General features: G+C 43.3%; 5 protein-coding genes across 5 annotated transcripts; 1 reads left to right on the top strand and 4 right to left on the bottom strand.

The window, feature by feature from the left end:
* Nucleotides 1-1,539: 1,539 nt before the first annotated feature.
* capns1a (calpain, small subunit 1 a) lies at nt 1,540-8,186 on the bottom strand. The gene is made up of 11 exons (XM_079237628.1): nt 8,107-8,186; nt 6,856-6,912; nt 6,730-6,766; nt 6,544-6,636; nt 6,251-6,308; nt 6,097-6,161; nt 5,571-5,639; nt 5,042-5,120; nt 3,908-4,024; nt 3,441-3,499; nt 1,540-3,351 (listed from the first exon to the last, which is right to left on the bottom strand). The coding sequence occupies exons 2-11, from the start codon at nt 6,900-6,902 to the stop codon at nt 3,325-3,327; spliced, it is 651 nt and encodes a 216-aa protein (XP_079093754.1). The 5' UTR covers nt 6,903-6,912; nt 8,107-8,186; the 3' UTR covers nt 1,540-3,324.
* A 13,428-nt stretch (nt 8,187-21,614) lies between these two features.
* LOC306752435 (RNA-binding protein Nova-1-like) lies at nt 21,615-40,457 on the bottom strand (the record flags this gene model as incomplete). Its single annotated transcript, XM_079236191.1, has 4 exons — nt 21,615-22,741; nt 23,119-23,285; nt 31,629-31,772; nt 40,280-40,457. 4 exons carry the CDS (start codon nt 40,455-40,457, stop codon nt 21,722-21,724), a joined length of 1,509 nt encoding a protein of 502 aa, XP_079092317.1. The 3' UTR covers nt 21,615-21,721.
* Nucleotides 40,458-42,019: 1,562 nt separating this feature from the next.
* Nucleotides 42,020-51,970, bottom strand: kptn (kaptin (actin binding protein)). Its single transcript, XM_079235219.1, has 12 exons — nt 51,675-51,970; nt 49,017-49,099; nt 48,825-48,909; nt 48,234-48,288; nt 47,417-47,495; nt 46,480-46,553; nt 45,106-45,212; nt 44,048-44,152; nt 43,875-43,938; nt 43,642-43,777; nt 42,932-43,105; nt 42,020-42,379 (listed from the first exon to the last, which is right to left on the bottom strand). Exons 1-12 carry the CDS (start codon nt 51,874-51,876, stop codon nt 42,215-42,217), a joined length of 1,329 nt encoding a protein of 442 aa, XP_079091345.1. The 5' UTR covers nt 51,877-51,970; the 3' UTR covers nt 42,020-42,214.
* Nucleotides 51,971-59,514: 7,544 nt separating this feature from the next.
* Nucleotides 59,515-61,621, top strand: crx (cone-rod homeobox; the record flags this gene model as incomplete). The annotated part of the gene is made up of 3 exons (XM_079214546.1): nt 59,515-59,611; nt 60,602-60,753; nt 60,983-61,621. The coding sequence occupies 3 exons, from the start codon at nt 59,515-59,517 to the stop codon at nt 61,619-61,621; spliced, it is 888 nt and encodes a 295-aa protein (XP_079070672.1).
* Nucleotides 61,622-64,539: 2,918 nt separating this feature from the next.
* h3f3c (H3 histone, family 3C) lies at nt 64,540-67,735 on the bottom strand. The gene is made up of 4 exons (XM_079236201.1): nt 67,656-67,735; nt 66,235-66,378; nt 65,897-66,050; nt 64,540-65,819 (listed from the first exon to the last, which is right to left on the bottom strand). Exons 2-4 carry the CDS (start codon nt 66,360-66,362, stop codon nt 65,691-65,693), a joined length of 411 nt encoding a protein of 136 aa, XP_079092327.1. The 5' UTR covers nt 66,363-66,378; nt 67,656-67,735; the 3' UTR covers nt 64,540-65,690.
* Between the last annotated feature and the right edge of the window lie 4,354 nt (nt 67,736-72,089).

Genomic DNA, 72,089 nt, shown 5'->3' with positions numbered 1-72,089 from the left:
GTCACTCCTGCATCAATCACGAACTCGATCTCGCAAATCACATTTGAGACCGAGATTAAAGTCTCCGCACAAAAGGGTTGACTTGAAGGATGAGGGAAGTAACGTGAGTATCACCGCTCGTTCAGGCTCAACAGCTGGGCAATGGCCGTGCGGTGCGGGAATAACGAGCCCGGCTGGTTGAATATGACAGCTGAATAAATAATGAATTAATATGGACAACATTTTAACTGTAACGTAGTTACACGCACAGGTTTAGCGGTTTTCATACCGTGAATCGGGGGAATGGAGCAGGTTGAGCGTGATGATAACAGTGTCAGTCCTAGCCGTGAGAGTCTATGGACAATGGACGATGCTACAGTCGCTGTACGCACGCGACAGACTGGTTAACTAGCTAGCTAAAGCTATATGTAGCGTCCACTCGTAGTTACTCATTTAGACACCTCGATACCCACACTGCCCCGATATGTTTACGAGTAAAACGCTCTGTAATTTCCCTCATATGGTGAAACATGCATTTAGTCCACTAGCCTTGGTATAATGCTACACAACGGCACACACTAGGTTAGCTCTCTTTGCAGCAAGACAACGTCAGCTAACGCTTCGTTAGTCAGAAACGGCTAATGAAGCCCTTGGTTCGCGTAACCTCACCTCACGAGGGATACCATAACGACAAAAAAAATGTTAACGAGATGGTGAACATACCCCCAAGTCTAAGAAGTTGGGATTTGATCCAGAAACGTAATGATAAACTTCCTTATGGACAATATAGCTACTGTCAAGCTAGCCAGTGCGAAGCTAACGCTACACAAAAGATGTCCGGTAACGTTCGTAAACGAGTTGGCTGAGTTAGCGCTGCCGGTTGAATGATTATTGACGGACATAGCGGTATTAGTATAGCTATAGTACAGGGCCTTTACGTATTGCTTTCGCGTTAAACCATAACGACGATTCATCTTGTGATTTCGCTAATTACATTACTTTGTTTTATTTCTTATACTTTCCCTGTTGTAACAAGGTGCTTTTATTTTGAAGGAGCATGCGTATTCCCTGGTATCGTTGACTAACTTGACTTGATTCAACAACCAGCGCGCGCGCGCACAGACATATTCACACACACACACACACACACACACACACACACACACACGCACATGCACACGCACACGCACACACATTTACACAGCAACTGTGTAGCTCAGTAACAGCAACAGTGTAGCTCAGTAACAGCAACATACGCAATAGGAACAATACATATAATGAAGTGTCTTTGCATTAAAGCCTATTAGGATTCGGTTACATACATAAGCTTTTAAACAGCACACTGATCTGTATTCATTTGCTAAATATTGGCTACAACTCCCTATTTGAGCAAAGATATATTGGACTGGGATCTATTTACAATTGAATAGCCAATGCCAATCTGAATGGTGCAGAAGCAGATCCCAGTTCAGCCTAAAGGAGCCTCCATTAGTCATTGGCCAATGACTCAAAGTAGCCTGCGACAACTGTTCGTAGTGCATCAAGAATAAGTTAGACACATATAATATACCCTTTTTATTCCAAATATGGCACAGGTATTTATTTCACCCAGCATTCAGTAACAGTTTAATGGTTGTGGCTATAACTACATGGTTAAGAACACTTGATTATGCCATCACTACTATTGGCTGCATGCATTAGTGGCATACACACGTTATATATTATCAATTTACACATTGTGCTGGCGTTATCCGGTGCAGGCATTTTGAACAAGTACACAGCGATACGTAGTGGTTGGTGAGCTGAAACATAGATGGTGCTATGGCCAAATGGCATTGCCAGCATTTAAACTGCAACATATTAGCATGCCAAAACAAAGCAATGCCTCATCGGATGTTAATGTGCATCAGTATAAGGAGAAAGCACTGATGTTCCTTACTGCAATGCATATACAGTGCAACTCTGATGCAAATCATTAAATTATGATCTGCTTGCAATAGGCTGTGGTGTGAGTGTACAGTAATTTACACATCTAACTTAATATTCTTTAAGTAATATAAAAAAAAAAAGGCAAGCTGTCCCACATTGTTGTTTGAGTGAACAAGAATCTCCAGTCAGTGAGGCTTGGGGCTGGTTTCACAAAGATAATGAATAGGACTGTGGTGTAACAAATAGAACATCAATGCCCTCGCAAGACAGATGGTATAGACAGCGGAAGAGGTGGAGAATGTCGAGTCAGACTAATCAAAATAGGGAAACTTTAGCTACAAGTGTAACTTTATGAAGCTGAAAGTCTCTGCAAAAGACATGGTCCACCCAAACCCGTTTCCCTAAACCACATGTAGGCCTCTTCTCTGGGCCACACAGGTGTGTACACACAAACTTACACCTTTGTGATTCTTATGAGTGAATTAATTTTCGATGAGCTGGAGTAATTCTCTGAATTGAAAAACATGCAGCATGCTGAGCCTTTAAACTGCAAGGACTGATTTGCTTTTTGGGTACATTAACGCCCTCTTTAAGGCCGCTGCACAACCTCACAGGTTTTTCCAGTTACTCACTCTGCTCAGATTGAAATTGGGTGGCGCTTTTCTGAGACTTCACACTGTGTGTGCTAATGCGAACGCTAAAGGTGTAATGGAAAAAGATAACAGCAGACACGAAGATGTCAATCAATCATCTGTACACGCCCACATAGTTGTGAGAAGGCTATAATTAGGCAAAAGCATCGGCAGCAACTGTGCGCGTGTCCAAATGACAAACAGAAACACGGTTAACCAAGCCACAGCTTTGCATTGTTTACTTCTGTTCACTCCAGCAGAAAAATTCAAATTTTTGTCCAACGTCCACATTTTAGCGGTAAAACAGTCTCGGAGCAAACTCTATGATTGGCCGACCTCCACAGATCCCTCTCGACATACAATCTTTTGTGAGACCAGCCACATACGAAAATGGAGCTTCCAGCTTTTTCACATTACATTTGTACAAATTTCCCTGCGTATAAAACATCTCGATATTGGCCTGCCTCCTCTCGTTGCACGAGGAAGGTCAAAAGCAAATACCAAACAAGCGGACCAAAATCCTGTCGTCTTTATGCACCTGATGGGGACCTTTGTGAATGCAGGTTTATACTTTTCTGGGTTGCCAATACAGTAATTTCTGTCTCACAAGTATAATGGAACGACAAACAATCCCACTACGCCTGCATTGCATTAAATTGGAAAAAAAAGAAACCTGCACACACAAGGGATTTGCTGAATAATGGGGAGTGTGTAGGGATGGTTGAGAAAATGTTGTGCTAACAAACAAAGTGGTTCCAAGCAGGAGGGACAGCGTCGTCTGGACTCAAGAGTACATGGTCAGCTGAAGCCACTGAAAAGACACAAGCAGAGAGGATGACTATAGAACTCTGAATTCCAGTCAAACCCCACTGAGATTTCAAAGAGCTGAGATCTGCTTACCTCCTGAACGTTGACTTTGATAGTCCCGTTGTTATCCTTATCCAGGGTTTTGAAGGCACCTGAATCAGAACAGATTTTATCATCAAACAACCCATTCTGCAGAAAGGACAGCTGACAAATCGGACACTACAATATAACTTGTATAACTATTATTTTTCTATTTTAGTTTCCATTAGGCACTAGTGTAGCATCACTTCTTATACGCTTTGTAGTTTTAGAATTGTTTTACTTTATTTACCTTACTCTTATTGCTACTGTATTATATTTTGCAATGCTGTCAGTATTATTTATTTTACACTTCATAATTGTTATTATATATTTTTTGCTATTCTGTTGTAATCTTTAATAAAACTTCCTCTGGGATTAATAGAGTTCCATCTTATCTTCAGCCTCAATCATTCGTATCACACAGCTGCTACACCAACACATTGAACCCATTTATTTCAGCTCTGGTCTTTCAGACTCACGGCACATGGCATCCAGCCTCACAAGGCAGCCAATGTAGTTGTCAAAGTCCATGTTGCCGCTTTCGTCGCTGTATCTGCGGATGATCATGTCGAACAGCTGGTCATTGAGGGGGAAGCCTGGGGAAGAGAGAAGCAGATGATGAGAACACAAATATATACAAAATGCTGGTGTGATATTCAAATCATTAACTGCAGCTCAAAGATGTGAGGCGTTCAACAGAGTTCAGAAAAAGTTGGCTAAGGGTCTATAGCTCGTGTCCACTTATATATTTATAACCTTTTTTTAAATTATTAATAATGGCTAATTGATCTTGTTTCTGTTTTATGAAACCATTTTACAAAAAGTGCATTCTTTTCTGTTTAAACATGCACAGCCACATGACGGTCGACGGTTAATCAAAAGCACCGTTGTAAGTCCCGCTGCACTCATTGCTTTACCTGTGTCTCTTACAGGTTTTTGCATAAACTAAAATACACTTTCTGAAATTAGGGCCCTCTTTCAAAGCTCTGCACACAAAAACAAAAATCCTACATATCTTGGTTCAAAACTGTATCAACTCTTATAAAAATAATATTTTTGCATGTGCCGAGGATAAAACCCTCATTTGTAGCGTTCTGTAAATATAGACTATGAACATAAATGCAATGTTTCAATAATCAGAATAGTCTCAGACAATGACTAACTGACGATGACATGAACATATTAGAGTGTTGTACTGTAAACTGAATACAGTATATTGTAATCACAGTCCTAACTCTCTCGACATTGTGGTTTCAAAGAACAAACCTGAATTTCTGATTTCTAAGTGATCTAATTGGTTACAGGTGTTTTCACAGGTGTATTCTGGGTAAAGGTGAGTTAATATTGAGTGTGGTATTTCAATGGCAGTGTTTAGCAAACAACACATAGGCTTTTAGTTGTGAATGATGAGTCTAACGTAGATAACTGTGTGAAGATATTTGCAAAAAGTGTATTTTAGAATTTTAAAAAAATTGTAAAGCAGACAATGTGCTTATGTTTTTTTGTGTCTTGGCAATTGTTCATAACTATACTTTCATTTTGACTGCATCATTTCAGCAGCGGTGCCAACATTTAAACAATAGGTGAAATTTAAAAACAAATTAAGAACTCACCAGCGGCTCTGAATGAGTTGGGCAACTCATCTGCACCGATAACACCGGAGCCATCTGCATCATAGGTTTTGTACACTCCCTAAACAATAACCATAGAAAGTATTTAACGCATTAAGACAATTCCCCGGTAAGCTGATTCACAACCTAGAAAGAAGGACAGAAAGAATACACACTATTCTTTCTAACAAGCTGTCAGTATGGGTGTAACAACCATATAATAAATGCGTTTAAAGAATTCCTTTAAAAATGAATACAATTGCATTCTTTTATTTATTTTAGAATGAAAAAATAATGGAGGGAATGTGTGGTAGGCTTAATTGAACAAGCACCAACACCGTGTGTCACATCACTGATAAACAGGTTATTACTTTGATTAATTTGACAGGAAATTAAATAATTTATTCCACATTAATAATGTGCCCTTCATAAACACAGCATACAGATGTATGTGCATGTAAACCATGGAAGTTAATCAAACAACAAGTGTGGCACACTGTACATTCAGATGAAAAGTGCCCGCTGTACTCACCTGCCATTTCTTTATATTGTTCCAGAGCTGTTTGAATTCATGAAAGCCGAGTCTTCCAGTGCTGTCACTCTGTAACAGCGTTCAGGAGGACAGACAACAACGTTGTTTTCTTCTTTGGCTCCATCTTAAACATACAGTTGCATTACCTGTGGACACGCTGTATTTGCCCAAGGCGTGATTTTACGAGACTTCCTCATTCGTGTGGTAAAGAATTCACATTAGTGAATGAGTGTCAACTGTTGTTTTACCCCCCCCGGATAACCCACACCGTCCAATACAGCGGGACAAAAAGGGGAGCAGGCTCGACCCGATTGTGGAAATCTGTTTGAAATGTCCAATTGTGGCAGTAATAGCCCATTGTGTTTCAACAAGCTGTGGGTGTGACGGAGTCCGGTGGGCAAACACATCCCTTTTTATAGTCAGTTGAGTGTGTGTGTTTTTCTTACTGCGCCGACACAGTTGGCTTCATATCCGCCGCCGCCTAGATCACACGACACATAACGCCCACGAATGATAGAAAGGATACATCCATGACTGCCACCATGCTCCTACAAGACTCAATGCTGAAACCATCCGTCTTCAGGTCTCCATCTGAAATGCAAGAAACCATGTTACCATGTTTTCCACCTCTTTTCAAAATTCATTTTCGTTGTCATATATTCATCTGGCACACATCTTACGCTTTGTAATGATTCTGTTGAGGATGTCCATCAGCTCTGTCGGGCTCACTTCCATGTCCTATAAGACAAATATTTTACAGTGTGAACATCACAAAGTTAGCAGAAACCAGTACAGATTCTCAACTGTACGGTGGAACAAAATGAATGCTGTAGAAATGCTTTTTGAACAGTTAAAACACCCTTTACACTTTTATTTTCTAGTATTAATAAAATCGAATGTATGTACACATTGTGCCATTACTGCAGAAACAAACAGAGCTTCAAAGAGAGGTACAGGTAGATATAGCACTCACCTCTCCGGCGAGCTGCTGGAAGACCCTGCGGAACTGTTTCTCCTCGTCACTCTCATGCTGCTCGGCATATACAACTGGCCTGCGTGGTGGAGGCTGCGGGAGAGAGTCACAGCAAACATTACAATCCAGAGTTAGCAGGACGCCGATGTTCAAACGGACCAGGTCATGTCACGTAAAGTCACTCACAGGGTCAGAAGGCAAAAATTGGTTTGGGTCGATGTTGCTGCAAAGAGAGGATTAAAAATGACAAGAGGTTAGGTCACAAACCACACTTCTTTTGGGCTTCGACAGGTAAGACTCTGCGATTCTCACCTGACGACATCGATGACGCCACTGAGGAATTTCCTGGCAAAAAACATCTTCCTTCAACTGCGAATGCAAAACACAACAAGAATTTAGGGGAAAGATTCTGATTCTTGACTTGAGCAGCATGTAGATCTACATGCCATTAGCAGAATTAAAATGATTGGAAATGAAGGCAGCAGTGATCACTTGTGGTTAGAGTAATGCACTTGTGGTCAGAGTAATGCACTTGTGGTCAGAGTAATGCACTTGTGGTCAGAGTGATGCACTTGTGGTCAGAGTGATGCACTTGTGGTCAGAGTAATGCACTTGTGGTCAGAGTAATGCACTTGTGGTCAGAGTAATGCAGGTAAAAAAGTATTAGTCACTAAAGCAATTAACTAGAGCTATGCTAAATTACAACATGCTGCGATTGCTCTTGTCTGGTGCCGTGGAGAAGTTTGTATCTCAGAAATCTCAAGAAAAACCTGAATTCAGTGTCTGGTAAAACAAAATCTAACAATGCAAACACTATTAATAGGAATCAGAAAGCAGTAGTAGATGGTTCACACACAAAACCAAAACCACATGGACTACGAAACAAGTCAATGTGAATGTCACCCACGACAAAAACAATACTGTGTACAGCAGCCCTGGTAGAGTTTGTTATCCATGTCTTGTGTTTTACTCGATCCCAGTCCAATTAGTGCACCCCCCCCCCACCCCCCCTACTTCAAATGTTTTCCTGTTATGGAAAAGAAATGCAATGCCGCACCCAGATTGCGAAAGGCAGCTTCACATTAAAAGGTTTTCCTGATCCTGCTCAATCAGACGTTTTAACATTTGAACTTTAAAACGCGCACAAGAAGGAAACTAAATGTGCCACTTCCGCGTCAACGTGACGTTATTGCTCAGATTGGGTGAGTTAACGAGTTCCACCGTTGCACTATATCGTACCATTGCGCTCGTATAACAGCATTATGTCAGATTATCTTCTGTTATTTGCCTAATCAATGACAGCTGCCTCAAAGCACTGAAGTATCGTCGACGCCGTGCAGCCTAATTCCCCCACAGGGGGGATTTAAGAAGGAATGTACTGACGGCAGCCTGTAAATATGCGACAGCGAGCTAGCTAAGCTAACGTCAAGCTAACTATCTGTCATGTTCGGCAAAACTTGGAACAGCCGTTATTATCAAATATCACATCCTATATTGTTATTTTTTTTTTCAGGTAAACGACACTTTGGTTACCGATAACTTGACGTGTGTATGCAACGTTACCGTGAGACGACAGCGCTGTCGAGTCGAGCAGGAAACAGGAGTTGGAGAGTTGCTGTAAACTCAGCCTGCAGGATGGTCCGTCAACACGCCCCAACTGGCGCTACAGAGAGCAGCTGTGTTGCGAGATGGTGCTCCCGCAGTCGCTTCCGTCTTCGCTTCCGGTTTCAGGCTCGATAACGATTGGTTCGATATGATGCGAAACACTTTAATGAGATGAGTCGGGCCGAGGCAGACTTGCGCAATTGCTATCGCCGTCTTGCTGCGTGCATTACATGAGCTTCTTATAGTCAACACATATTAGATATTAAATATTTTAGGGCTATGCTCTGGAACAGAGCCGACCACCAACAGAGGTAGACCCCACATAGTTCCAGGTTGTCCTTGGCGGTCAATATGAATGCGCTATACAGAGGGACAGAACTGCGATGTTTGGTAATAAGTAGTCCATAATTGCATTAATGTACAATAGTTGTATAGCACACATGCACATACAGTAGGTTAAAAATCATCCAGTCCATGTCCATTCAGCATTTATTTCTTTACGTTTTTTTGTATAATTGTGTACATAATAGTTCTGTCCATTCTTCACCTTGAACTGTCCAGCTTTGTTGCCCTTTGTTCCTCGCTTTCAGATAATTAGAACACTTTATTAATCCCCAGTGGGGAAACTCATTTGTCACCAAAATGCATACAGTTCAACAATAGACTCATACAGACCACAATAGACAAAGCTCACAGTGCACAGGAGGCAAGAAACACATCACAAAGAACACACCACACCAGAAAATGCCATATGAAACATGACCGACATCAGAAAAATGCTAAATCTAAAAATCACAAATAAAGCTGTCCATTAAACAATTTTTATGTCTGTGTAAACAAATGTAGTCACATCCCTTGCATGTGTACACATACTTGGCCAATAAAGATTATTCTGATTCTCATTAGTATGAATAGTTAGAGTTACTTGCCTGGTTTACATATTTTAGTTACCTTGGTTCAAGTATATTTTTGTATTATGATCTGAAACTTATATGGTAGTCTAGATAAGTCACATAATGTGTATTGGTTGTTTGAGGGCCTAAGTAATGATGAGGCCTAATGTAATCTATGACTTTCAGAAAGGTCAAAATGAGACCGACAGATGACGATCAATGATCGCTCAATGGACGAGCAGGAGCCTGATATTGGGAAGTGCATTGTCATAGGAAATCCATTGCAAATAAGGTGAACTGAATTAATCCTTTTGTGTACAATTGTGATGCAATTATTCAATTATTAATATATACTGTACATTGTTACGTAATACTTTCAAATGCAAAACAACTTAATTGCGTGTAAAAGACAGATCGCCAGATTCTTGCCAATTCACAGTCCCTTTGGGTTGTACTGGGGTCCTTTGTTGTTCTTCCCCCTCTCTCTGTCGTCTCTCTAATGTTGAACCAACAACAGAAGGCCCCCCCAAAAAAGACCCCAAAAGAAGCCACAAAAGCCTGCAGTGTAATCATTCTACTGGGTGTTACTCCACAGTCAGATCGCCTTGTAATCTCAACAGGGTGACATATCAAGCAAGCTGCACTTCGCCTTTCACCGAAATGCTTGGGCCAACTGGCCTGAAAATGGGCGAGTATAAATAATTTGAATATTGGCACAAAGATCAAATGTCGACTTCAATCATCTGCCTTTCCTGCCACCGCCCTGCACAGGCCAAGAGGCACAGAACAGCACCCATCCCCACTCGCCCCACTCCAGTTGCCGGTCTTTGTACATGCAGATTTTTTCATTTTCTAGTGTGTGTTTGTGTGTGTGCGTGTGTGTGAATGTAAGCGCTGGATAATACCAGCAGGTGGAGTCAGAGAGCATTTGACAGAGCTGAATAATAGCACCCATATTACTGTATATTCTGCATTCAGCATGCAAAGAAATAGGTCCAGGTCATTTCCATAAGTGTACGATTAGCTCAGCGTAGCCACGGCTGATGTCACTGTTTCCCTTTGCTGACACAAACTTCTCCGTCTGCACTGCTGCATTTAAGTCAGACCCATAACGCTCTATGTCTGTAGTTTGACAAAGTGTTGGTTGGCGTCTAGATTTAATCATGGCACGGTTCCTGATGGATTAGAACAATTTCTTCCCCGTCCAAAACCCGGCCCTGAAGAAGTGAATTTATTTGGCAGAAGAGTGTTCTGACACTTTGACAACGGAGGACCTCGTTCCCCGTCTTGAAGACAGGTGCTGCTCTGTCTTTATCGTGCAGCTACATCTCCTCTAATCCCTCGTGGCCGGGCCCTATCATGGTCGCCGTGACAGTGCAGACACTTCCTCTTGTTCTCGGACCCAACTGATAAGTCTCACTAGCATCCTGCACCCAGAGACAGGATTCATGTATGATGGCAGCGTATCCTCGACTCTGCAGCTTTCCCTCAAATTCAATGTTCTTCACCTGCTGGCTTATAATCCTCCAAACCCTGCAGGCTTAAACTGCTGTTTACTGTGCTTTGAGATATCTGGAGTGTAACCTGATATTTAAGATGTAATCAAATGTGATGTTCCAGAGCAGAAACAGTGATATCTGTCCTTCAGATCCCACTCCAGCTAAAATTACTCCATCCATGAAATAGAGGTATCCATGGTTACATCAGGAGCCATGTTAAAGGGTGCCTCAGTCAGTGCATCTCTATTCTCCAGCAGTCCCCACCTTTTTTTCTCCCTTCATTCATCACATGAAAGAAACCCACGGTGCCACCTCAAGGTTTTCCGACAGCTTATAATGGTTTGATTTTGCAAATGAGATTTGCGGGGTGGGGGGGAATCATTTCGATAACATTGATGAAGGTAGACCGGCCATTAAAAAATCTCTGAATTATGAATGCAAACCATATTACATCTGCAGTCACCTGCTTGACGCCGAGGGAGTGAAACGCAGGAGCCGGTGTGGTTCAGCGCTAACGGCGGCTGCAGGTTGGGATATCGTATAGGAGCATCCCCCGGTGCGACATATTTGCAGTCTTCAGAACAACTTGTTACCTTGACAACGCAATTTTATCATTCAAGCCCATTGCTGCCCTCTCTCACAGCCGGAATCAAATGTGCCTTAAATGTATACTGCTGCAGGGTTTTACACCTCAATTCTGGGTGGAAAGGAGACATCGGATGGGTTGAGATGTGCAGAATATTTTACATTAAGATTTCACTGCACAGTGTGGGAGGATTTTTTTTGTCATTGCAATGTGAGAGGAGGTGCTTTTGGTTTGGTTGGGGAAAGCAAATTGGACAGTGGGAATAAAGCAGATACAGGTTTAAAATGAGATCATTAGGACTGAGAATACGGTGGTCTTTCATAGGAACATTAAACTACGTAGCAGTTATTAAAAGCACTCTAAATATTTCTTCTAACTTTCGGGGTTTAGAGACACAGAGGAGTTTATGAATTCAAATTGGAGGCATGTAGTTCCCCAAACAGCAGTGACCTCAGGGTGGTTATATAGCCGATGACTTATAATGCTGGTATTTGTGTCAGGCCGTACTTGCAAGGCAGTTACTCATTCTGAGGATCGTCTCTTTCACTGAAACCCAAGCAACCAAGAAACACAGAATTTTATAATTTTTATTCCAACGGTATCTTCATCAAATTAGTAATCATCGTTTATCTCTGAGTTCTGGAAACTGAGAGTCGCTTGAGAAAGGAGGGAAAGCGCTGTAACTGTCCGAAATATTGAGATTGAGATTTTTTTACTTCACGATTTCGCAGAAAGAATGGAGAATTCAGTGCCGCAGCGTGAAGAAGGACAAAGGAGGGGCCATTTAAAACGACCAGCGGGCCGTAGTTTGAACAGCTGAGCTTTTTAGAACCTAAACGCTCTGACATGTTGCGAAACTTTGAATTGTACCCACTAGCTGTGCTCAGAGCTCACACAGAGATCGTCTTCCATGATATCAACCAGAGTAAATGGCTTTTCATTAGGTTGTGCAGTGCACCTATAATCCTGTGTCAACCCGGCTCTGGCAGTGTATTCATGATCAACCCAGCCATGCATGGCTTATGTTGATGTATTGTACTAATATTGGCTCGCATTGAATATCAGATGCCTGTCATATTAGCCCCTGAAATAACAGAGAGAAAGCTCAAATGAAATCTAATTTACACCACTTTGGTCCAGACTGAAATATCCCAAAGACCTATGGGTGATTTCTTTCATCAGCTACTGGATTCATGTTCCCATCAGGATGAATTGTGATACCTTTTGATGTTTCATCTGGTGATTAATTGGGGAAACACATTTAAATGGTCAATACTTTAGTTTGTGACCAACCTGAAATATTTAGCTTTGATGGAATGGTCCAAAACTCATGTGTTTCCTGTTAATCAGCATGTCAGTAAGTCAGCTCTTATCTGAGAGGTGAACATAGTAAACATACCTGCTAAACATGATAGCATGTTAGCGCGCTGTTTTTACTTATGTTGTGTGCATAGACTGTGCTTGATTGACATTCCCCAACTTACATCTTCATCAGCATGTTTGAACAATTTCTTTCAGATATTCCATAACTTACAACCTTCGCCTGTAAAATCCCATAATCAGTTTACTTTATAGGTGATCAGGGAGGAGATAACATATTTGCAGCTATCCTGTTAGAGGCCTAAAGCTATAGGGTTGGTAATGTTGAGAAAGCAGCCAGAGTATAGCTTGAAGACTCCGGTGACGAACAAGTGCATGAACAGAGAGGGCTGGCAGGCAGAGACTAGCAGGTAGACCGCCCAATCGTTACATTTGTTTGACTTATTACAGTCCTGCGACAGCCACTGATAGCAGAGGTTTGGATGTGAAGAGAATTTCAACAAATATTGACAAAAACACGTTTTTGAAGATTACCAACCCCTTGCACTAACTAAATAAAACACATGCTCATGTTTGTGAGTGTGTTCTGACCAAATTCAGCACCACTCTACAGAAGAACAGAGCGACCTTTAGCTTAATGAGGTCCTAAATGAAGTGTCCGTTATCTAACACCGATAACTCAGGAAACAGATCGTTAGAAAAGAAAAGGAGTAGAATTCACGGGGGTATAGCGGTCAGAGCGGCGGCCATTTTTACATGTACCGTCGGGTAGTACACCGACTTGAGGCAAGTTGTGGACTCACTCCCGGTGGCGTGACGTGTAAAACGACAGCGTCAGCGTGTGTGTGTGTGTGTGTGTGTGTGTGTGTGTGTGTTGTCCCGTCATACCGGGTTTATGTCAAAGTCATCCTCTGTCAAATCGATTTCCCTCCCGTTCAAATATTAGTGGTGAAGATACCGGTTGGTTCAGGTCTCGGGAGGAAAACAGTATTTATCGCAACACCGACTGTCCCTTTTACAAAGTATGTAAGAAAGAAAGTATGAATTGGCTTTAACAGATGTCGATTCGGCTCGATCACTATTTGCTTTTGTCCTCGTACTGCAGGGATGATGTATCTTTGTATAAAAATTCAGAAGTTAGAATCACACTGGTTTCCCTCGACAGAAAGCCAATGGCATCTTTCCATTGGAGTTTGGATTATTGCAGTAAATAATTAGGCTTTGAACCCACCGCGGTCACGTGACCTCACGTCTCCACCACTAAGCTAAATGAGGACTCGTGTCCTAGTGAGGACCTTTAGTCCTCTCATTTGGACTTTTTAGCAAAACGCCTTTTTTTTTAAGAGACAGAGACATTGTTTCAGACATCTGACAAAAAAAAAGACATAAAAAAACAGTTGATTTGGAGACGAAGGAGCCGTGCTGACTCACTTCCTGGTTTTTAAGGACTCATTCCTGTAGCACTCCATTACCACGGCAACAGTTCATCGTCCGTTCTGCTCCTATTCTATTTTTATGAAACAAACCCATCAAATCATTTCATGTAAACCAGGTGTGAAAGTGATGCTGCTTTTCACCACATAGCTGTCGCACCACATTCTGACTCCTCATTATATGAGCGATTGTGTCACGTTAAAAAAGAAATGCTGGGATTCAGGATCCTAGAAATCGATCCATTCGTAGAACGTGTTGGTTGCAATTGTGTGAACACTCGACCTTTCACTCAGTGAGACGGCGCACAGGGACAAGGTGGGGAGAAAAAAGAACAGAAGACAAGTGATGTTAAAATGAACATTTATAATGACTCTTTGTTGCCGTCGCAAAAATAATCTTTAAAAAACAATTCAATTATTAACACTGAAATGCTGACTTCACTGGTAGTCCACGAGTCATAAAACACAACTCACTGAATTTCTTTTACAAACACAGTACTACAGTTACATTAAATAGTCATTACCGTTAAATCTATTAATGAATAATGTTCAAATAAACTAATAATAAAAACAATGACACTTTTAAAATCCTCTCGTTTTCTCATTTTCCTCACCATAGTAGCTGTTGTCTTTTCTTTTTTTTCTTCTTTTTTTTTTGCACCAACAGTGTGTCATTTAGAAAATATACTGCTTCTGAGATGTTTCTCTGACAAAAGCAGAAAACAGACTGGCAGCATAACAATAATGGTACATGAGCTCAAACGTTGTACAATTAGGGTGATGTTTTTCAAGGGGTGTGGCAATGGGACGTAACCATTCCAGTGATCTAACATTAATTATGTAGGCTGGCTGCCTTTTGGCTTAGTATGGAATTATTTGGCACTCTTGCTGACAAATATTTGCCATAAAAAGCTCTCACTTTTTCTTCTTCTCTAAAATGGCACAAAAAGACATTTCCCTCTCATTTCTGAATAGTTTCATTTTAAAAGACATATAAATGCTGTCCTAGAAAGCCCTTTAGGTAGTTAACACTGTGGACTTTCACAGATTCTCCTCGTCACAAACGAAAGACAGAACCGTTGTCGCTAACATCCAAGAGAAATGTACCCAATCAACAAGAAAACATCACTTTTTCTTAGGTTGGAATATTTGATCTTATGCTGTCAGTCCATTTTTTTTCCCTCTCTGAGATGGAAAGAACAGAGGTTAAACAAAGTCAAAAAAACGAAACCCGGAAAGAAAATGTACAATGACGTGGAAATGGTTGCAAGGTATTGGCATGCTCCCTTCAGCTCACACCTAAGCAAGCGTTCAACCCCTGCAGAATTGTCCAGATAACCAGCAAAGAAAAAGAACAGTCTCGCAGAGTTTGACAGATAAAGTGGCGTCAAAATATCCAACACATACATGAATGAGTTCTCGTTGATGAAGAAGGTCAACTAAGTTCATGGGAGGTTCAGAGGGTCAAAGACAAAAAAAATGGCCTCATGTCAGGTTGGCAAAGAATCCCGCATTTTCTCAGACGAAAAGGGCTCAGAAATACCTTAATCCGCTTCAAAGGGCGGACACAGTAGCAGACGCTCGGTGAAAGGGAACACAAAGGGTGACGTCGTGGAGGCTGAGCGAGTGACACTCAGGGAGAACAGGCTTGTTTTTAAGAGAGGAGCGAGCAGTATAGTCAGTTTGAAGTGTTTTAAAAACCAGTCCTCGCCTTCTCGTGAGAGGGCTCCGTGGGGGCGGATGAACGTCCAGGACGCATTTGGAGTGAGAATAAAAACAAACACAACGACTTTTTTGGAATGATACTGTAGTTCAATTGGCATTCAGATGGGAAGCAGTGGATGCAACGGCAGGGGTCTGTGGCACAAAATGACGGGAGAAACAATCGATTGACGTCAACCTTGACCACTCAAAAGTCTCGTAGCTTTTCCTCTGTGATTTGTATCACGTGGAGGTGCTGGTGCCGATCTGGCTGTAACATCAGCCAGATGTTGAGCGTGCATCAGGCCCGTCTCCTCACGGGTCCGCTCCCATACAACCAAACTGCAGTGTGAAGTGCGAAGATTGTCGTGGATTACGTTCACTTTTGACGCATCACAAATAAATCCTCGAAGGGAGGTAGATGAAGGTGGTGGATGGGTCAAAGAAACACAGGACTTGTTTCATGTGAACCGATTCGTTTTCAATTTCGTAGTAATTTGAAGCCAAAATAAGATGTTTTTTTTACCAAACTAAACCAAGTCCTTTAGTTGTGTTTTGGGTTTGTTTTGTCTTAAGTAGTTTCATAGCATGTTTTGGGGGTTTCTTTCAATTGACCGTCGTTTACCACGTATTCCAAACCGTATTCCTGGAGAAAGCTAGTTTCCCTCTGAACGTGGTCGTGAGCCCAGTTTAGTTGTATGGGAGCGTGACTTTGAAGGGGACAGGGTCGCCCTCAGTGCTTTCAGCCCAATCCCAGTTTGCTGGAGAAATGAGAACCATCAGTCTAAATTAGTAATTTAAAAAAAGGCCAAAAGGGTTCAAATCCCCCTCCAGGTTTCACACGTTGGGTAAAAACAAAGCACTCAGTGATTGACACAAACCTCTGCTGAAGGGAATGTGAAGGGGATGCCTTCGAGTGAGGAAACAGGTGCTACTTTTCTACATGTCGTCTGAGACTCCAGCCCTTTTCCATCATTCATGAGACCATACAGGATAAGGGAATTAATAAATAAAAGTAACATCAGAGCAAAACAAGAATGGCAATAAAGAAAAGAAATAACTGTTGAAAGCCAACATGGTTTGCTTCATTTCATACCCAATATGACCCCACTGATCAGTAAAGTGCATTTATGCAACACCAAACAAACAAGATAATGTTGACAGCGAATCGGAAGTTGTGTTAAAAACATATCTGGATCATGACTGTGGCCGCGTGAGGCCTACCTGACTATAGCTGAAATCTGTTATTGACATAGATATTAACTCTACATGTATTTGACATTCCTGCCCTGAATTTACATTAAAGACTGATATAACATTCAACAGAAAAAAAGAGTAAATGGGTACATTCATAGATTAGATCTGGGCTTTCAAGCTGTGACAAAAAAACTAAATACATTATGGGACAGGTTCAATGAGGTTCAACCTGTTAGTAGAAACAAATGCATGCCCGATATCCTCCAAAAAAACAAAAAACACAAGGAGCCAATGCACTGAATAACATTTTCACGTTTGCTTGTTTCACATTTTTAATACTCCTCACTGTCCCTGAAAATCAAAATATCTTCTCTGATGATGTGCAGAGACATGAACTTGATAAATGAGAATCTGATTTGAGATGTGTGTGTGTGTGTGTGTGTGTGTCTTTTTTTTCGGGCCAACATGACGATAATGAGCTCCCTCCCAACTCACAACATAAAAAAACAACTCTTTTTCTTTCTTTTTTTAACATGAGGCGAGTAAACTTAAGTGCTTTACATTTGACCGCATGCAGCGTTATGTCTTTGAATGTTCGCGAGAGACACCTCGCAGATTTTTGTAGCTTTTTTTTTCTTTTTTTTCTCCATAATTGACTTTGATACCATGCAATAGAAGACGTGCAAAAAGATAACACCTAACTCCACAAACACATTTTTGATTGTTAATGGTATGTTATGAATGCGTATAACATGTTATGCTTTACTCCATGCTGGCCTATAGAGACATTTTGTGAGACAGCAGTACTGAAGCCACAGGTCAAACAAACACACAAGGGATGCATGGTGTGTAAAACAACATGGATCCATAAAAATCACAATCTTTAACTCTTACTCTATGTACCTATGGGATAAAAACGATGCACAAAAAAGTTCTTTGTCCTTTGTTTTTCTTAAGTAATGTATTTGATTATCTTTTTCTTAACTTAAAAGACGGTGTTTGATTGGCACTTGATCAGCACTTCTAAACAAGTTATTGATATCTAACATTTGATCGCACATCTACAATTTTCAGAAGCTGCGGAGGTCTAGTTTGGCACAGGTTGTACTATGGAGTCTATTATTACTTTTACTATCTTACCAATACTGTATAGCATTCTATACACCTCGTTTTATGCTCCAGCCTTTTAGAGCATGTTTCTAATCAACAGACCAGACATCTTTTCAACTAAAATATTTTTGTATAGTTTACTTATCAAATAGCAGCATTTTCATAACTTACAAAAAGTACATGTAAACCTATTCATTCAAAATCTTAGTAATTTCAAAGGTTCATACAACAGACATAGAACACAAAACAGGACAACATGCTACTATATTGCTTCCAATATTCTTTACATTTTCTTACTGTCAAACTAAATCATCAATGACAGAAATATGGACACCACCGGTTGATGATGAGTCATCATAATGCACAAACAAATCGCGAAGCTAATCTTAATCAGGCTTAGTTGGCACTCTCATCATCCACACAAATATAACATAGTTCACATTGTATCAACAACGCTGGACTGCATTTGGACTACAAACTAGAATAGCTACAATAAAGTACATATAGATCATATGACATGACATATTGTATTTCCACAGAAATGAATTCTAGTCATTTTTCAGATAAGAGGATATGCATAAAGGATGTCATTGTTTTCGGCTTGAGGTCACAAACACGTTTCCCGCCTTGCTCGCGCCATCGTATGCGATCCGTTCCTTCCTGCGCTTTGTTTTAGAGAGGCTGCTAACGGTCGGTTCAGCCGGCGAGTGAATATCCAATCGAGCGAGATTTGCCTTCTTGAGGAAGAGAAAAAAACTAAACAACAACAACACTTTCTCTTCCCTTCAAAGGCCATAGTCGACGGTCTAACCGCTTGTTCTTCTTCAATCGAGGGGGATTTGATACTTTGAGCTAACGTTTTGCTGGTTGGTCTCGTGGGCGTCACAGTTTCGGAGGCAGGTGTTTTCTGTGCATTTTTAGCCTTGTGAACTCTACGGCCTGGGGAAATGTTTTCATACCCTTAATGACCTATAGTGCATAACTCCCACCGCCAGCGTGCCACCCATGAGAAGACAAGACGTTGGGGGGAGGAGGGTAGAAAGAGGGGGAAGAGCAAGGTGTAGGAATAAGCACAGACGGACCGGGACGCGGGAGGAGTCTCGCATCGTCGAGAAACAGCAACATGCGGGGGGAGGGGGGTGTGGGGTGGGGGTGGGGTAAGAATGTCGAGAGAAAGAGTAAAGTCAATGAGAGGGCGGAGAGAAATAGCATTTGGCACAATGTCATGATCGGAGAGCCCCCCTTGCAGTCAAGCCGTCCAGTTGCATTGATAAAACATCCCCTTGTTTTGTGCTTGTATCTTATTATATGCTAAAAATCTTGGGCAGTAAAAGGTTATCCGTACGCTACGGTTTCACTAGTGGCCAGATTGTAGTCATGGATGAGCGTGAAAGCCTTCAAGGGCGTGTGGTGAAAGGAGAGATTTCAGTTTCGGAAGTAAAAGGCTCACTGTTGCAATGTTTCGGACGCGAAGGCTCGGTTCCAATCCGTTTACCTTCGGACGTGAATTTGTGGAAATGAAAAAGGCATTTCGTTAAATTTCCCAAAAGAAAAAGAAAAACCCAAACGGGAGAGGTTCTGAATTTCTTGGGACACCACTCAGCACCAACCCTCACAGCCGTGTATTCAGGGAGCTGGTCATAGAGCTTGGGTTGATGGGGACAATTGAAAGATGTCTTTAGAGCGTGGACGTAACAGGAACGTGCGGTGGGAATAATTTGTGATAAACCAAAAAATTAAATAAAACGGCCCGCTAATTGAAGTGCAGTGCATTGGTGCTGGTAAACAGAAACATCACAAGACGCTGGAGTATAAATGCTCTTGTGGATAATATAATATATCCCGTCTGTCAGTATTGGTGGGGTCTGGTTTACATGACATAGATGTGCACATTGAAATATACTGGCGTCCCGGCGGGGGACAGACACGCTTTACATTGTGTTGTCTTAATGTCTCACAGTGCAGTCTTCAGAGACCCAGTGTACTCGGGATGAACACCATGGATAGCAGCACAGAAGGAAGCCACGGTAATCTTCGAGTGCTCGGGAAATGCTCTGGACAATTAGCCCCCCCTGCATTAGACCGACGATTGCCCATAAAAAGACAACGATGCCCAAACATTGCGCGGCGTTTAAATCCGCCCGCAGTTAGTGAGCGCTAACGTGTTTTTGGGAACGATAACAGGCTGCCTGATGAACTGAAGTTTTGTTTTGTTTTGTCTTGATGCAAATTGGGAAGGACGGCTCCCAGAAAACAAAGTGAGTCCAAACCCTTCTTTTCAAGTGTCATTCTACTTCCCTTTCATTAGTGTATGTGTGTGTGTGTGTGTGTGCGCGTGTGTGTGTGTGTGTCTCTTGACTATTTGGTACCCTTAATGTAAAGGCATTAGTTTCTTTGTTCACAGATATTGGTTCATACAGCTTTTCTTATCAAAACGCGTTTGTAGTGCCGACTGAACTGGTGAGACACTGCTTCAAGGTAGTCTGAGCTTTAAGTTAATTCTTGGGAAATGTGTGACTAAGGCAAACGTATCGTCAGGGAAAATGTAGTATGGCCAATTTTTTTTCGAAGATTAAGAAAATAAAAAACCTGCATTGGGAGTGAGGATGGATTTGAGATATTAAGACTGGATTGCTTTTCGTCGTGACGAGCTGAAATCAATCCTTTTTTATAAGGTTGGAGTTTGGGTGAGATCCAATGGGCGTCTAACGGGCTGGACGACACACCGGCTTATTTTAGTTTAATAGTCGCCAGAGGGATTCTGATTTCATGGTATAAGGAGATAAAAACCTAATCCTATAGCACCAAGAAAGGGTTAAACGACATATTTCCGTGTGTTTGTAGCTGTGACTGAATATGCAAATGTGCTTCCGGGTTTTGTGGGAGCATCATCGAGGATGTGTTTCGTGTAAAATATATTCATACATTCCTGTGTGTCTCCTCTATCCTCTCACATTGATTATTCAACCCCTGAACTATACTCAGCAGCAGTGAAGTCCAGGCCGGGCTTTTTTTTTTTTTTTAAGTTATACATTTCTTTCACTGCAACACAATATTTGATCCCTGTAAATAAAAAATAGCGATAGGCTAATATTGTTTTTACATTCAGATCAACCTGCATTCACAGGTTTAAATAATCTATTTGTGTTTGAATGAGACCATGTCAATAAATAAAGGATGGAAATATAAAATACCCAAATTTAGAAACTTCAATTATGATATGAGCCAGAATTCGACAGACGTCAACATAGATATGACTTCTTTAAAGAAATTATGCGCAGATTGCTTCCCCGTAGACGGAGATGACCTCAGGTGCTTGTCATAAAACCTCTCCCCTGTTCACAGCGCCTTCTGCATTGTACGCAAAGAGCAAGGTTTTGTAAAACAGCTCTATCAGCTGGCTGGAGCTTCATCCGACTCGCTCAACTCACCGGGAGCTGAGGTTTGCAACTGAAATTAAAACCAACAAAACCCAAACAAAACCCAAAAAAAACTGAACAGCTATGAGGTTTTGGAGGAGGGTGAAACCCTGCGGCCTCACCCTTGAATCTGCAGCTTGGCAGTGGACCAGTTCAGCTTACTCTGATCACCATCGTCAAAAGGACTCGACACAAACTTTTAAAAAACATCAGGACGTCAGTCCTAAAAACACATTCACATATCACACACACTTATCTTGGTTGTCTCCCCCACCTCCTCCTTTTGTGATTCTTTCATTTGATACGGAAATATTGAACAGATATTTGGACGTTTCTTTTTTCTATTCATCGTGACCCTCTCAATTCCCTTCTATCTCTGTCTTCATCCTTTCCTTCTTTCCTCTTCTTTTTCCTTTTAGCCCACCTTTTGTGGGTTGGTAGCGCGCACGCCCTGCTCGTAAGTGATCCGTTGGCTGATCAGATACTGCGCTGCTTGCGTAGCGGCTGGCGACCCTGTTATGGTAACTTTACGGTTCCGAGTACCAGGAATGAACTCTCCCTTTTTGGAGATCTGGATGCGGGCTCCCGTTAGCTCCTGGTACTCCACCAGCGTCTTCCCTCCTTTCCCCAAAATGGCACCGACCAGATTCTCGGGCACAGCGATCTCAACCACGTCCTTGGCCCCGTCCCCCAGCTTCTCTGTTGCCAATAGGGAGGAGGCCATCAGTGGGGATGAAGCATTTAGGTAACCATTGGAGGCCCCTGTAGCAGCTGCTAGAGAACCCAGCGAGAACCCCCCGAGGCTCGCAGCATGGTGGCCAACACCGCCGGAGACATCGCTAGCGTAGGAGGCCAGTAGGTTGGCTGCGGCGGCAGCGGCCGGGTTGGCACTAGCTGCTACTGCAGCAAGGACCCCAGAAGCGGCTGCAGGGTTGAGGCCCAGACCTAGGGTGTTAGTGTTGTAGCCGTAGCTGGCCAGCGTGTTGAGGGCCGAGGTGATGGCCAGAAGATCGTTGCCAGAGAAGCTGGACATGGTCGCGGGGAAGCCGCCCATTCCCGTCAAGCCGGCCTGGCCCAGAAGGCTGGAGGCCGTGGCGGCCGCTGCGGCTGCATTGGGCAGCACCTCGGCCGTATTGGCGTAAGGGGAGCCGGTGGGGTTGGAGTTGGCCACTGGGCCTGAGACGTTGGAATAGCTGATGTTGAGGCAGCTGCTGCTCTGAGGGTCCTCCTGGATCTTCTGCACTATGATCTCCACGGCCTTGCGGTTCTGTTCAGGCTCCCCACTGATGGTCACCACCCGCTCCTGCAGGTTGATGCCCTCTGGCTTCTGAGAGAGCTGCACCCAAGCCCCTGACTGCTCCATCACCGCTTTGACCGTGGCTCCACCCTTGCCTATGATCAGCCCAGCTGTGCTATTGGGCACGATCAATTTGGCCTGTAGAGAAATAGAAAGATTGAAGTAGCCATAAAAAGGTAACAAAGGAAAGGTTTAACAGCATAAATGGTTGACGGAAAGAGGGATGTCTCTCACTGAGTCAGAGTACTGTACAAGTCCCCGCTTTACTCAGCGATTTGTTAATCCCAAGGGTTTAGGCTGCAGCTGCCACACGGCTCTGTCTTGCTATGAAAGACTGTAGGTAAAAATAACCACATACTCTCACATTTTCCTGACCCCACCAGACTGCGGGTCATAGCCCAGAGAACAAGTAAAGCCGATGACTAATAAACAGGGTGTCCTGCCTGAAAGGGACCTCTCCCCGCCACACAGCGACCACACATCCTCGTGACCTCACTGCCTGTACAGTATCTCACCTGTTTGACGCGGTCCGGGTTGACCGTGGTCTGCGGCTGCAGTATGCTGACCGGCTCGGGTTTCTGGGCGCTCTGGGGCATCTCGCGGACTTTCTCCGCTATGAAATTGTGGACGCCATTGAGGGCCTCGACTGTACCCTGTATCAGACAGACTCGCTCTGTTGTTCCTGAGAGGAAAAACAAAAGGAGGGAGAGGACAAACACAAGGGATGAGTTCCTGTCAGCAGATTTGAGGGATTCGCTCGGGGTTGGACGAAAATCTACATTTATACGATGAAGTCTCGGCAATGAAAAATGCCCCTTGACATTTCACAAAGAGACGCAATTACTAAGCTATTCCTCGCTTACTTCATTTACACAATCAACAGAGAAACAGCTTAAAGAAAGAGCCGTGCTTGGTTCGCGAGCCACAGGGGGGTTGGTGGTTGGGGGAGGATTTTTCTTCAATGATGTAACTCTTTCAGGGCTGTGTTACTGAGCCCGTCCTTGCCTTGAAGCTCTAATAGACTACACACATGCTTGTTTCTCCTCTAGGCTTATTCCTACACCCACATTGACGACCCAACCGGCATTCCGTTGCCATGGAAAAGGGTCCGAGCCGCGGAAACAGGTGATGCAACAGCGAGTCCTTTATGCTGGCTTGCAGGATTTTTTAAAACACTCTCCCTTTTGTATCGACCTTCCTGCCTCTTAAGCGTTTCACTGTTCTCCGATTGAAGTCAATAGGAAATGTCCCCCGGCATGAATCTGAATAAGGCAAATATTTTAGTGAGGAAAAAAAAGTGTCACATTTTCTCCATTAATTGAGTCAAATTTGCAAATGGGAAGAGCAGCTGATAAGGCTTTTGGAGAGGCGCTGCTCTACTTCATTGTTGGCCTTTTCATTTCTAATTCAAGTGAATCTCAAACTACAAGATTGGGTGACACACACAGATCGGTATCGGCCCGCCTGGCCATTTATCAGAACTCAGGAAATGCTAAAAATGAATCCAGGGGAATTAGTCAAAGTCCAACCTGATTGGTTATATGCCATAGACATGTCTAATAATAGATGTAAAAAGACAAAAGGGTCAGTTCAAGCTTTTCAGGAAAAGCAGTAGGAAACTCTAATTGGGCACTATGGGGAAAATGGCACCTGCCCCGCAATTACCTTTATTACCTGGTTAAGTTCTCGATAACAGACATAAAGGACTGCACAATGCACACAGAATATCAAAATGAAGCGGTTTGAAACAGGTCCTGCACATTTTACACCCTTATCTTTAATTAAGTGACCAAATAAGGTTCCTGATAGATTGAAGCTTGTCCTCTTTTTTATGTCGGCACATGTATTCATCATACAAGATTATGTCCGATATCCACAGTCAGTTGTTTGACAATGAAAAAGACAAGATAAACTGTGGTATTCCATATTGTGCCGGAGGAAATGGTAAAAGGACATTATTTATGGTGTGTGAAAATACTCTTGTGTATGCAGCCAGGATACAACATATAAAATATGATGAGGTTGGAAGTAATACGTGTGCAAAACTCAATTACGCTCGAGGTGAACATAAAAAGTGGGGCTTTCAGACGGTGATTTTTTTCCCTTATTATCCTTCGGAGACATATTGCTTTGAGCAATCGTTGCTTTTTCTTCACTTTTCCAACATTCGTTGCTAGGTGAGGAGGTCCCTGTGCTTTACCTGGTACGGCAACCTCTCATTAAACACCTCCACATCTAGAAAGGATTGACAGCGCTGTTCCAAGGTCACTTCATCCTAAAGCGGAGACCATGATATACGACGGCAACTCTTCACACACCACGAAGACTATATCTGAATGCGACTATTCTCAGCGCTTTTCACTTCATAAATTGCTTGCATCATCTTTTGCCTGGAGGGCTACGAATTTCATAATAAAAGTTGGGACTTGGCTCGTCCTCTTGTTTTGCAGGAGGAGAGTGAACAAGGTGCACATCTCCGCCTTCAGCCCTAAGTAAGAAGGTTTCAATACTTCTGTCTTGTCACTTGGATTTTCCTGCGATGAGAACCTGCCTCTCCCTCAGCTTGTCCAATTCCGTCGTCGGATTTATTCAGAGTGCCACACATAAAGTATCACCCGTAATTACTGTCATCACATCAGCAGATTTTTCAAAGTAATTATTCACACTACAAATTGAGCTGGAAATGTTTTTGCTGGATATCCGAGTGCTGTAGCTATCCATCATGTCACGCTGTTGCCATATGGCATGCTTTTCTCAAAGTAAACACGGATTTTAATGTGGGGAACTTTTGTAGCATGCTATTTATATCCACTAAATCAGAAAAAAAAACTCGGGAACCGCCTGACCAGAACAATCACTGTTGCTGTATTTGAAAAAGACAAGTAAACACACCACGCTTATCATAGACTTATTTCTGGCATTAGCCAGAGAAATTACTGACTGTTATGTCCCTGGTACTAATACGCTGTATGTATATAATGCCTTTTACCAAGAAATCACAATTGTAGGGAGAAACAGGATACCTGCATGCAGAAATCTGCTGTAGGATCAGATGTCTGTGTCGCATTAAAATGCACCAGGGATTTTACTTTTAGAGGAAATACTGACACAAAGTGCAGTCTTGCAGGATGGACTTAAAGGTATGCTTAACTCAACAACTGCAATTGTTTGAAGGTACAAATAATCTTTGATCAAACACTGTCATTTGAGGCGGTTGGCGATATCGGGCATTTTTGCTATATGTCAACAAATATCATGAAAAGACCGTTATCAACAACGCATTAGTCCGTTGCTCACTACTTTCACCAGCCTGTCAGTGGCTCTCAGCCCCAAGCCCATTGGCTTCTACTACTTCAATAAAAAAGGAGTCAAAAATATATAAGACAACAGGAAATGGCCATTTGTCGCGGACTATTTTCCACGGTGGATGATTACTCATTTGGTGCTCTAGTGCAGTGGTTCTCAAATGGGGGTACGTGAGATTTGAAAAAAAAAAATATATTTAAAATTAGCATCCGTTAAAAAATCATTTAAAAATAGTTATTTAATACATTTTCAATAAAATATAAACGTAAGTTCATAAACTGAATTGTATATATTCAATATTAAATCAAACACTAACGGCACAGCGCTTTTTCAACCAAAAGAATATTTCACGGGGGTACATCACTGAAAAAAGGTTGAGAACCACTGTGAGTATCTGGGGCTGGTTGCGGGATAACCATGCAGTATGTGTGTGTGTGTGTGTTCATGCTAATGAAGGAAGATGTGACCCATTGCAACAGTGTGGCTCATTGGTGCTTTGATACACACACACACACACACACACACACACACACACACACACACACAAAATGCTTGTTAGTAGAATACATTCACAGTTGGTTTGGGACTATAAAACAGGATTTGTTAACAAGAAGAAAAATAGAGAATAGCACCAGACTTCTCCTTTAACTCCTTTAACACATATTTAACCATCGAAATGGATTATTAAATTAGGTAGGTATGCATCAGGAATACATATCGATCAGATCAAATTACAAATTGTTGCCGACACAATTATAACAAGACGTGAACGACTGGTCGTCACTGTGCAATACTTAGTGTGCAGTACTTTGATCTGCAAAAATATCAAAAATGTCGGTGCACCTGCCAGTCGACAGCAGACAAAGGTTTTTGGGGTGGGAGTTTTTCCTGATCCGCTGTGAGGTCCAGGGACAGAGGATGTCGTATGTGTGCAGATTGTAAAGCCCTCTGAGGCAAATTTGTCATTTGTGATTTTGGGCTATACAAAATAGACTGAATTGAAAAGAACATGCCGACAGTGTTTTTTCCTCTCAATTCCAGAAGGGTAGACAAAGGTCCAGAGAGTTGAAGTAGTAGTTCATCTAGCGAGCAAATTAAACCAACCTGTCTGTCTGTCCATCCGCTACCTACTAGCGAGCAAGCCAGCTAGCTGCAAACTGGCTAACTATCAGGCTATCGCCAAATTAATGTTTCTTCATTTCATTTTCTTCATTTTTTTAATACCCAAAGGTTAACATTCACTGCAGAACTGTGTCTACTCTTTTAAAAAAGCTGTAGACATGGACTTTCTATGCCGACTGGACGGTCTAACAACAGCTAGCAGCTAGCAGCTCCTCAACAACAGCTAGCAGCTCCTCAGCGGAAATTTGGCGGAAATTAATCACATATTGGGAATCTAAATTGTTATTTTCTCGCCTGATCTTTTTAAAAAACTTAGAAACAGGTTATTGGCTTGCGACGCTAAGCTAAGTTAAACGGAAGTAAGATTACAAAGTGTGCAGGCAAAGGATACGTTTAACAGCCATGCTAGCCACTGGTTTGGGGGAGATCTTCACTCGTTAAAGAGGAATTTCAGCGATTTAGCATTGCACTGAGATACAGTCTGGGGGCTTTATGCAACCGGCCGCGTAAAAAGAATGAGATGTCCTGACTTTTAGTCTTTAGCAGGGGAAGGACAGCAGGTCTATGACACAACCTCTCGCGTGAAACGGGTTGAAATGGCGTGCATTTAGCACCTAAACCACAGAATAACCAGACTTACAAACATTGTAGATGTTATTGAGTATACATTCATTATCAAACTGCTTTAGATGTAACCTGTCAAGCCTCCAGCTCATCATGACGCTTGAACCAGCCAATTACAGTGAAGTGCGACGGAGCTTGCTTACACTGGATTTCGGTGAAAAAGATAGGATATGGAAATGTAATCATATTTAAAAGTTGAAGACTGCACGTTGAAACTTTCCTTTTTTCTCTCTCTTTCTATGTATATATATACATATATATACATAGAAAGAGATATGTATATATATATATATTCCAACTCCCTGACAATGTCTAGGTTTGGTTTAGGTCTCAGACGTTGTTTCGACCTTTTGTTCATAGTTGGAAATGAGGCTCTCAGTTAAACACACATATATATATATATATATATATATATATATATATTCAATGATCTCAAGCTGCAATAACCCTGATTGCATCATCATCTATGTTCACAGGCTCAGCAGCACTCTTGCGAGTAAGCTAACCGCCTTGTGTAAGATCAGGTCGTGTGCTTGCATCATAAAGCATAACAGTACTTCAGAATACCACAGCATAACAACTGTTCACCAGGAATAAATGTTGTGCACTGGAATCAAAGACATGAATCTGCAGAGAGAAAAAGACTGCAGTTCCCATTAGTTTGAAATCCCCGCCCATGATGTCATCCCAGACAGATGTGATACTGTCCTATAGGGAGCGTTAGTGAGAACAGTATATACTGCACATGGAGAAACAGCTGAAAAACTGCAAACTGTGCCTATGCTGTAGTTTCTCTGTATGCTACTTTTTGAAGGAAATGGAACAGTGGTGTTTGCCAGTATGAGGTCACATATTGCGATTGATATTTTAATGATCACATAATGGAAAACATACACCCAGTGTTTCTATGACATCACAACACCCTGATCTGTTAGTGCTGCTCAAAGTAACTCAATACACGTAGTTGGCCGGAGACCAGCTGAACCAAGTGAAAGGGTTTGAAGTTTAGTTTCTAAGTTTGTGTGCGGATCGTGAACTCCCACGGCTCTCACTGCAGCTGCTTAAATATGCGGATGTGTGTGAGTAGGCGTGTGTGTGTGTGTGTGTGTATATGTGTGTCGATTGCACGGTACAAGTGGGTGAGCGCATAGCACGCTGCGTTTATGGGGACTCGAGTAAATCCAGCCGTGCCACAGTTGAGATGGGTTCAAACCAAATAGTGAAAACAAAAACAGTAACTGCCCATGCGTTAAGAGGCGAGCATGCAAACAGAATTCTAAGAGGAGTATGATGTCATCTTATCTGGCATGAACTCGCCCAACTACCAGTAACCAAATGTGAGAAAAAACAGTGAGTGGGGAGGAGGAAAGAGGAAACTTGGCGTGCGTCGGAGCAGCTTGACTACAGCTGGGAGAAGGGGTCATGTCCACAGAGAGAGATTGAAACAGGCTATTTCTGGGCCTGCTCCCTCTTGTCACACAATCATGCCCCAACCACACAACCCGTCACCGTCCCCGCTCGTCCATCTCCGGCCGCCACAGTTGCCCGGACCCCATCAAGAACCTTTGCATTCATGGTCTCATCGCAGTTTACGCTGACGGATGGGAGACGCAAAGGTGGGTGTGGTAGTCTCAGACCGAGCCGTCACAGACAGGATAGCAGAGGAAAATGGCTGCATCGGTTGTTGTCCCTTGATTTCTCTAGTGTGCGATTGTGCTGTGGTTGGAGTGTGTGCTCAGGCTGCCGCAGGATGAGAGCGGAGGGCGTGAACTGTGTGTAATGGCATTAGCATGCTGTAGTAGCCCACATTGCAGCTGATTCAACAATGAACGCGAGATAAAAACGGATGTAGCCGAGAACTTTGACATGCTGAATTTGCTGGCCTCAAAAACTCTGTATATCTTACAGTTTCAAACTTCACCAAGTCTTAACAGTCAGGTTTTTTTAAGTTTTAAGTTTTAGCTTCCTGACTTCTCAACTATTGTGCAGCGTACAGCAGCACTCCTTTCATTTTACTTGTGTGGGCCCGAGCAACCGCCCAATCAAATCGTTGCCAGCACCCTCTCCCTGAACTCCTCTTCTCACTCATCACGATAATGAGTAGGGGGATGGGCCGAGCAGGTGGTGGCCTATGAACACATCCACAATCCAAAGAGAGAAATAAGGATACAAATCGCTCCTTTTCATTTGTTGCCATGCCAATGAAGTAGCCGTGCTTGTACATAGTTGGCCTCGTATGTGGAGAATTTCTGGGCCGTGCCCTCTGACCGAGGGTCTTTTCATCGCGGCTAGCAGAAACATGGCCCGAAGAGAGAAGTACAGGAGACATATTTGCTCGCACATCCTTCTTTTCCTCTCCCCCAACACTCTGCCGGCTACTTCTTTGCCACGATTCTGTCAGTCCAATATATCACACGCAACTCCCTACAGAACACGTCAAATTCAAAACATGTTGTGCAGTTTTTTTCCTGTAGCGTGATATTTTGGGCTCGAAATTATCTAAACTGCAAACCGAAATTTCAGAGGTCAAATAATGACGTTCACTATAATGATGGGAAATTGATTTCAATCATTATGTTTTATAGATTACTGATTGTGGAGCCAATAATAAATGAAGTATTTCTCTCAAGCATATTTTGTGCACTGCTGAGTATATCCCGTCTAAAGAGGTGATTATATATTCTAAATGTCTATACTAACCACACAGGGATTTTTTGCTTGCATCAGTTATCACCGAAAACATCTGGACCTAATAAGCAGCGAGACGCTCAGCACCTGTTATTTTTCAGCAGGTCGAAGCCTCCTCTGAGGCATGAAGGACAAGCGGCCGGACTCCCGTACGGCTCAGGCGTTTGTGTTCGGAGGATAAGACGGGTCGGCTTTGACCTCCGTGTGATGGGGGTCAGCGAGCTGCACGAGCGCCCTTCCCCTGTTGCCATTTTTGAGCCAGACTCTCCTCGGCACAATTATTGCCTCCGACGCATGCCGTGTCCTCTGCGTCACAGAGTTTGTTCTCATTTTCTGGGGGGGAATAAATGGTCCCCCTGTGCAATCTTCCCAGAAAAGAGAGTGAATGCATCGACATGAAACCGTGAATACTATAAACAAAACCTGCAATGAAGGGCGCAACCCAGTGTGCGACACTTGAGACCCCTGAAAGCCTCAACAGCTACATTTTGGCTGGTCTGTATTTTTAAAAGCTTACTATGTCTAGCAGTATTCACAAATATGAATATAGTAAAATAGTGTTATTAATAGTGTTGTTAATGTAATTGAACACCCGGTTGTTTCTGGGAAGCCCTTATTTTGTTCTGTTTCGACATCGGGCCTCTGTGGTCCATTCTTTAAATGTAAGATAGAATATTTTTGCTTTGGTCTCAGTGAACTAAGATTCATTTTGTCGAGGAATCGCTTTTAATGCTTTTTTTCATGCTGAATGACTTATTTCCAAGAAACGTATGAGAACATTTCTGGCAAACACAAGATTTAAAGTGGCTCCTATTGTCAATGATATTAGCCTTGGGGATGTGTGTGCAAAGTGTGTGTAGTGTAGTTGATTGTCTTGGCTTGACTCCATGCAATCTTATCGGCCTACATTGCGCGTGGAGTCTGTGCAGACATCTGCATTACGCCGCGGCACCAGGTAGGGAGGGCCGCCCGATTGCCCCCGGGTCTGTCGCACAGTGGCGCAACCTGCTAGCCAAGCAACTTCAAAATGGCCTTCAGACCTAAATGCTGCTACTGTACGCTCCAACATGTTTAGTGCCCTTGAGGACTCCAGGATACTCAAGTTCTAAGTGTTTACGGACGGCCTGTGATTAAAATGGATTGCAATTACTTGCCAAATGAAGAGGACATATGAAATGCGCTCTTGCACCAAAGCTGGGTAATAAGTCAGACATCTCCTCTCATAAATATATACATACATAAATATCTGATCATCGATTTTAAATACTGAGGGATTCATTCTTACCTGGGTAGAAGTCTTTGGATTTGGACAGCTTAATGGTGGCACCCGTCTCTTTCTGCAGTTGTACGATGGTCTGGCCACCCTTGCCGATTATAGAGCCGGCTGCATAGCTGGGGATCAGCACCTTCAGGAAGTACTCGCCCTCCTCTGTGGGGGGGAAAGGGGAGAGAGAGAGAGTGGGAAAGAAAGTCACGTCTCGTAAAGCAGCTCTGCACATCATCATACACGCCATCGTGGTGCCCAGACCCCCCGGTACCCTGAACAAGCAGAAAATTCCCAATAGAGACACGCAGTTTGGACTAATATGGGAAAAGGTAATGAGATATCTTGTGTCTGTGTTCCTCTGGTGAAGGGAAGGTATCTGGAAGAAGCCCTTTGAGCAGCTTTCGGTGCGTTCACATTTTATTAGAGACTGTGACACGTCCTATGTCCTGTCCCAGATTTTCCTCGTAGAGTAAATGATGACCTCCTTTCCAGTTTGCAGAGGTCTAATTTTAACTGTTTTCAAGGAGTTTTAGAAAACCTCTTGACTGAATACAAAACCAGGGTCCAGTGTTACGGATGTTTTTTCCACGCGTGACCAGAAGGAGTGCAGCACTAATCTGTCTGCAAAAGGTAGCCTGTATATTCTGAGACAGAAAGGTACACACAGAGGACTACATGCAAACACATGAAGTCAATACCCATGCTGCTCATGGATGCCAATGCAGAGTGATCCTTCGTAATTAACAGACGTGAGAAGAACATATGGGAACCAATCCCACAGATTTGTTCATAGGGTATACTGCCAAGATGGTCTAAATCTCCTCCATTTTGGAAGGGGCTTCTGTGGCTTACAGTGGCTTGTAGCAGTCGGTGATTGACAGCCCGTCAGTTTGCAGAATGTGCAGGCAAACATGATTCTCCCTCTCAGTTTGGGGGAAACTTCCTCTCTCCTACGATGCTAATTAACAATTAATCAGCACCAAAGTGGGAAAAGCGTCCCTTCCAAGAAAACCCAGATCACGTGTGCGCTAATCTAGTAAAAAGCAATCAGCCACATATTGAGCTCGGACCCAATATGATTAAAGAACCTGCCAACAATACATCAGAACCGCTTTATTTTTAGATGTGTGGAGCGGACGTGATTCCCCACTGAATTCCCGGATACCACATTGATGACATCATGGTAAACACTTGGCACAGGTGCGTTATCAGCACTGGTCACAAATGATCTCCTCTGCATGCTGAATCCGATGCAATGACGTCATGTTCGATCCTTTTTGCAGCTGCCTCAAGGGTGACGTCACTCGAGCGGGCAGAGATGTGGAGAAAGGCACTGTCCATCTTTGCAGGATGAGATTTCTAACACGCTTTCGAGCGTAGCGTGATACGTTTTTTTTCTTTTCGTTACGAAACCGCACGGTTCGCCACCGTTTCACTGCATCTTATGTTTCCGTGGAGGGTATGGAATGGGGAGGGCTTGACCGGCGTGGCGGGGAGGAGAGACGGATGGATGGAGGTGGACCGCCCTGCACTGAGACCAACCTGTTGCCTCAGTAATGCACTCATTAGATTCAGATGTGAATGAACATGGCATTGTGACATTAAGGCATTTCACAGCCCACAAGGAGCTCGTCTCCTTATTGCATTAACATGCCCCTCATGTTGCATTCAGACACAGGCTTGTTTTTGTGCTCACAATCAATGGCTCTGACAAGTATGCAGACAATGAAACGATTGTTAATGGAATTTCACTTTTGATTTAGATTAATTAGCCACAGTTGAGGAGACAACCTCAGAACAAATCCTACGTGCATTTACTCAAAAGCCCAGACATCACCACCATCGGAAGCTAGTAAATATACCAGGTGCTGGTCGGTATGTCCTTTTTCTGAGAACTAAAGATGAACCTGGACATAGATATCACGTAAGCAGCTTTGTTCATCTCTGGCCATCTAATCTTTAGATTTCCTGCTATGTTGCAGTCAGCTCTTTGCTTTTCTCACCACGAATAACAATAAAATGACCTTGGTGAGAACATAAAGATCATGCATGTCTGACACAGTCGCCGTAAAGCGTTTGAGCCCTTGCTCCTATCCCGAGATATCTGATACCGTAGCCGAACAAAGAATATAATTTGAGTGGTGCTGATTGCAGGATGCAAACAACCAAAGACCTGTTGTTGACAGACAAGCCAATACCCACTGCGTAACTTTCTACTCATCTTCACCCAGAGTAAACCCAGCAGGGGAGAAAGCCACTGAGATTCCCTCCGTCGCCCTCGCAGCCACGTTTGCTGTCATTAGTCAATAATTAATTCTGTCCTAGTGTCTGAGATCACAGTAACAGGTTTTAATGGCGTCATGTGGTAGAGTAAACATGGCAATCTGTTGCTGCAATCCGCCAGGGAACGGGAGCAGTGGGCACATTTGGGAAGCCGAGCCAGTGGGGTGTTAGTTCAAACCCCCTACTTCCAATACGAGAAGGATGGCTCGGAGGAAAGACGCGGACGCGGAGCCAAATGGGTTTAGTTAAGTCACTCAAGGGGGGTGGGTCAGGAGGAAATGCCTTGTGACCGTCCTCCCTCCTTCCCACTACCCCTCCAAGTACCCATTCTGCATTTCAATGGACTAACCTGCCGCTGACAGGCAGCAAGGGCGACGGAACAAAAAAAAACGAGCAATAATGGACAAATGAGCCTTTGGTGTATGAAATTTCACACAGTCGAGCACGACGGACAAATTCAACAAGTCAGACAAAAAGAGTTTGCGGCTTACCCATTCTGAGATCTGCTGCTGCTCAAGTCCTCTGTCAGATCGCCATCAATGCCGGGGCACAATCTCTGAAGGGGATCTGAACGTTAGCCTAGGCATAGGTGCAATGGTAGTGTTGAGGAATGCGGCCAGTCGACTTTTTTTCCGCCGCCGTTCTAATTCATCGGTGGGCGCAGAAAAAGAGATTTCACCGCAGCATCCGAGCCATGCCTGCAGCTGGCCAGAGCCTCAATTGTCTGAGAAAATGCTAATGCAGGCTCTCAGTGTTTTCAGTGAAAGACGGCACGCATTGTTCAAGCCTGCATCGGTTTGAAGGGGGGGGGGTCTTCCCTGCCGCATCACCCTTTTCACTGCTCTCATCCATATTCATCGAGTGGCCTGTCCGTCTGCAGCAGCGCGCAGGACTGACACCGCGCTCGGCCAATGGGTGGCCTCCTTCCTCCTGCACGTCACGTCCCCACCCCCCCCGATGCCGGTCCCCAAAAAATTTAATTTTCTTCTCCACTCCGCCTCTTTTGACGCAGCACTATAAAGTATGGCAGTCCATTCACTCACTTTTTTTTAGTGGCAAGTGACAAAGGTGAAGTGGCTGAGGGAGCGGGATTCAGCGGCGAGCGGGCGGGCGTGTGGAGTGACCTTCAACAGTGGCTGAAGAGGTGTACGGCTAGCACAAGCAGATGATGAAGGAGGTGGAGGAGGAGTGATCTGAGGCAGCGTGCCTTACGCCACCCACCCTTCTTTCCTCCCTTTCCCCCACCCCCAATCCCTTAGACGGCCATGTTTGGGAGGGCGGAGGGGCTCATCAACCATTGCAAATGGCAGTGCCGCAGAATGGTGGAGGGGGGTGATGAAGCCAATCACTACGCCTATAAATCGTACGGCGAGAGGTATCTTAAGTGACTGAGCGTGTGTAAAAACTGCATTGTGCGAGTGTCTTTGTGTGGATCGGGGGGTTCAGCTTCATTTAATAGTGATTTCCAGGAAACCTGTATAAAAAACAAAAAAAAGGGAACTCCTTTTTTTTCTTTTTTTTCTTGGCTACCGATTTCATCCACAAATCAAACCCGTATCACGGCGGCCCGTTTGTTTTTTGGGAGCGAAATGGCTTCCAGAATATTCTACCAGTCTGATTCACTAAGAGATGCTCTGGTCTATAGACACAGCTTCCCTGTAGACTCCACTCCCTCTCACGGTCTATCTATCTCTCCTTTTCTCTCTGCTTTGCTCTGTCTTCGTTTCTATCGCTCTCTCTCTCTCTCTCTCTCTCTCTCTCGTTCTCTCTTTCACTGCCACCTGGCAAATTCACAGTCCGCTCACGTCACATCGCTCTGCAAGGGCACCTGTGTCCTTCCCACCAAAAAATAAATAAATAAAAAATACAGCTCACATTCCTGTGCCAACCTTTCCATTAGTAACATTACGAGATCATACCTAATCCCTTGGCCACACAACCTTTTGGGGAGGCGCATGCTTGCCAGCAACATGGGCTCAGAGTATGGGTAATTAGAGAGGAATGAATGAAAGATGTTCATTCTGAGGAGAGAGGGGTAATGCTGATAAAAAAGAGAGAGTAATTTCCCCCATTCAGCGTCCACAGCTCCTAAAGCGCAACGAGGGGCTCGGCTTTGAAAGCGCATGGGCTTTCTTCCCTTTGTTGCAACTGCCAGTCATGGTAATGATCAGTTCGGTAGGAAAAAAGCGTGATCAATATCAGACGCAGTCGAGAGGCTGGTGATTACAGGGACGGCTGAGGATTATCAGGATGTCTACCAGTATTGCCAGACAGGCCGTGGGTTTCCAACGTTACATGTAGAGCACATGAGATGGGGGGGGGGCGATGCTGGAACACGCCACATAAAACACCAACGGTCTAAATGTGTATAAGCAGCTATACCGAGAGCTTCGGTCAGAGCTGCGGACCAAATTAGCCTCAGATACTTATCAGAATGACCGGGAGATTGGCTGCCATTTTAACCTCTGTAAATCAAATTTTAAGTGCACTACTGCATATGCAAACACCTCAGAGACAATGCTACGCGGACTTGCACCGTATAAATGTCATTTATTTGGACTAAAACTGCTTTAAATACATTGAGAGTGATTCTGGAGAGCAATAAAAGGGCCTGTAGACTGAATTTACATAAGATGAGTGAACATAGACGCTGCTTGGTTTAAACCAGTTGATCTAAAATCAGTTTATTCAGTTAGGCTTTTTCGTATTGCAATTACTGAACTCAGATTTTATGGGAAAGTAAGAAAGTTTATCGGCTGCAGTTTTATTATTTTTTTCAGTTAGCATTGCGTTGGTTTCCTCCACAAAAAGCCAATGGTAGTTTTCTTTTGGATTTGGATTATTGCAGAAAATAAGATCTGCAGCGGTTTGTTCAGCAAGATAATTTCCTTTAAATGAACACCACTTTTATGACTTTTAAAGCATATAAATAATCAGAAGAAAAAAGCTAATCTTCGCTATAAACAAACTCCACCACGGTCACATGACCTCACGCCACCACCACTAAAATAAAGGAGGACTGTAGTGTCCTAGTGAGGACGTTTGGTCCTCTCATCTTGGGAGCAACCACCTTTTTTTAGTATTATATATTTACTGACGTATGTGATGTCAAAAAACAAAATATTAAAATCTCTTAAACTTGTGTTAACGACAGATCTTATTTCAGGCATCTAAACAAAAACAAATACAAAAGAAACACTGAATTTGTTAAAACAAATTTACCATTAAAAATGGTCAAATGTATGTTAATAAATCCACCATGAATCCGCTCTTACACTTGTATATGTTCCTTTAATGTTAACACTTATTTTAAAATGATCAACATAGGTGGATTGCATTGCGAGGCCCTTTATAATTGACATTCTGAGTTGCATGTGTCCACCTCTCTCCACACTAAATGAGGGCGGTCACACACTGAAAGCTCACAAGCGGTCCTGTCTGGTTGACTTCCTTGACGAAGTGATTGGTTATTCGACACAGATATGATCGTGTTTAGGAGGCCATCTGGAACACCTTTGCCTCTGAGGAACAAGGCGGCCTCTTCAGAGTCAGACCGTCATCGGGACACGATTAATTGTGCAGCACCGGCGGGGCTGTGACACAGAGACGCCTTTGAAAGAACATGGACTCGGGCCGGTGAAACGCCGTGTGATGCCATTATAGAAATTACAGCAGCAAGTGAATTATGTACTTTTAGTATTCATTAAGATCCTCCAAATGCAATTTCACACCGTCTAGCCGCTCACATCACCTGGATATTGGACGGGAGTCTCCGTGCTACAAATGAATGGTGTAAACTCTCCCAGAAGCAGGAACACCATGTGACTGCTCTGTTCTTACACTGGCTTTAGGGGTGCTAATGGAGGACATGTGGGATGCTGAATGTGCTTTAAAATACTGTCTAGTGGCACAAGGGTCCTTACGTGCCCTGCTGAAACGACATTTCTGCGGTGCGGTAAAGACGCACCGTGCCGTTAGAGGTAGATAATGCTGCTATCATCGCATGGCGGGGTGTATGGGACACAAAGAGACAGACAAAGCACATTTCAGTAGCATATGGTGCCCGTTCTCCGCGGACCTCTAATTAACATGAAGTTCCCGAATAAAGTGGTCCCTGCGAGCTGCAGACCAGAACAATCCCGAGCTGAAAGAAGATGCGCAGTAGCTGGCACACTGAGCCAGCCGCCATCCCCGCTGCCGCGCTCCGACATCTTACTGATGAGGCAGGTGTGCACACACCTCCCCTCCTCGCTGGTGCTATACACTGGCCGACCACGTTTTCTCCCCCAGAAAAAAAAAAGAAATCAGGGATCAATTAGTTAAAATGGCACTGCAGTGTTTCTGCTGCACCCCCACCCCACCCCCCTACACACACACACACACACACACACACACACACACTCTCTCTCTCTCTCTCTCACTGTTCTCACCACTCCCCACTGCAACCATGGATCGATTTGTGGGGGATTTTTCATTTTTAAAGAAAAGAAAAGTCCAAATTCTCTCATTCCAGCTTCCTTAAATGTAAATATTACTCCTCTGTGAGGACTAGCTGAACACAAATAGACCATTGGGGGCGTCATCTCGGGCTTAGAGAAGCGCTGACTGACATGTCCCCTTCTTTCTGGCATCTAAAGAACAAACATCTGACAAATGAACCGAGAAAATAATCAACAGATTGCTTGATGATGGGAATAACCATTAGTTGCGGGCCTTTATGTGTGTCGGCATTGTAATTTCACCGTCGTATAGTGTGCTGACGGTTCAGACAAAAACACCAAACAGATGCTGAGATTTAGTTCACCCGCCGACCTATAAATAAGCCGACTTTGATAGGAATCTAGGCGACAAGTGGTAATGAGTGCACCCTACTATCTATACGCGGTTGTGTGATTTTCACTGCATGCGTTATCCTGCTTGGCTCGCGTAACATTTGTGCTTATAAAAAAACCTGCACACTTAACTCCTGGCAGTGTTAAGTTGAACCAATGAAACCAAACATCTACAAAGCCCATCGTGCACCTCAAGTGAACACTACGGCTCGGTTCACACAAACAGTGGCCTGTCCAGGACCAGAGGGTCTGAACAGACACTTTTTTTAAAGACATTATACCACTGAGATGTATTTGCACTGCACCAAGAAGAGGTGAGCGGTTCCCAAACTACAGAATCCAGGATGTTTGACCTCACTACTGATTCTGTCAGCAATACAACTGCAACGCCATTTCTGTTCTGCTCCCGTTAATCCGTCACAAAAGGCCTCCTCCCATTGTGTTGCTCAGGACCACTGTGTGGCGTATGGTAAAGACGGGCTCCATGCAAACACACACACACACACACACACACACACACACACACACACACACGCACACACAATTAACTGTGGGTATATTTTACCAACAAACAATTTGTTTTGTTTGGACTTTGACAGAGTTACTGAGGCTATTGTGTTGGGAAAGTAGAGCCAAAGAGAAAGCTGTCAGAACTAGCGACCAAATGATCTTCTTATCACGTGACCAAATAGAGACTGTTGTTGGAAAACATTCATATTACCCAGCATTCATTAGTGCATGTCTGTATATGACAAAAAATACCAAAGATAAGAAGAAATTATTCAGATACTTTAATAATTTTCTTTTATAGTTTATGTGGAATAAGATTATACTATTGGTGTGGAGTTTACCACTGAAATAAAAATGGAGGTGATGGAGCTAGGTTTGCCTTTTTCGAGAGTTTATATAAATAATAGCTCCACCAGGGTAGTAACTGAACTCAAGGGTCCATTCTCTGCCAAATTCAATGTTGTGGCCCCCTCAACCCAAGTGCCCAGTACAACTACCTGTTTTTACACCCCTGGGGAGAAAACATGGCATATTTATCTTGTGGCCTCTGCACAAGAAAAGTACCACTAAATCCCAACCACACACGCACACACACAAACACACGCACACACACACACAAAATAAAAACTCTCCACAATAAACACTGTTAAACAGATGGCTTCTCCTCTGCAACATGAAAGCATCACTTCGCCGCTGAATGAAATACTTGATGCGAGCAGCATAACTCCAGATGTGGAGAGCAGCAGCGAGGTGAGCGGGTTCACCGGCAGAGCTGACCCGGGGAGGCCACTCGGCCGGCCGGGGCTGCCTGCCCTCTCTCCCCGCGGAGATACGCAGCGTACCGAGTCACAGCCACAAAACACAGGCTGTGTTCCCCAAGTGCCAACGGCACAGGTGCTACACGTTAAGACAAAAACAAACGACTGCATATGCGTGCATGCAAGTTATTTGCTGTTTTGACTTTCCACCAGTGCACACATGCACATTGTTCAGCAACAACAGACTGCATGTGGAGGAGCGGCGTCTCGCCGTGCAGCCGCTTACCTCCGGTGTTGGTGCGCTTGGTACAGCCGGCCTCCTCCGTCGGAGTTTCCAGCGGTCGTTTGCGGGAGTCCGCGTTGTCCGCCTCCATGAGGGGCTGCTGCTGCAGGCTGTGCGGGTTCGCGTTGGAGTAGATCCCGTTGTGGTCCACGGCCGCTCCGCCGCCACCAGCCATCATCATCTTTTTTTTTTATTCTTATTTTTTCCCTCCACCGGAGCTGTAGATCAATCTGCGCTATTCCTCCCCCCTCACACACACACACACACACGCGCGCACGCACACACACTCACACACACTGGGCGCCCTCACCACCACATAACGCGCACAGCGATACGAAAGACAAGTTTTTGTTGGGGGGGCTGGTGGGCTGTGCTCGGAGTCTCAAAGGGATCAAAATGTCAGACAACACCGGGATCGCGGTCTCCTCTTTCCGCCTCGCTCGTCCCTCCTCACCGAGGCTAAATATAAAAATAAAAAATCCCAATGAGTGAAAACGCGCTCGTTTACCGCGCTCAGCGTCGCTCCGGCAGCGTGGTGCTCATTGTTGACGCGCACAACACGACCCCGCGCCTGGAGAACACACTGCCGCACTAACAGCAACACACGGTCCGGAGGGAAGACCGGCCATTAAACAAGTGCAGCGGCTCGGTGGAGGCGAGGTGGAGGAACGCAGCGTTTCATTAAGTCATCCCCGCGTCATGTTCAGTGTGAAGCCTGCGTGCGATAAGTGCAGCTGTTGTTATTGTTGCCTTTGTAGTGCAGGAGGGAGGAAGAGAGTTGGAGACTCCGAGAGGACCACAGTGCCGCTGGCCGGCCGAAAGACCGGAGCCTCTCCATGTCACCTCTACAAAAATACTTATTAGTATTCTTTTTCATAGTTTAATAATGTTGTAAATGATCCTTGCATTGCTTTTGTATTTTTTCTTCTTCTTTTACTTTTGCTGAACCTCAAAATAGAACAATTTGGAAATTATGAGAGCACTGAGAATTAAAAGTATATTTTTATATCTTTATTTATATATATATATATATATATATATATATATATATATATATATATATATATATATATATATATATATATATATATATATATATATATATATATATAGTGCACTTGTATTATGCCATATTCAGACCCAGCCTGTGGACAGATTTGACATCTGCTCCACCTGCCTGAAAGCGAGCCGCACCAACAGGACCAACAGGAACGACACTGACTCCAGATCAGCTTCACTTCATGGGACGTTGATGGAGAGCAGGGTGTTTAGATGCAGGATGCGGAAGTAACGTTTCCCAGGTTGAGTTGCAGCTTTGGTGGAGATGTTTGGCGACTTGTGCTTTATATAAGCGAGAAGATTGGTTATTAAAGAGGAATAACATGGATAACAAGTTAACTTCCCCAGACTCTTGTCAGGTAACACAATTGTGCCTTTTTGTTTGCCATGTATGAGTGTGTGAGAATACAAATCTGTCATTATATTAATGATTTTTTAAAATATAGAAATACAAATTAAAATAAATTATAAAAATGCTGCTCCTGTCTCAGTGGAATTCTCTAGATACGGTAGTCGCTATCCCGAGACACATCAGAGTCTAACTAAAAAAGGGAAAGTTGATCTAGAAAGGAGTGAAATAATCTCACTAAATTGGCATTGTGTTGACATGTTGTAAAGCAACATTCAAGGAAGTGCACAGTAAATAAATACCACACAAACAACAAGAACAGTGAGAGTGACCCAACAGTATTTATTTATTAAACGGCATCTAGAGCACGCCATGTGACGTCCCACAGAGCGGAGTGGGATGTCCGGGTCTGGAAGTGGAACTGTCCAGCAATACGGAGAAAGTCCTTCCTGTTCCATGCGTCAATGCGGAAAAAACACGTCTCAGTCTCCTCCATCAGGAGTTTCACGCGGGGAACCACGCTGCTTTTCTCAAGTCGATGGGGTCTGAGCTGCACACTCCTCTTCCTCAGCGGGAGCATCTTCCTCCTCGGCGTCCAGCTCTTCGGCCGACTCCGGCTCGGGGCCGGCCGAGAGTGCCGACACCCTGAGGGCGAGCCGCTCCAGGACCAAATCGGCGGTGCAGATGAGAGAGTGCTGAAGAGACAGAGGGACACAACACGAGGTGAGACACACGAGGACGTGGAGACAGACCGGGGGAAAGTCTGCTGAATTCATTTGCACACCGTCGTCGCGGAAGCTTTGCCTGTGCTGAGCTGACGTGTGACGATGACTAAGCTGAAAAAGCTGGAGACATTTATTGTTTAATTAGTTATTAGTGCCAACTTCGCCTGCTCAGTGATGGAGAAGGATGCTGCACACTTTGACTGAACAAAAACCCATTTTAATGGAGAAAAGCAAATAAAAAACTGTAATGGCGTTCTTGGTCATCATGTCTTCTTTAGGTATTTGTGTTGGATCAGTTCCACGACTTCCTCAGAGAAGACAAAATCAGTTCTATCGATCCTGCTGTAATTTCCTCTGGTGGACAGTAGAGGTCAGCAACTACTTGACGCTTCAAGTCCCTCCTTATTAGAAATAATATATTTTCTCCAGTTCAAGAGTGTGCTTTTTGTGTTTGACTTGTATCTGCCATGGTAACAAGCAGAACAACAGGAGGAGGAGCAGACCGGCCCTGATGCAACACACCTGGAGGATGTGCAGCCCCTTCAGCGTGAGGACCGCCAGCTCTCTCAGCCCGTCCCCGGTCAAGTCCAAGTAGATGATGGACAGCAGAGGACTCTTGAAGCTCCGCCTCCAATGCAACTGAAACTGTCCGTCTCGTCCTCTCCCTGCCGGCTGGAATTTGTAACATAGAAGTTCCTGCGAGGGAGAGAGAGGCAGACGCCATGGTCATCGGTCGGGCAAACTGACGAGACGCCCGAAAAAATGAAGATAATTCATCGTTATTATCATGTAATGCTGTTGGAGTGGGGTGAAAACATATTGCGTATGTATTCAAAGCCTTATATCTTCTTCCTCTGTGACAAAGAACTCCATTGTTGTCCAAAAACTATTAAAAAAACTATCACGGATAAACACTGTCCTGCTGCCCATAATACTCAATAGAGCACCAAATGTGTATTATTCCACTGCTGAAAATAGTCCCCGACAATTTCTTCCCATTTGAGTAACACTTGCTAAAAACCACACCGACCAGCAGTTTTAGGGAAATTATTGTGCCTTTCTAAAAGAGATTTATTTTATTTAAAGGTTCATGAACTCAGGTGGAGCTGGAAGTGCCGCCAGCTCAGCCATCGTGTGTTGAGAGCCGCGTGGAGGCCATAGAAATGTTTCTGAATTTTAAATGTATCTTAAAGTACTATTAATAAAGTCTATTAGCAATGAGGAGCTCTGACCTGCCCATATGTTCCCAACAGCACCTCCTTCTGCCCGTCAAAATCCAGGTCAATGACCAGAGCGCAGAGCACTGCGTCCCACTGGTCGCTCTCTGAGAGGCACACCGAGTGAGACAAGCCTCGCTCCTGGACATCTCTGAGAAAACACACACACACACACAGAAATAACATCGACGTGAAAATGCACAAAACCAAGCGATGACTCCACTGATATCTTCAGAAAGTATTCTGACCTGTAGACAACTGCCATCTCTATGGTGCTGGTGACCAGAAGATTGTAGCCTTCAATTTCCACACCTGAAAAAAAAAAGCAAAAGAGACATGCACTTAGTTTTTTTGACCAGACTTAAATATCCAGCGTGACGGATGGGGATGCTGCAGAAACTAAAACAGGCCGCTAACGTACTTTTCTCTCCGCTGGGCGGGTCGGTCTCGGTTGGGCAGCTCAGAGGGAACAGCAGCACTGAAGAGATCGGACTGTCAAACTGGAAGCGCCAGCTCTGCAAAACCTCTGAGAAAAGAAAAGAAAAGGATCATACATCCTTAAAACGATATATATTTTGAAAATCCCCCCCAAAAAGGAATTTAGGACTATGTATATATATTTATATACAAAAAAGATATATTTGCGTTCAACATTTCCGTACTACTTGAAAAGTCTCTGCACACCCACAATGCAACGTGGATTGAATCACTGCGACTGATTAGACTTTGGCTGTGTCTGAAATCACAGCCTATTTACTTTGCACTTTTCTCAGCATGTATATTATATATGTAATATTATTATTACACCACAATACAATCCTACAGCCACGCCCCCCACTGCCAGCCTTGTAGTCACACGGTTTAAATAACAGACATTTTCTACGTTGGCCGCGTAATGTATTTGTAGCAGTTCATCAACGAGTGAAAGCACATACATCTGTGTTGAATTAGGGTTTTATTTACTAACTGACAGCGATGGACGCTTTGCAGCCATCTTGCCACGGGTTTGTTGACACCTTTCTGGTTCTTTTTCACAAAGTTGGTGACGTAGTAGCTGTCAGACACTTCATATCTCCAACTTAATTGAATTAAAACTGAACATTTTCTCCATGTAAGCTGCCTGTAATCACGATGTGGGCGATATGTAGATGAGTGTGGGAGCAGCCCTCCTTCTGGATGACATGGCTCCGACTCTCCAGTTTGGGTGGGACACATTGGGAGTGATGAAGTCCAGTGGCCTTGCATAGTTCCCAGAGGTCTAAGCGGCCCCAATAAGAAACACCTGTGCAGGATCGCAGGGCCTTTAAGCTGCACGCACACTGGCACATGAATAATGCAACAATGCAAAAGGCACAGACGTGTTCAGAAACCCTGAAGGAAAGAAAGGGGAGTAACTGTGTTCCTCAATCACACTTGGGAGCTTAAAGCAGTCATGTGATAGAGCTGAGCCTCCATTATACTGTGTGTGGTTTCCCTCACCTGGTCCTGTCTGGTTGACCAGCGCCAGTCCAACGCAGCCGTTCTGACAGCCAAACGCAGAGAGTCGCCGGCCACCGGCGATGCTCAACATGTCCAACCACAGCACACTGTGGAGGGAGGAGACACGGCCAGTGCACACAGGCGGTTACGGATCTTACATACGTTTAGCTCAGCAAATGTGTCGACGTATTTATATGCAACACTCATGCTGGTGATTAAAGACTTTGGTTTGTCTCATTGTGAAGATCGTTTCTCTTTTCGTATTGCTGCCGTCCTCTTTCGATGCTTTGAGTCATTACATTTCATTTAGCTGACGCTTTTATCCAAAGCGACTTACAATAAGTGCATTCAACCATGAGTACAAACTCAGAACAACAAGAATCAAGAAAGTACAATTTCTTCAAGAAAGTTAAACTACAAGGTGCTATCAGTAAGGGACATTTAAGTGCTACTAAAGTGCTACTTTCCTTATTCAAGGTATAGTCGAAAAATATGTGTTTTTAGTTTGCGACGGAAGACGTAGAGACTTTCTCTTGGCTGAACGTTGTCCTGGAGACACCGACTGCAGCAGGAAACCACCACAGAGGGGGTTTGCCAGGAGACCCCGCGTTACGTGGTGATTTAAGGAGGACCCAAGAGCCACAGCAACAGTTCAACATAATAATTTATTCCAAACAAAACACAAGGCTTCAAAAACACTAATAATCCAAACCGTTAGGTGGAACACGGACAGGGAACACACAGTACGAACTGACCCTGGGGCAGAAGGCAGACAGGGTTTAAATACAAGGGGAGAGTGAAGGTAATGACGCACAGGTGGAAACCATGAGGGCAGGTGAAGGGAATGAGCAATCAGGAGACACACAGGGGAGGCAGACAACAGGAAATGCATGGACACAGGACACCAGAGACACAAACTACAAAACAAAACAGGAAGCCGTCCAACACCGTGACGCCCCGGTCACAAAGCTTCACAGCTGATGAGATCAAAACGAAGGTTGAGTTTGAGAGTGTGGTACCCCTCCGTTTAATGCTCTCTGTTTAATCACGCCTTAGGGGGTTTTAACTTTGACGTTCTCCTATAAATCTCCTATAAAAGTCGAGAGTTGGGAACAGAGTAGATTGCATGTTGCAGGAAAATCATGAGGCCGATTAACACAAAGGAATATAGAGCGACTTACCACCTGGGGGTAAATGCCAGTGCCTCCCTTCCCCACTTCCTACCCCAGCCGGAGTCTCAAGGAGCACATTTTGCCACGGTGACTAACACACAGTCACACACAGTCACACACAGACTCACACACAGACTCACACACAGACTCCCGAGGGGAAACTACTGTACAGTGCTGACAAGCAGAGGGACCTCAGACTCACTTGCTGGGCAGTTGTTGTAGTTCGGGGAAGAGCCTCTCCACCGGCTGCTCTTCAAACTGGTGGAGGGAGGCGTTCTGTGGGAACAGGAGAGGCTGAATGACGATCAATCAAAGTGAAACGTCTGCTACAGATATGCAAAACTCATTACCGTCTCGTTTCATCTCTTTTGCCGAGAAAAAAACTAAAACAAGCCTTCCTGTTGCTTTTTTTCATCCCTTTGACAGAACAATGGCTTTGGATGTGGCTTCCATCTTTAAAACTCAACTTAAAGGGAACATCCATATTCCATCTATTGAAGAAGATCATGTGACTGAAAGCACCACGATGGCTTCCAAATTTATGTAAGATTGTTGTGACAAATCATTCTTGTGTTTTCTCCTCTTTTACACTTTGATTGAGGAGACAATGTAGCGGTCTTTTGATATATTTACTTGAAAAATACCTTAAAAAAAAACGATTAATAATATTCTATTCATTTTGTTTGTTTCAATTTCCATTCCTCATCTCCACAGGATAAATTGCTACATTTTCATAAATGTAATTAAAGGGCCTAGTAAAATATGCTATGATAAAAAAATATTATATATATGTAATAAAAACAGTTATACAAATTAACTACATTATTTACTTTAGTGGTGTCAAAAAAATGCCCACACATGAGAACATATATTTACAAAAACACACACTTATTTACATACTCACATTGCTACTGTATTCTTCTTCACTGTTCTTATTACTGTTTTTATTACTCTTTTACTGTTTATTTATATTACTTGATCTTGTATTTACTGTGTCTCTTGTGTGCACTGCTGCTGTAATCCTGCAATTCCCCCACTGCGGGACTAATAAAGGATTATTTTATCTTATCTTAAATACACAATTAAAGAGGAAGAAAAAGATTGAATCCACACACACACACACACACACACACACACACCTCCTTGTACAGGTGGATCCTCTGGTCGTGCCCGCTGAGCAGGAACACCGTCTCTCTGCCTGCGTCGTCACACTGCACTCTGTGAGGGAGAAAAGTCCGCTGACATTCACGGTCCAGATGCAGCCGTCATGTTTTCTCTCTGTCAGACGCTGCTGACTGACAGCGGGGCGACAGAAGCGACACTAAAACCCATAAAGACCTAGTGGGAGCCGCGCGTTGGGGAGACGAGGTACAATTATTGATTCCTGCTGGGAAATCAGTTCAGCGGAGCAATAAAAGTGCATAGTATCAGTGAGGCACGGCACTAATATCACATAAAGAGTGAGAATGATACAAAAATACTCAAAGCCGTGTGTTCATACGTGTGAATATATACGAATGGATGTTGTGCTGTTAAGGCCTGTTTAAATCTATTATAACCAATAATCACAATGTGCTGCTGATGTAGAAAGAGTATGTGTTAAAGAAAACATTGAGTCCACACAAACCCAACTGTAAATTGACACGCCATGTTTTCTAATCCTCGTGGGACGCTGATCGTGAACATTTACTATATTTACAGGGGGACAGATTGCCGAGCGGAGCAACGTCTGCGAGCTGGTTTGTAGCAGCCTTCCCTCCGCTCCGCTGTGAAGATAAAAAACCTGCTCCGAGCTGGTTCGGCCTGCAGCGGTAGCGGCAGTTGCCATGCCAACCGAGGTGTGAACTTGGGCTCTCTTTGTGAGACTGAAAAGCCGGGATGAGCCCCCCCCCCCCCGAGGTAGACTGGTAAATGCCTCTGCATATTTAGGGGTTCAGTCTGCAGCAGCGGTCTTACTCTGTGTGGTAGAGATGGAAGGGCGTGAACTGCAGCTCCAGATTCAGGCAGCTCTCTGTTCAGAGACACACACACACTGCACACGTCATTCAGCAGCACATACACCAAATACAGAAATACATGTGCCTGAAATACATAGATGTGGCTGTGATGAATCCTGAAATAAACTAATGAGTCAATGTAGTTAAACAAATCAATGTTATGTATTCCAGCGGACGTTGACTACCTTATGGACACATTTGCTTCCCAGCTCTTTTCATTTCCATCTGGTGGTTTTCTGACAGATTCAGACCAACGAGTCATCACACTAATTAGCTAGCGAGCTAGCATACCGCCGCTAACTGAACGGTATTCAAAATGGGAAAAAAAAGAGCTGGGAAATACTTGTGGCATTAGTAAATAAAAGACCACTGAAATAAAGAAAAGTTGTTAAAAAATAGCATCCTTTTAGGCATTTATTTATACTGACCTATTTATTTATGAATAATGTATTCATATTTTAATATATTTGTGTATTTCATAAGCATATGCATGTATCTATCTATCTAATATTGACTCAAACAGCGTGCCATGCAGGACATCGTCACTCACGTGCGATGGACTCCAGGTTGAACTCGGAGCCGGGCTCGTAGTCGCAGTAGATATTGAGGAACGGCGTGGCCTTGTCACCGGAGTCCTGCAGGAGTTCAGCCGTTATCCACAAAGCTTCTAGAGGTGCAACGACAACCCTGATAGCAACGTGTGAACTCGCTATGACTCGTACACCTCCACATGCAAACGTACCTTTACGAACGTGATGCCCACCACCAGGCCTCTTTTGGGAGGAGACTTGTTGAAGGCATCGATTGACACGATCTCTGCATCAACTATAAAGAAGACAGCATCAACCATCAACTATCAACCATAAACTATAAAGAAGACAGCATCAACCAACAACCAGCAACTATAAAGAAGACAGCATTAACCATCAACCATAAAGAAGACAGCATCAACCAACAACCATAAACTATAAAGAAGACAGCATCAACCATCAACTATAAAGAAGACAGCATCAACCAACAACCATAAACTATAAAGAAGACAGCATTAACCATCAACCATCAACTATAAAGAAGACAGCATCAACCAACAACCATAAACTATAAAGAAGACAGCATCAACCATCAACTATCAACCATAAACTATAAAGAAGACAGCATCAACCAACAACCAGCAACCATCCACCATTAACCAACAACCAACAACCATCCACCAACCAACAACTATCAACCAGCAACCAACAACCAGCAACCAGCCACCATCAACCAGCAACTATCAACCATCAACTATAAAGAAGACAGCATCAACCATCAACTATAAAGAAGACAGCATCAACCATCAACCATCAACTATAAAGAAGACAGCATCAACCAACAACCAGCAACCAACAACCAACAACCATCCACCAACCAACAACTATCAACCAGCAACCAACAACCAGCAAACAGCAACCATCCACCATCAACCAACAACCATCCACCAACCAACAACTATCAACCAGCAACCATCAACCAGCAACCAGCAACCATCAACCAACAACCAACGACCATCCACCAACAACCAGCAACCATCCACCATCAACCAACAACCATCCACCAACAACTATCAACCAACAACCATCAACCAACAACCATCCACCAACAACCATCAACCAACAACCATCCACCAACAACCATCAACCACCCACCAACAACTATCAACCAACAACCATCAACTATCAACCATAAACTATAAAGAAGACAGCATCAACCAACAACCATCAACCAACAACCAGCAACCATCCACCATCAACCAGCAACCAACAACTATCAACCATCAACCAACAACTATAAAGAAGACAGCATTAACCATCAACTATCAACCATAAACTATAAAGAAGACAGCATTAACCATCAACTATCAACCATAAACTATAAAGAAGACAGCATCAACCAACAACCATCAACCAACAACCAACAACCATCCACCATCAACCAACAACCATCCACCAACAACTATCAACCAACAACCATCAACCATAAACTATAAAGAAGACAGCATCAACCAACAACCAACAACCAGCAACCATCCACCATCAACCAACAACTATCAACATTCAACCATCAACCATCCACCATCAACCAGCAACCAACAACTATCAACCATCAACCAACAACTATAAAGAAGACAGCATCAACCACCAACTATCAACCATAAACTATAAAGAAGACAGCATCAACCAACAACCAACAACCATCAACCAACAACCAGCAACCATCCACCATCAACCAACAACCAACCAACAACTATCAACCAGCAACCAACAACCATCCACCATCAACCAGCAACTATCAACCAACAACCATCCACCAACAACCAGCAACCAGCAACTATCCACCATCAACCAACAACCATCCACCAACAACTATCAACCAACAACCATCCACCAACAACCAACAACCATCAACTATAAAGAAGCATCAACCAACAGTGGAATGCTTTGACTTCAGCGTGCCACGGTTTGGAGCAGAGAGGACAGGAGCTGTCACTGTTCAGCACATCTGGAAAAAGAAACTGACATTATTTGTGCTTCCTGCAGCAGAGGAAGGATCCCACTGCGCCGTGAGCAGGGAACTGGATGCTCATACGTTGCTTTACAGGCTGTGTGATCTTTTTTTTTAGGACACAAAATGAAAAAGACAAACCTGGTTCTCATTTCCATTATATTACGTCATACAACCGTTCTGCTTCTTTTACTCTTAGTAGCTGCACTGTTTTGTGTACCTGGGAATTTTTTTTCTTTGTTTACATAGTGTTTTAACTTGTTTTTTTTTAACTTACAATTAGTATGTTGGACATGTAGGCCTCATATTTAAATACACTTTATCATTACACTTACATTCCATGCACTTTATTTTAACTTTAATTGTATATTCTACTGTAGATTCAATTGTAAATATTCATGCTCCAATTTATTGCACTCTGTTTATTGTTAAATGTTTATTGTTAAATGTTATGCACCTCCTGCCAGGACAAAGTCCTTGTATGTGAAAACATAATTCATGGCAATAAATGGTTCTAGTTCTGATTCTGATTCTATGCGCAGTGGTGGAAGAAGTATTCAGATCCTATATTGAAGTTAAAGCAGACATAGAAATAGAAAACGATGAAATGGACCACAAATATGATCAGCAACGTGCCCTTAAATGATCTGAAATAAAAGTTATCGATGTACAGAAATGCACTGTTAAGTTATGATCTACTATATTATTAATGCATTATTGTGTGAGTAGCATTTACATTGTACTGTTGGCTATTGAACCATGTAATATGTTGAATACTACAAAGTAGCTGTCAGATAAATGCAGAGCAGTAAAAAGCCCAATAACTCTGACATGTGGAGAGGATGGACTCCTCTCGTACCTGGGATGTAGGTGAACTGCACCTCCTTGGCCACAGGCCGGATCTTCTGCTGCAGCTCCTGGTACCTGAAGCACACCACCTTCCCCTTGAGGGTGGCCGCCAGCAGCTCCTGCTCCCCGGCCTGACACAGCCCGTAGATGTTGCTCTGCGACGGGAAGCGGCTGAAGCTGTCCTCCACGAAGGGATACGACTCTCGGAGCATCCTGCAGATGAGACGGAAATCCCCGATTTGATCAGACGTGTCACGAATTGAGATTGTTCATGGTTGTTTGTGTGGCTGCTGAACCTCCATTTAAGTTCAATTTAAATGAGCTCAAACGAGAAATGGGGATTTCCGGTGGTTCATTTGAAAACACGGGCTAGTTGACACGTAATGTAACGCTCGTTCATCAGTTATAACAACGTTTCATTTTAACGAAGTAAATGCAAACGCTTGGGAATATTGCTTGATGATTCTTCGGGTTGTCGTAAAGCAAAACATCCGGGTTGGGAGGTGGTGCGTTCACGGCTATTGGATATATAGACTTCAGTGCTCCTAAACGATCCAGCGAAGAGGAAAATAAAGCTGTTTCTCTGGGGAAAAAAGATCAACGTAGACTAAAGCATCTCCCATTTCATCATGCAGATGTTTTCCCTGTTGTTTTCTCTGCTATTTTGTTTAATTTGGTTTGCGGATGTCTTCATTATGTCACAGAAACGTAACTCCCTGCTGTTTGACGTATCTATTTTTATTCAATTTGATTTATTATGTCATCCCTCCGATTACAGCGTGAATTGTGTTAATTTATTAAAATTCACACAGTCAGAATTCATACAATTAAACGACTAACTACGGTCTTCTTGCCTGTGTTCCTTTATTACGCACCGATTCGAGGCTTTGAAGGCAGCGTGGCTTTTTGTCTAGTTCATGTTATAAATTGATGACTGACTCGAGGCGTCACATTAGTCATCCTGCCACCTTGTGGTACTGTTTGTGTATTACATCCCAAATCAAACCTGTGTGTTTCAAGGGGACATCTAGCACGTTGTTTTACTCCACTACATTTATTTGACAACTTTAAATACGATTTACTTCATAATGCAAAATAAAATAAACAAACTAAACTAAGATATATCATTATGGATAAAGACAGGGCTTTATTGTTCCCTTGGGCAAATTCACAAGCTACTCTACTGCATACATAACAACAAAATAAGCCCAATATTCACCAGCTGACCATTGACTTTTTACCATATTCAAGTTTATTTTAATGGCAATACATTTGACTTTTTTCGTGCATATTCCAAATTTTAAATGCAGAACTTGTATTTGTGACAGCAAATGTTTTACAGCAGCATCTACAGTATTCAGAACAATTACAGCCCAGTCACTTTGAAGACAGTAAATGACGCTTGTCCACCAGATGTCAGTGAACACTCACTGTCAAGGTGCTGAAAGCTGTCCGTTGCCAGGGTGCTGTTTTCTACCAAGGCTACAGAGAGAGAGAGAAAACAAATCCTCCCCCCTTTTTATAAAGTAGAGAAAAATAATGACACACTTTCCAATATCACTGCCTTCCTCTCACCTGTTAGGCTTTCTCCTACTAATAAGTTAATTAGTCAAATGGTGTCACAGAGGGTTTGGGGTGTAGCTTGTGCTCGATTGCTAAACCTGTGATGATCGAGAAAGAGGTTTTGGAAAGTTGTTCCCATCTCAGATGCTAGACATGAGGTTCTCTGGAAAATAACATTTGAAGTTGATTGGTTTCTACTTTTGAACTGAACCACTGCAAAGCCAACAAAAAAGGTCTGGCAATGAGAGCTATACTTAGTTGTAGTGCACCTTTCTTTATCACTTTTATTGCCTTTATAGAGAGAGAGAGAAAAGAGATGACCAACAGCAAAAGGTTCGAACTCCACAGTCTTTTAAACAATCAAACTATTTAGCATCAGTTTCTGATGTGATCACAACTTACAACCCTGCATATACTTTATACTTTCAATAAGAGAATAGATGCTCAGTTATTAAGGAACAGGGATTATTGTTGTGTTGTGTATTTCCTAATTATGAGTCCTATTTTCACCATCAAAACAAATGTCCTCATATAGTTTCAATAAACAGAACATTTCCTCATATCCAATTAAAGTCTTCAAAATAAACTCAAAGGAAAATGCCCGGTCATCATCAAGCTGAAGACGAGACTTCCTCTGTAGGGACCGACAACAGGCTCCAGCATGCGGTACCAGCACTGTAGTGGCTTCGGGAGCCCACACAGCGTGTGTGTGTGTGTGTGTGTGTGTGTCCGGTGTTTGTGGGGTTAGGCCCCGCGAGCTGCTGCTCCATATTGTGACAGTTCAGAGGTGCCAATGTCCCCCACTGACCCAGCCCCCCTCTCTTAATACCACCTGCTAATCCATCTGCAGGATTACTGTCCACTGTAATCACTCATCCTCCACACTGACACACCTCACCTCGCTCTGCAACTCCTGACTCATTACACACACACACACACACACACACACACACGTATCTTGCATAAGAAGTTTTTTATGGAATGTCTTTGTCTTGTATCTTTGGGGCACAAAAGTCGATCTCACATCCAAAATGCACGAGTGCCACCACGACACCTGAAGCCCGTCTCAGGATCCCGTCTCGTTCGTCTCTCGGTACACAGTGACCTCAAACCCTCACGGCAGGTAGCAGGTAGCGTGCAACATGATCACTGCTGTCTTTGAAGTCGCTTTTGCAGCTTTTACAGGACACACAAACTGGTCCTTGTGGCCCAAAGACAGGAAGCGCTGCCTCATAGTGTATCTATTAATAAGATATACTCAACCAGCAGCACATTGTCTGCTTTACACTGCATTTTACAATCCTTTGCAAAACACTACACACATTCAACACTTAAAACGCCTGTGTTGTTGTTGTTGTTGTTTCCACTGCCGTTGAAATACTACACTCAATTACCACCTGTGCCCAGAATGCACCTGTGAAAACACCTGTAGCCGGTTGCAACACTTAGAGAATCAGAGCTTGAACCCTCTGAATAGGACTCTGGTTTGTCCTTTGGTGTGAACCACAAAGAGGACTGTAATTACAACGTAGTGTATTTAGTTTACGGCAATATGTTCATGCCGTCTTCAGGTAAGCGGAGACAAGATGTAGAGAGTCAATACTAGCAGATATCACCATAAAGGTGGATCTATTACATTAAGACTATTCTTTTTGTATCATTAGTTTTCTAAATATGCAAATGAGACAGTATCTAATGGAACATTTGGGGGGATTTAGGAGAAACCTACAGCTGTAAATAGACAGAGTAGGAAAATAAACACCTGAATGTGTATTAAGGATATTTTTTTCACTAGTCTGAAAAATCAACAATGTTTTTGCTTCAAGTGTCTCGCCTTCTTTATTTTGTTTGATCCTGTTATGAGTGTGTGAGTATATAAAAACAACAGATATATGTGTGTTCTCAGTCTATATTTACATCATGCCACAAATGAAAATGATAATAGTGTTTTATACTCAGCACATCATTGGTGTTTGTTTGCAGGTGCATATGGCCTCTGATGTTTTTAAGACAAACTGCTTGGAGATCAGCTGCCTCGTCACGGTCACTCACACATGTTAAATATTAAATGTGAAGATCATATTGGGCTTGGTGGTGACGCGACAGGTGGGAGAATCTCGGTGTTGCCGGTATCACATCTGTATTTTTAACAGAACTGTCTCATAAATCAGAAGTGATGTTGAAAACAACAACATAATAAGTGTTTGATATAGTTGTTTAGTCCAGAGATGGACACTTAAATACACACTGAGTGACTTGAGATGTTTGATAGTCCAGAGGAATGTGTTAAATACAGTAGATTATGATCTGTCATCAATTGGAGATCCAGTGTAATCACACAATACTGTTAATACCTGCTATTGAAAATAGGTTGAGGTTATTATTGCATGCCTCATAAGGTGAGCAATGTTTGTATTAATATTTCATATTCAACATCCTGTTCAAACAACAACTACTACAGCTAACTAATGCTGATGTTAATACAGAAAAGAGTGATGATGCATTATATTATGTTTTTAAATCCTCAGATGTGTTCTCAGAAGACTGGAGGGCAGCAGATGACAGAACGCTCAGGGAAACATTACTCGGGAACATCTCTGGTGCTCGGTGGTGTATTGGACTTTCATGTGTGTGTGTGTGTGTGTGTGTGTGTGTGTGTGTGTGTTGTCTGACAGAATGGAGCTCCAGCTGATACAAGTCCTAACTGGACTGGAAAGGGGGATGGTGGTTGTTCTGAGCTGCTGGTGGCACCTAGTTTGCACAGAGGAGATTATTACAGTGTGCGTGTGTGTGTGTGTGTGTGTGTGTGTGTGTGTGTGTGTGTGTGTGTGTGTGTGTGTGTGTGTGTGTGTGTGTGTGTGTGCAGGGTGAGTGATTGGGGCTGACAGCAGCCTCTGTATTGCTGGCTGGCCCACAGATTTAGCCGACCTGTTTTAGACGCTCTAATCTGGATTAACTGCAGTGTGTGTCCGTCGGGACGAAGACCGGAGCTCCTCCCTCCTTCTGCTCCTTCACCTGCTTCTCCTGCACCCCTCTTACTCCTCCTCCTCCTCCTCCTCCTCCTCCTCCTCCGTTACGTCTCTCTTATTTCCATCTCCTGAGTTTTCCGGCCTCAGAACAGCAGCTCTGCTCCGTGTTAACATAAAAGCGTGTGCTTGCATCATCCTGTGAGTGCAGCTTTAAAGAAGAGGGGATTAAACCCTCACTCCTCTTCCTCACTTCCCTATTTGCTGTTGCAGCTGCAAGCCTTTTGGAAAACTCTTGGGTTGGATTGAATTAGCATCATCAATATCATCTGGACCGGGTTCAAGTAACATAAAATAAATCACACAAAAGATCTTTTTTATTTATTTTGTCACCCCACCTCACAACATTTGGACTAGTATTTGCAATGCCTTATTGTACTTTAATAATTCAACAATATAGCAATTCCATTATTCAATTATAGTTGATTTATCCTATGCCCTCTGTCCTTCGTGAAACCAGTAACTTGTGATTCAAACACTCTTTTAAGAGGCAAAAAGTAAAGACAATGAATTTCTTTATCAATTAAAAGCAAAAATGTTAAATATAAATAATGATAAAAAGTCTGTCAAAGGCTTTAAGGGCACTATAAATACTTGTCTGACAAAGCGTCCACATATCCAGAGTTCCCCTGTTAGTCACATGTGTGTGTGTCTCATGATCAATATTCTCTAAGTGTCCAAGAAAACTAACTGGGACTCCAGGAATCCCGTGTCTCTATGTCTCCACGTCTGGTCAAACGTGTCCATCAGTAGGTTTCCATTAAGTGGCCGCCAGCTGTCTACTTGCTCTGAGTCCTCTGTCCGTTCCTCCCTCCGCCTCCTCCTCTCCTATCGATACATTCATATATCTGCTGCTGGTTTCTGCTCTTTCTTTTCTCCCCAATCTGGAGACGCCTCCATGTCCCTCAGAGCGGCTGCACTTCCCTCTGGGCTCCTTTCTGCTGCAACACTGACCGGATTGCTCTGTCTTTCCTCCCTTTTATCTGGAGATAAGATACTTACTTTTCAGATAAAGCATATTATGATAAATCAAATGAGCTTTGTCGGTTTTGTGCATCTGGGTGTGTGTGTGTGTGTGTGTGTGTGGGTGGAGGGGGGGATTGAATGCAGCATGTGTGTTTGCAGCTGTTTTGGTGATAAATGTAATCTGTAATGTGTGAAGGTATGAGCTGCAGCTGCAGTATTGATCAGCAGGAGGAAAGAAGGCTTTGAGAACTGAAAGGAGAACGGCATTTTCAAAACTAATGTAAATAACTTGCTGTTTATTTCCACTCAAATAGTTGTATGTATATTAGAAAGGTGCACTCAATAGAGTGCAGATCTCCACCAGGTGTGTCTGCAAAGGCCACTGTTGTATTGTGAGGTTGAATGAAAATTTTAAAAAATCACAAAAGCATGCAAATCCAGGCTATGAATACTAATAAATACTAAATGCTGGTCAGAAAAAAACATGTATAAGACCGAAAAAAATAGAAGCAGCACACTAGTGAGTGATTGTGTGATTGAGGGAGCGGTTAGTTAGTGAGTGAGGAGTCACTAGCGTTCAATGGCAGGATATAAAACAGGAAATAAAAGGTGTTTTGAGCAAGTGTGAGTGGCCCTAACCACCAGAGGTCCTTGAGCGTGCCGTGCCGCCATAACTGGCCGACCAGAATAACGTGCAGCAGCAGATACGCCGTGGACAGACACAGAGGTGCACATTCCCCGCGCATGTTTCTCCTGGCGGTGACAATAAAACATGACATTTTTAATTATCTTTAAAATCAACATCCAAAACTAATTTGTTGGCATATAATGTAGATTTGACCTTTTTCACTAATGTTATTATTATCATAATACATTACTAATACTTCAACAACTTTCTTTTTCCTGTCTGGATGATGCTAAGAACTACAGTCATTTAATGTCATTTAATTATAGTGACAGTCTTTCATAGTCTAACTCCGTCCTCTTTTAGACTCACATGTCTGAATGCTGCTAAGGAGTTACAGTCATTTACTTATAGTTTAGTTATATATATATATATATATTTACTTTTAAACAGTTTTTGCACTTTATTATTATTATTATTATTATTATTATTACTATTGCACAATTCTCTATATGTTGGACAGAAGAGAAACATACTTTCGATCTTCTGCATGTTTGCACATTGCACAAAATTGACAATAAAACTGACTTTGACTTTGACTTTGACTTTTAATGAGAGGTTATCATCGTGAAACTTCCCCAGTTGAATGAAATGAATGAATGAATTACTCACATAAAGAAAATCATTTGCATGTTTAAATATGCAAATTAGTATTATAAAATGATGTATGCTTGTGGACCTATGAGTCTGAATTAAAAGGAATACATAATATGTATGTGCTAATTACAGAAATGTGAACATTGGTTAAAGCAAGGTTCAAAATTCTTCTTTCATTTTGTTGACATTGAAGTCAAAGGAGGGAATTTTTGTTGTATCTTTGTATTACTTTCTAAATCAGAAAATACTGTCAACAGCTATAAAAACAAAACAAAAAGCATTACCTCGTTTAAATCATTGCATGTTGTGTAAATCAGACTATGGATGATAAATGAGATTTCTCGTTCAAAAACTGATTTAGAGAAAATGTCCTTTAAAGAAATGTTTTGTAAAATGATTTAAACTTTAAAGACTTCAGGTAAAAAAAAAAAAAATCGACACAAGGCCAATGAGGCCTTCATGAAATAAGAATAAACCTGCTTTGTCTTACTGCGTCGCCTGTTGCTTTGCTTTGCCTTGTGCGTGTGTTTGTTTGTGTGTGCGCGTGCGTGCGTGCACTTGCGTGTGTGTGTGTGTGTGTGTGTGTGTGCGTGGTGGGAGGGGTTTGCAGAAGCCACTTGCTCCCTCTAATTAGCAGCGTGTGCCGGTGAAGAATCTCAGTAGCGGGACCTCACCACGCGCACAGGACCCGGGGGCCACTTCACCTGCGGCATGACTTAGCGCGTGGAACCAGACTCGCAGACGCACTTTGGGGCTCAGCGCGCGCCAGTGGGCTGCTGCTCCTCCGCGGACTCGGTCACGAGCTGAACCAGATACAACAAGAAGAAAAAGAAGAAGAAGAAGAAATAAAGTTTGAGTTTCCTCTGAACTCTGGTGCCGCTTCGCTCCGACTTGTTGCCCCGCGAGGCTCCGAGGGGCCATCGGCTGTTGTGTTGTGTTGTTGTGTTGTTGTGTTGTTGTGTTGCGTGTCCGACATACAAGTCCGCGACAGGACTTAAAAGCCGGCTGCCAGGATGATGTCCTACATAAAGCAGCCCCATTACACCATGAACGGGTTAAATCTGGCTGGCCCCGGAATGGATGTGCTGCACACGACCATCGCTTATCCATGTGAGTATAAACTGATATTTTATCTTGTTTTACTTATTAGTTTGACGTGTTTTGTTTCCTTTGCTGCTCTTGTTATTTTGGAGTCTTATTCTACCCAAAAGATGCGTAAAGACGCGCAGGACGCGCGCAACGAGAGGAAAGGATGAGCATGTTGTTTCATCAGCGGATTGACAAAGAGATAATAATAATAATAATAATGAAGTCGTAAAATGCACTATAAAAGTATATTACTACACTTATTTAACGGCCGGAAAATAGAATATGTATTGGCAACTTTTTGCTCCGATAGATTGAGGATTTAAAGTAAAAGGAACTCTTTTAATTTATGCAGGAGTCTGCTGACGTAGATGTAATGTTTTAGTAGATGCATTTGATAATATGCGGAGACAATGAGCTCTTTGAAAGCCTCAGAAACGCAGACGAGCGGCGCGCTCTCCTGAATTCAGTGTCTGTCAAGAATCCGACATAGATTTTATTTTTATTTCATACTCTCCTCACTCTTCCCCCTCAGGGGTTCTTACATGTTCTCAAGCGCCGATGAATGTAAATCGACTAAATTCCCGTGACTGCATCTAATAATTTCTCCTTTTATTTATTCTGAAACAAATGCGCCTATTTGTCTGTTTAGATATGACTTTGACTTTACAAACTAATAAAAGTAATACAAATGTGACTGCTGCTGGGGTGAAAACCCTCTTGAAAGAAAGCAGCAAATACATTTTGTCTTCATATTTGTCACAAGCAGAGAAATCAAGAGAGGATTATGAACAGCATCATAGTGTAATGAGGTTTGCATTAATATTTGTATTTGTTGTCATCCTCACTCACAAAGACTGACAAAAAAAAAAAAAACATACCCGAATAATCAGTTAAATGGCATGTTGCCTTTAAAAAAATGAAAAAATCATGGGTCTGAGTTCATAATTCAGGTCAGCTCTCTACATTGCTGCCCAGAATAATAATCCCCCTTTCTGACTCCTGGGCGGGCAGCCACTCCCCGGAAGCAGCGCCGGGAGCGCACCACCTTCACCCGGACGCAGCTGGACATCCTGGAGGCCTTGTTCTCCAAGACCCGCTACCCGGACATCTTCATGCGGGAGGAGGTGGCCCTCAAGATCAACCTGCCCGAGTCACGTGTGCAGGTACGGAGAAGTAGGCCGCCGGCAAGATGGAGGCCGAGCTGTTCTTTGTGCTTTACTGACAGCGGGACTCAATGCACCTCCAAGATGTTTATGCTATGTCCTGCATATGTTTTTACAGTACACATCTCTTTGGTTACATAAGTCCCACTTGTTTTTTCTTAGCTCAAATGTTGTGTCACTCCACACTTGAGTTTTTCCGTCCTCTAACATCTCCTTCTCCTGCCTCCAGGTTTGGTTTAAAAACCGCCGTGCCAAGTGCCGGCAGCAGCAGCAGCAGAGCAGTGGCCAGTCCAAGCCCCGCCCTCCCAAAAAGAAGGCCTCCCCGTTGCAGGAACCCAGCGTCCCCGATTCTGTCCCACACCAGTCCGGCTCCTACAGCCCCTCCTCTGCCCAGTCAGGCCAAGGCCTGGTCCCGAGCTCCAGCACCGGGAACTCGGCCGTGTCCATCTGGAGCCCGGCCATCTCGCCCCTGCCCGACCCTCTGGCCTCCTCCTCGGCCCCCTGCATGCAGCGGCCCTCCCCGTACCCCATGAGCTACGGCCAGCCGTCGGCCTACACCCAGGGCTACGCCAGCACCACCTCCTACTTCACCGGCCTGGACTGCAGCGCCTACCTGTCCCCCATGCACTCGCAGCTGTCGGGCACCGTGGGCGCCCTCAGCCCCATCAACGTGCCCTCCATGGGGGGCTCCCTGAGCCAGTCCCCGGCCTCGCTGTCCTCGCAGGGCTACAGCACGGCCTCCTCCCTGGGCTTCACCTCTGTCGACTGCCTGGACTACAAGGACCAGCAGGCCTGGAAACTGGGCTTCACCACAATGGACTGCCTGGATCACAAGGACCAAAACTCCTGGAAGTTCCAGGTCCTCTAAGTAGGGGTGTCAACGAGTCCCACGTGAGATAGTGTGAGGCACGTCTGCCGGAGGACTTGTTATCTTTGATTTTATCTCTCTTGTCTGTAAGATTTTTGTTTTGTTTTCTAAAGGTGACCTCTGTAGGAATGCATTTCATTTGAATGACTTGGGAGAGGAAGGGACCAGTGACTGTCATCAACGCTGCCCGACTGCAAACATTCAATAATAGGGGAACAAAAGCCTTTAAAGAGTTAGTCGGAAAGTACCGGAGTCGTACGTACGGAAACACACTGAGCGCTCTGCTTTCAAGATGGCCGACGCCGACTCGTATACACGTTGTGTTTGAAACTTGCATCGTCATAGAGCGAAAGGGACGGAGCTGTGGAGTCCTTAGAGGTCACCTCCTCCTTCGGGGTTTAATCGTTTTAAGCTATTCATTATTAATTTATGCTACATTTAAATATGTCATTTGTTAGCGTTTAGAGCTTAGCATTTGTGTTGCGTGTTGCAGTGTTAGCCTTCAGTGTTTATCATCCCAATCTGTTTGATGGAGAAAAAAAAAGCTTTGTGACATATTAAAGTGATCTATTCTTTACACGTTGTGCACTGACAATCATTCGGATTCTTTGGAAAGAGTTTCACGCGGAGACTGGGCCGTGTTGTGGTCGGTCGGGTCCGTCACGCTCGTCATCCGGCGTCAACCATCTTGGTTATTTTTGTTTATCTGATTCTGGGAGTGTCCCAATCCTCTTAGCCTCCCTTCTGCAATGCCCTAAGTGAATTAGTTAGGATTATTGCCCTATCCCCCTCTGTCTCCCTCTGCCTCTCACCCATCTCACCCGCCTCGGCCTTCTCTTCCTCCCGTTCCTCCACCTTTCCTTGTTCTCTGACCAGCAGCGCAGTATGTCTTTTCGCTCTCTTTTATTTATCTATTTTTTTCTTAGCTCTGCCTGTTTTCTCCCAGGTTGCCTTCTGCTTTGGTCCATGTGTGTCCCACTCATATACTCATCCCAAACATTTAAAACCACCAAACAAAAACAATGCAGTTTGAATAAAGCTCTTTTCTTTACAGTGTTTTTTTTCATCGATCGCTCCGGCGCTGAGATACATACGTCCTCTACCCCTCTCCCCACCCCTCCTCCACCAATCTCCCCAACTCCTCCGACAATGTGGTAATCCCCACATGACCCGATTACAACCACGCAAACTCAACTCCGACATCAAACATGTGAAACGTTTTCTGGAGGTGTGCGCAGGAGGATTGATTCTCTGCTACTTAACAAAAAAAACTCTTTCCTTCCAAAACTCTCTCCATCACATCATTTGCCTTCTTTTTTAAAGCTAAATTTAATCATTTAGTCATTTTACAACAGGCACTATAATATTACAACACATCTAACCTAAGGGTTTAACGTATTGTTGTAATTCAATATAAATGGCTTGAGAAAGTATCACTCCAGAGAGATCTCTGGTGTAATATTGACCAAAGTGATAAAATCTCATTTTATTTCAGTCGCTATGTAAATCATATCTGACCCTCTGGTCATCAGCCATGTAAAATGTCACCCCATTTAGATAATAAATTCAGATGTACTGCACTGAGAGACATTTCAAAGCATTTCTCTGCACTCAGCGCTGCCCTAATCCCGCTCTGTGCCGGTTTAATCCCTCCGCCCTCCCTCTCCGTGGTGTGATTGGTTAATCCCTGTGTCCGACCACCCTGATTGGTTAACCTCCCTCGCAGGGTGCAGTGCACTTGTAATCTTCCCCCTCAGCACTGAGAGTTTCAGACAGACATTTGCGCTGTAATCCCAGGGAGGAGCAGATGTGATGGGGGATGGAGGGCAGCGGGCAGACCTTGAGGAAGGTTAATGCCCGGAAAAGAAAAACCCGGCACGCGGCCCGGAGAAGGAACCCGGTTTCCTGTAAAGGCAGCAACACCACAGTGGGAAGGTGCTCTGTTACAATTAAAAGCCCTGCTTAGAATCACGATCTTCATAATATACCTCAAGTACCAAAAGTATTTATGTATAGAATAATATATATTACGCCACAGAAATATATCTAGTGACACATTAATGTGTATCATCCACTAAGGCTGCAGTAAAGGGATAAAAAGGTAATTTCAGAATTAGAAACAGCTTTAAGGGAGAGGGAAGAATACACATATTTCAGGTTTTTGGCTCAATATATATATATTGACAAATATATCAACAGGTTGGTCCTGTGGTGAGGAGGATCTGGAGGGATGTTTCCGCGTTGGTCCCCTGAGAGCAGGGGTTGGTGTAATTTGATTAACTTTATGGACTGACTGGCAGCTTACATAAATAATAATACATCACTTATTTGTACAATATTGGCTTCCAAACATAGCGGCGGAGAAGGATAATGATTGGAAAGCACCTGTAAAATATACTTTGTTACATTCTGCCACTCACATTTAAAAGCACTGTTTAAAACAGTACAATGGTGTGTTAAACACTGGTTGGAAAGATTTGATTACAAAGCAGTGGGAAGAATCCAGTACAAATTAAGCATTTTAGGGAGTGATGAATAACTGCAGTTACAGGAAATGCCTCTTGCAAAATCTGTGCAAGAAACATCGACTTACAAGCAGAACTGACCCATGATCAGCTCTTAATTACTAGTGGGCATCGCTAATCTACAGCAACATATAGTACAGTATCACTAATCTACAATAAAATATAGTACAGTATCATTAATCTACAATAAAATATAGTACAGTATCACTAATCTACAATAAAATATAGTACAGTATCACTAATCTACAATAAAATATAGTACAGTATCACTAATCTACAGTAATATAGAGACACAAAACAACCACAAAGAGACACAACACAACCACAGAGACACAATATTATGTCTGAAACACTGTAAAGGAAATAAATCACACCAACGAGCATCGGTTTGTTTTAACACCTATTTATTACCACCATAATATGAGAAATTTGGAAAATACAAAGATCGGCTTATTTATACGTCTGAAAATCTGGAGGTATAAGAAAAATATAAAAGAAAACAAATATGAGTTTATATTGTGTATCACAAATTTTGAGAAAGGGACAGATTATATGATCAGGTCTACAAAGAGCAGGAGACACACAGACCCTAAACATGCAGAGTGAAACTACAATGTCAATTCAAACTGTTGAGACGAGCATATCTGTGGACAGAGACAAGCATAATGTGTGACGACGGAGAACCATTGAGGAGAGGAGACGGTGAACCGTCGCCCCCTGGTGGCTGCCATTAGAATAGAACTTTCCTTTGAAAATAGAGAAGCCCTTCCTGATTTTCTATAGCAGATCAGATCACTGCAAAAAAATAAAGATAACCTTTTTTTTCTCTTAATTTGATGATTTTGGAAGTAATAAAGAGAAGAGATGCTCATCCGTGAACTATATGCATAAAAAAAAAAAAATAGACACCATATCCACAACGATAAACAATATATTTAAGCAACCCAAGACTCCCAAGAGACTTGTTTGTTGAGTACAAGTGGTTTGAAAGATCAGAGCTCACTCATCCACGCAAACAGACCAACAGAGCGCTTTCCCCTTCCAAGTGCGGATTACAGAGGTGAAGAGGCGGTTTGAAGAGGTGCAGCGAGCCGCCTGGCTGCAGAGCGAGGGGTTCGGTGTTCAGGCGGGTCAGAGGCCTCGGGACTAGCTTTATTAGCACCCTGCTGTGGAAGTTGCAGCTCCCCTGAAGCAGACTAGCCCCTCGGCCACGTCCCTCGACTCGGTTTTGCCACACTGACCTCACGCTCCGGCCTCCCACACGCACGTTTGAGATATGTGTGCACGTGTGCGCCTGATCTGCAAAACCTTTTACATGCACGAAAAAAGGTACCCTAAAAAAATAAACATTTGGTGAAGACAAAAAAAAACAAAAAACTTATGAGACCAGACTTCAACATATTACTATCTCTTCAGAATCGGGATTACTCTAAAGTCTACTGAGAAGCTGGGCAGGCGGGGGGAGGGAGAGGGAGAATAAATGAGTGAGGGAGGGGACAGGTTAAGAAAAAACAGGACAGAGGTGAAACATCGGGGAGGACCGCCTAAGCGCGCTCCCCGCGAATGCGGCGGGCCAGCTGGATGTCTTTGGGCATGATGGTGACACGCTTGGCATGGATGGCACACAGGTTGGTGTCCTCAAACAGACCCACCAGGTACGCCTCGCTGGCCTCCTGCAGGGAGAGAGGCAACACATATTAGCAGGAGAAGTGTACCAGTTAATCAATATATTTTGCACACACACACACACCTGTAGGGCCCCGATGGCGGCGCTCTGGAAACGCAGGTCGGTCTTGAAGTCCTGAGCGATCTCCCTCACCAGGCGCTGGAAGGGCAGCTTGCGGATCAGCAGCTCAGTGGACTTCTGGTACCGACGGATCTCTCTCAAAGCCACGGTGCCGGGCCTGAAACACGCAACAACGCTCACACAGGTTAATTTAACCCGCTACGAGCTAAACACGATCTACCCTCTGGACAAATAATGACATTTTGTCACATCAAAAAAAGTATTTGGGTTAACTCTGCGCAACAAATAGTCCTAAGCGCAAGTCAATTTAGTAAATACAAGTATAAAAACAAAGGCGTTACCTGTAACGATGGGGCTTCTTGACGCCACCAGTAGAGGGCGCACTCTTGCGGGCAGCCTTGGTGGCCAGCTGCTTACGAGGAGCCTTTCCTCCAGTGGACTTACGAGCGGTCTGCTTGGTACGAGCCATTACGACGAAGTATCACCTGAAGGGAAGATCACAAACATAACAGGAGGATGAGCTTTTCTCTCCGACATGTTTTAGAGCTGCTATTTGGACACCCTATTGATAATAATCATTTCAAATTTAAATCCACTGTTCGAATCATCAACATTTTAGTGATGCATGAATTTATAGAGTTGTGTTAGCTATTTACAGGGTTCATACACATTTTGACCAATGGATTTCCATGACTTTTAACCAAATTTCCATGACCAAACATTTTGTGAAATCTCGGTGTATACATGGAAAAAGTGAGAAAATGTAGTATTTAAACTAACAATGAGAATTCCAAAGCATACAGTATACCTTAAATGACACAAATGAACGTGAGAATAGTTTGATTAAAAGAATAAACATTTATATAGATAGAGCGTATGCCTGCTTATATTTTGAACCTCTTTCTATTTAAAAGCATATTTATAATTTCAAATTCAGCATAAATGAACGACATGAACACATTTCCAAGACTTTTCTAAAATTTTTGGGATTTTATTTTTTCAGGGACTTTCCAGGCCCGGAAATAACCATTTTAAAATTCCATGACTTTTCCAGGTTTTCCATGACCGTAAGAACCCTGACAACATCTTAATTTTAAGTTCTCCTGCAGAAGATCAGAGTCTATGTAATCAATCATATTTGGCCGCCTGGGAACCCCCCTCCTCTGTTTGCCAGCTGCACAGACACACAACCCCGACACCTTTGGCTCCAGACCCCACCAATCACACGGCTTGAACTGGTCCTATTCTAAAATACACCAATCCGACGCGTCTGTGTCGCATTTTTAGGACCAATGGCGTGTCCGTCTGCTCAACTTTAGGGCGGGACTAGCGGCCTTAGCCCCGCCTCTTTCCGCAAGATTATGGCCGCAGACCCAAATGAACCTAGCAACACACAGACAGTGCGCGAGACGTAAACTTTGATAATTCCCCTAAAAACCAAACACCGTGAGCACACAAGACCACCAACAAAACGTAGCAGACAAGTGCAGCTACTGAATAAGCGTCAAAGCGTGAGAAGCGACGGTGTACTAAAGCCAAAACAGCGAAGTAGAAATCGCACATGAAAGTGGAGCAGCTCTTCCGGCAGAGGAAGTCCTGAGCCGTCCTTTTCTCCGCCGGAGCGCCGAGGCTTTCTCTCCTCTCCACCGCGTCGAAATAACACGCCATTTCAGCACAAAAACAACTTTATCCGTCTCGTTTTCTCTACAAAAAGGCGACTGTTACTCTATTAACCAAAAAGTGTGACAGACATTTGACTTACCGAGGCTGAATTTGGCGCTTTTTCTCCGCGAGGACACGAGTGAGTTGTGGTTGTCTGGCAGTGTCAGATATTTACTATCTCTCACACAATGGAAGCGGAGGGAACTGGAGCAAAATGGCGGCCGCGTCAATCATCTGTCTCCCACAATGCAACTGACAATATTTGTAAACATTGTAGCCTCACTTCGTTTCCTCGACTGTAACTTTTGTTCCAAAACGTCGTTGGTTTTTAAAACAATGTGACAACACGAGGTACTAGAAAAGCAACACGTAATAGTATTTCACCTTAGTATGTAGCGTGCTATACAAATGACTAAACAAAACTTAACTTAATACACACAATACATGCGTTCAATATATGAGCATAATTATGCCCGAGAAAAAAGTAAAAAAAACATCACAGGCGATGTAATAATGAGCAGGAGTTTAATATCTAAAAAGACAATACAATATATGTTGACCAGTTTGGGAAGTAACATACATTGGCATGTACATTTACTCAAGTATTAGGATATTTCGACAAAAAGCAGACACAGGAAATACCAAATAAAGTAGGTGGGGTAAGAACAAGGCCTGTGGACTCAATCCAGTAGGGGGCAGTAATACAACTTGAAGGATGCCAACAGATGGACACCCCAAAGGATGAGAAGAAGTGATGTAAAGGAGCGCAAAGAACAGGAAGCGCTGGAGCACACATTGTGTGGTATGTCAACAAAACAATAGAAAGTCACAGTATAGTATCTCCAAACTGAGAACATGTATTTAGAACTCTTTGTATATTTTTGGGTGACCTATTATTAACATTGTTAATAAGTTATAACTCAACACATGTTGCAGACTGAAAACTCATCTGTTCAGACTGCTCCTTGTCCCATAAAATGATATAATACAAGTATTTCTCTCTCTTATTGTTGCTAAATGTAGCACTGTAAATACTCCATCTTTGCTGAAGTGGATGCACTTGCAGTCTTCTCTTCTGGGTTGTATCAACATGGCTGAATGCACCTTTTGGAAGTCGCTTTGGGTAAAAGCGTCAGTTAAAATGAATGTAATGTAATGAAACTATTTTTTTTTAAAGTATGTATCGAAACTTTGGAGTAAGAAGACTTTAGCAAGTGTATATAGATCTTCAAGATATTATATAGTGTCCTGATTAAACAAATCATTCATACAAAATCCTACAAAAGCAGCTTTAAAAAAATACAGACATGGGACAAACAGTGGTGAGAGTCGAGGTGCTTTGTTACGTGGACTGCATTCTTCAGGAGGAACCGGAGCAGGGTGCAGGCTGCTGGTCCCACGCCGTCCAGCAAGTTAAGCGGAGTGGGTGGAGCAACATTTCATGGGAACACCCATTATTGTTAAGGTCAGCTGCCGTAAATCATATTTATGCTTTTTGTTGAGTCAACTGAGCCCCCGCTCTCTGTATACGTCCTGAGCAACCTTGCTGTACTTTTTTATTTATCAATTTTTTTATTTATGTATGATTTCGCTGGTTTTTAAACAAAAAGGAACTAAATATACCCTTTTGCAAATCATTACTTTTATAGTACAACAATCGGCTAAAATAATGAAAATAAATTATCCTTTTTAATATAATTTAAAACTATTTATCACAACTTTTTTAAATACAAGTCGAATAATATCTCCACTTGTTCTCACCTTATGTAGTTAGGTGTCGGTAGCTGCCACGAGCTGCCAGTGCCACGACTAGTCAGAGACTTGACACCACTAGTCACAGAGGTGCCACCACTAGAGGGCCACTAGTCAGAGAGATGCCACCACTAGAGGGCCACTAGTCACAGAGGTGCCACCACTAGAGGGCCACTAGTCACAGAGATGCCACCACTAGAGGGCCACTAGTCACAGAGATGCCACCACTAGAGGGCCAGTAGTCAGAGAGATGCCACCACTAGAGGGCCAGTAGTCAGAGAGATGCCACCACTAGAGGGCCAGTAGTCAGAGAGATGCCACCACTAGAGGGCCACTAGTCAGAGAGATGCCACCACTAGAGGGCCAGTAGTCACAGAGGTGCCACCACTAGAGGGCCACTAGTCACAGAGATGCCACAACTAGAGGGCCAGTAGTCACAGAGATGCCACCACTAGAGGGCCACTAGTCAGAGAGATGCCACCACTAGAGGGCCAGTAGTCACAGAGGTGCCACCACTAGAGGGCCACTAGTCAGAGAGATGCCACCACTAGAGGGCCACTAGTCAGAGAGATGCCACCACTAGAGGGCCAGTAGTCACAGAGATGCCACCACTAGTCACAGAGATGCCACCACTAGAGGGCCAGTAGTCACAGAGATGCCACCACTAGAGGGCCACCACTAGAGGGCCAGTAGTCACAGAGATGCCACCACTAGAGGGCCACCACTAGAGGGCCAGTAGTCACAGAGGTGCCACCACTAGAGGGCCACCACTAGAGGGCCAGTAGTCACAGAGGTGCCACCACTAGAGGGCCACTAGTCACAGAGGTGCCACCACTAGAGGGCCACTAGTCACAGAGGTGCCACCACTAGGGGGCCAGTTGTCAGTAGTGATGTGTCCTTTCGTGTCGAGGCTTCGATGCGCGTGTCGAGTAATCCAGGTAGATTTTGGTGAAGCGCGTATCGAGGTTTGTGTCGATGACGTATGCGGTGACGTTCGAAGCCTCGCGAGCCGGTCGTACCATGTGACTGATTCAGAAAATGGTTTGTGGGTTTGCCGTGCGATTTGAAATATAAGAGGCAGCGAAACTCAATGGATTTCCCCCCTCCTCTCTGTACCCAGCTTCATGTGTGCCTGTGAAAGGGTATTTTATAAAGCAGGCGAAATAGTCTCAAAAAGCCCAGCACTGTGGAAAAGGTCTTATTTTTACTTAAAAAATTGGACACAGCAACATGGACTAACGGAGCCGAGGATCGAAACACCGATCCTCTAACTGAAAGTCGGATATATCTAACCACTGACCCACAGTCACATCACAACCCTCTCCCAATTTGTTTCGAGTTTTGATTTTGACCCCGCCATTATATCATAAAGATAGACACAATATTAATAAGTTAATAATTGATGTATTTGCGTCAAACATAATTTATTAAATTTAAAGCTTCACACACCAAAGCCATGGTGTCGTTATGATCACTCTGCTTGTTTTACATGTATTGTCCACTTGGTGGCGCAGTAGAGCAAATGAAGCTCCGTGAAGCTTCGGCCCCTGAGCGAACCAATTGGATGGAAAGCTTCAATGCTTCAGGAAGCTTCATCTCGCCGTCACTAGTGTTTACACAATACATTGACTTTCTATGACTTAAGACGCACTACGCAATGACTTTTTAAGATTTCTTTTGACATTCTGTAATGGTGCCTTTTTAATGTTTTTTTATTCTTCTATTTTTCTTTTAATACTTTAACATAATAAATTAACTATTTTTTTAAACATACAATACTACAAATGTAGTAGTTTCTTCACTTTTTGTGATGTATTTTGACATATTATACTTTGGCCTTTAAGTTTTTTTTTATGTACTATACTGTGACCTATTAATACTTTTGACTCAATACACTATTGCAGGACTTTGTTACATAATAGACTATCATATTAGCTTCTTTTTTTTTTACATACTATAACACTATATATGTTTAACTTTTTTCAACATACTATGCCTTTTAAAATACTAGACTACGAACGGTGTGACATTTTGACAAAAACTATGAATTTTTGACATATTTTGTCATACTATATTATGGCTTTTTATTGAGTATTTTGACACAATATACTAGGTCTTTTCAGACATAGTCTAGCATGCAACCTTTTGATTTTTTTAAAGACATTATTACTTTGCTATGATATATTTTGACAATTCTTTTCAGGATAAAACAATTTTTTTTAAGCAAATTTTATATGTTGCCATAGAAAACGTTGTTGCAGTAATGGAACCTGGACGTATCTTCAGCAGCACATGACAGTTTGGAGAAGGACCTGTTTGGGGTTAAAACACTGAGACTACGGTTAAAAGACTTCAAATCTATTGCAGTTTAGTTTGATGCATTCAGGTTTTAACATCCGTTCAGCCGGTGGTGGCAGACGAGGTCTTTGAGGAGAGGTCGAGCGGAACGTTGTTTCAGAGTCCACGATCTATGAACCTCCTCCTCCACAGAACGAGGTTTCCTGTGTGATTTAAATCCATGCAGTCTGGGCAGAGGACCTGTTTAAAGGCCCTGAGGAGTTTTCTAACAGACACACATTCAGTGTTACTCACACACTGAGTATCTGTAAGTCTGACAAATGCGTTGAATGCATTTCTTCTCCCTCGTTAAATATTTATAAAGATGATTTAAGGAAAATAAATCCTGGCGTGTTAACACGTTGAGCTCATTTACTAAAAGCAGCGCGTCCGTCTACTGCAACTATTAATGATTTAGAATTACAAAGAAAAACATTTGATAATT

The sequence above is a fragment of the Taurulus bubalis genome, assembly GCF_910589615.1.
Source record: "Taurulus bubalis genome assembly, chromosome: 2".
Classification (NCBI taxonomy): domain Eukaryota; kingdom Metazoa; phylum Chordata; class Actinopteri; order Perciformes; family Cottidae; genus Taurulus; species Taurulus bubalis.
This window is presented reverse-complemented; position numbering and strand designations above follow the sequence as displayed.

Bases quoted from the DNA above. Each gene is read 5' to 3' on its own strand.
- kptn (XM_079235219.1), bottom strand. From the start codon at position 51,876: ATGCTCCGAGAGTCGTATCCCTTCGTGGAGGACAGCTTCAGCCGCTTC. The intron at 49,100-51,674 runs GTACGAGAGGAG...TCTTCTTTATAG, and splicing joins GCAGTTCACCTACATCCCAG to TTGATGCAGAGATCGTGTCA. The intron at 43,778-43,874 runs GTCAGAATACTT...GTGTTTTCTCAG, and splicing joins GAGATGGCAGTTGTCTACAG to AGATGTCCAGGAGCGAGGCT.
- capns1a (XM_079237628.1), bottom strand. From the start codon at position 6,902: ATGTTTTTTGCCAGGAAATTCCTCAGTGGCGTCATCGATGTCGTCAG. The intron at 6,767-6,855 runs GTGAGAATCGCA...CTCTCTTTGCAG, and splicing joins GGCGTCATCGATGTCGTCAG to CAACATCGACCCAAACCAAT. The intron at 6,162-6,250 runs GTAAGATGTGTG...CTTGCATTTCAG, and splicing joins CAACAGAATCATTACAAAGC to ATGGAGACCTGAAGACGGAT.
- h3f3c (XM_079236201.1), bottom strand. From the start codon at position 66,362: ATGGCTCGTACCAAGCAGACCGCTCGTAAGTCCACTGGAGGAAAGGCT. The intron at 66,051-66,234 runs GTAACGCCTTTG...TGCGTGTTTCAG, and splicing joins AAGAAGCCCCATCGTTACAG to GCCCGGCACCGTGGCTTTGA. The intron at 65,820-65,896 runs GTGTGTGTGTGT...CTCTCCCTGCAG, and splicing joins CCGCCATCGGGGCCCTACAG to GAGGCCAGCGAGGCGTACCT.